This window comes from Sander lucioperca, chromosome 1 (genome assembly GCF_008315115.2).
Source record: "Sander lucioperca isolate FBNREF2018 chromosome 1, SLUC_FBN_1.2, whole genome shotgun sequence".
Lineage (NCBI taxonomy): Eukaryota > Metazoa > Chordata > Actinopteri > Perciformes > Percidae > Sander > Sander lucioperca.
In genome coordinates this window covers 23,809,983-23,870,930 of record NC_050173.1, presented here as the reverse complement: position 1 = coordinate 23,870,930, position 60,948 = coordinate 23,809,983, and the positions used below count along the sequence as shown (strand labels likewise).

General features: G+C 39.2%; 3 protein-coding genes across 5 annotated transcripts in view; 1 reads left to right on the top strand and 2 right to left on the bottom strand.

The window, feature by feature from the left end:
* The first annotated feature begins 203 nt into the window (after window positions 1-203).
* On the top strand, window positions 204-13,347 carry aga (aspartylglucosaminidase). Its single transcript, XM_031303747.2, has 9 exons — window positions 204-527; window positions 3,368-3,521; window positions 5,175-5,287; window positions 6,709-6,821; window positions 8,588-8,696; window positions 9,172-9,247; window positions 10,643-10,750; window positions 12,204-12,337; window positions 12,936-13,347. Exons 1-9 carry the CDS (start codon window positions 353-355, stop codon window positions 13,034-13,036), a joined length of 1,083 nt encoding a protein of 360 aa, XP_031159607.1. The 5' UTR covers window positions 204-352; the 3' UTR covers window positions 13,037-13,347.
* A 143-nt stretch (window positions 13,348-13,490) lies between these two features.
* On the bottom strand, window positions 13,491-22,684 carry neil3 (nei-like DNA glycosylase 3). Of its 2 annotated transcripts, none has more exons than XM_031303744.2 (10): window positions 22,418-22,684; window positions 22,199-22,308; window positions 20,820-20,954; window positions 20,211-20,424; window positions 19,165-19,239; window positions 18,711-18,877; window positions 16,737-16,900; window positions 15,172-15,586; window positions 14,673-14,853; window positions 13,491-13,808 (listed from the first exon to the last, which is right to left on the bottom strand). In XM_031303744.2, the coding sequence occupies exons 1-10, from the start codon at window positions 22,520-22,522 to the stop codon at window positions 13,626-13,628; spliced, it is 1,749 nt and encodes a 582-aa protein (XP_031159604.1). In that variant the 5' UTR covers window positions 22,523-22,684; the 3' UTR covers window positions 13,491-13,625. The 2 variants fall into 2 exon arrangements, with proteins under 2 accessions (XP_031159604.1, XP_031159605.1); XM_031303745.2 differs by having other exon boundaries at window positions 14,673-14,829.
* A 34,665-nt stretch (window positions 22,685-57,349) lies between these two features.
* Window positions 57,350-60,948, bottom strand: part of pdgfc (platelet derived growth factor c) — a 47,157-nt gene continuing 43,558 nt past the window's right edge. Inside the window, exons 4-6 of one of the 2 annotated variants that reach the window (XM_031303756.2) lie at window positions 60,406-60,613; window positions 59,943-60,163; window positions 57,350-58,484 (exon numbers count right to left, since the gene is read on the bottom strand). In XM_031303756.2, coding sequence (XP_031159616.2) covers window positions 58,371-58,484; window positions 59,943-60,163; window positions 60,406-60,613 — 543 coding nt within the window. In that variant the 3' untranslated portion in view covers window positions 57,350-58,370. The remainder of the gene's footprint in view (window positions 58,485-59,942; window positions 60,164-60,405; window positions 60,614-60,948) is intronic. The other variant, XM_031303757.2, reaches the window with a different exon arrangement.

Below are 60,948 nucleotides of genomic sequence, written 5' to 3'. Positions count from 1 at the left end.
GATTTTAAACAAAAGTCTGGTATAGGCACCTGCTGCATTAGCTATATATATCTGCTTTATGCATCTGATTGTTTTGTTATCCTAGCCAACTCATTTGTATCACAAAGCCGCTGGTGCATGACAGATTCCCAACCGAGTAGACAGTCTATCTCCCAATATTGTATTTGTACTGCCCCTTTAAGAAAGAACCCGCCCACTAAGCATGTGACACAACAAGGAAGTTTAATTGTAACGTTACATTAAACCAAAGTGTAGCGAATTCTCTTTTTTAACATACTAGATGTTACACTTTCCTATGTTGCGCATTCTGCTGTGACAATACATACTACGGTGGCGTGACCAATAGCAATGAATGGGAAACAACGTTAGCAGTCTTCTGTGTCGGTGTAATGTTCATGCAGCGTTTTGTGAGGACAACATGTTTGTATCGCTCCTGATTCCTACTTTAACGATACTGTTTCCACTTGGGCATACATCACTACCTCTCGTTATCAATACGTGGCCATTCAAGAATGCAACGGCTGCAGGTAGGCCACACGTTAGCCTACTTACTACGTGTTTACACGGAATTGTTTAAAAGTTTAATTCAGCCCAGCCTAGAGTTCAGTCGTGACATTGTGCCCAAAATCTGCCCACAAACAAATACATTACGCACCCAACATTAATATACATAGTGTACGTTGGTTATTTGCTTTCATCGCTTTGAACACCAACACATTGTTTATGTGCCTGGGCGTTAAATAATTCATTGGACAGATCAGTTGAATTGCTGCAATACTGTACTTTATACGGTAGATTAGTGTATACAGAAGGCTATTCTGCAAATATTCTAAACTTTTTACTGTACTTTCACTTTCAATTTGAAGATGAAAATAGTAGTTTGGTCACCAGATTAATTGCTAAGTAAGTAGGCTACCTATATTGGTGTGCAAAATGTTATTATATTTGATAATGATCTTAAATGGTCTCAAAAGTATTTTGTAAATAATTGTTTTTATGCAGGGAGAAGCCTCACAGAGCTGTTATTCTAGGATAGCATCTGCTTTGTGTGTTGTGGAATGAATCTACTTTAAATTCTTATCTAGGCTACATGTCTAAAAGTGTTAGTTGCAAAACAGTAACTTGCACACTGTGTCATCATGTCCCAAAAACCTACATGTAGTTGTATTAACTAAATGAATGAAGTGATGAAGTCTTTAATTCAATAGGCTTAAATGGCAGTGATGTTTTTATTTTTTCCTTCTTGATTCTTTTGTTTAATATTGTGTTTAATTTCATTCCTGATAAGAATTAGTAGAAAACGTTTAGAGCTGAAACAATTAAGTCGATTGACAGGAAATTAATCAGGAACTATTTTGATCTACCTATTAATTGTTTCAGTAAATTATTAATAGATATATCAGCCATTCTTAAATGTGAAAGTAATTAAAATCTCTTCAGGTTTTGGATTGTTGGTTAAACAAAAAAAAATAGTTCAAGACATCTCCTTGGGATTTAGGAAATTGTAAAGAAATTTTTTTTTGTCAACTGATTAATCAATAATAAAGAAAATGATCTGCAGATTAATTAATAATGAAAATAATAGAAATGTATACTTATGACTGCAAGATTGAACCCTGTGAGCGAATTTTTAATCATGAAAGGAGACAGCGAATGTAAGTGTGTTATAGGCCTATGTGTGGTGCAGTGCAATGCCTGGCAGGCTCCATAACCAGTATGTTCAGGATTTTCCCCCTCACACTATTATAAAGTGCTTTTTTGCAATAGAATTGTGTCTCCACTACAGCTTAACTGTACAAGTGTGTAAGACCATCCGAGTTAAAGGTGGCGATAGGAAATGGGCAGAACCAACTACCATTGCCAAGTCTGCCAGGTCAATTTGATTTCCTTCAGGATGATACATTGGACATGTTCAAATTGAAACTGAAAATATTTCGGCATTGCTTGTGACTTATCTGTCAAGTGGATTTTAGTGATAGACCAATTTTATTGGCCGGCCGATATATCGGGCTGATATTTGCGTTTTTACGTGTATCGGCATCGGCCGATACGCGGCTGCTGCGTTCGGCGATAGTTTTTTCCAGGCATTATTTACAGACAGGCAGCTCTGTGTTTCTGGAGACGCTGCAGTTCACGTGCAGACCATGCACTGCCCCTCCCCCACTAGCAGAGTGCTGGTAGCCTGGCAGGCTAAAAGATAGATAGAGATAGAAAGATAGAAATGGTGTTCAAAACATCTCCAGCAACACATAAAAACCTGCAGATGATTAAAGTTAACTCAAAAATCTCCCCATCTGATAGATGGATACTCTTTAATTTATCAGATGTACATAAACTCTTTTCCCTGAGTGGGGTATGGAAATGAAAAACTGACCCATCTATCTGTTCTGTGGGTAGATATTTAAAAGTGTAGTCTGTGAGCCCCTACTATTGATCCTCTCATGCAGATCTCTTTTCCCTAGGGGGCTTACAGAAGCAGCTGACAATAGCTGCCTAATCTCTTCTTCCATTCTGCTGCATTTTCTAAGTGAAAAGGATTGTAATGCTGAGTTTGATATAAAAAAGAATTATATGCTGAGACAAGAGCACTTACCAAAGATGGTAGACACAGAATTTATAGATGTTTAAATCATAAATAATAAAAGGAGGATTTTTCTGGTAGTATTCTGCTAAACACAGTGTGATGGTCTGAGAATTTATTGGCAAGCTGGTGACAGTGCTACCAGTTGGTATTTTGATCCCCCATGGGCCCTTGGGGGATCAGTGACCAAATGCTTGTCAGCTCACATTCCTTGTTAATTAGAATACGTACTGGTCATCTCATGCATCATCTGAACCTTCAACTCGTCTGCCCAGAAATGTAAACGGGACTAATAGGTTCTATTTATTTCATTACTTAACCTACATATTTAACACAATTTAAAAATCGCAATCTCAAGGAAAGCACGGCCGAGTTGGGAGATTATTGTTGTGTGGTATTTCTAGGATAAGAAAAGATTACTTTTTAAAACCCAGACTCAATACAGATGCATTTTCTACAACATATTGCGCTCAACCGAAGCAATAACTAGTTTGCAAAATGTGTATTAGCTGTCAAAATTGCTATAAACCAAGATGTAAATTGTGTCTCAGTAAAGTTTCCTCGGAACAGGACATAAACTTTCTTTCTCAGCATGCTTGTTTCTAAGTGACCCTAACCTTTCCCAAGATTAAGTTAAAAGAATCCAAAATGTTTGGCGGATGACAACAGCATGGCCAAAATTCACTGTAATATCATGAGGCTGGTGGAGGGGGTTTACTTCTTATATGCAATGGCTGTTTTGTAGCATATAGTATAATGAATGTCCCACTGTGTTTTATACTGTAGCATGGAGTGCCCTGCAGTCCGGTGGCTCGGTGTTGGATGCAGTGGAGAAGGGCTGTGCCCGCTGTGAAATGGAGCAGTGTGATGGCAGTGTAGGCTATGGCGGGAGCCCAGATGAGTCTGGAGAGACCACGCTGGATGCCATGATCATGAACGGGTAAACCATGGACATAAACAACACATTAATTGAAAGTACAAATAGGAAATGACATGGTAAAGAATATTTGTAATGCAGCATAATGAAGCAGTTTGATTAAGCAGAAGATTTGTAAACATGGAATATGTGCGTAAGCATTAGGAATTTAAACAGCTGTTTTTTTTTTTTTTTTTTCTTTCTATCCAGCTGCCATATGTGCATCCTAAAAGCAGCTGTGTAAGACAGAACAAGCCCAGTTTTATCCTTGCAAATCTTATGTTTAAGGACTTAAACGGTCATTCTGAATTCCCTAAAACATAGAAAAGACAAGCAAGAAAGAGCTATGACTGAAAAGAAATAATCTGTATTGATTTTATAATGGCCACTCTAATTAGGCACCTGCAGCTGTCAGTATATGTATTACTGTTACATTTTTCGCTGGTGCTGTCTATGCATCTTTTACATTTACAGCTAGCCTATAACTGGTTGACCTTTCTCTAACAAAGCACTAATTCCAGTGTTTCCTTTAGGATTTTTTTTGCAGTGGGGGCAGGTCTGTCCGAACAACCTACACTTAGAACGGACCCACCGCGGTGACGTTTTTGGTGGAGCTGTTCGTTTAATAGTCGACTCGGAAGAAAGCGAACGTTTTGACAATAAACTACATCAACACAACAGTATGTGGAGTTAAACTGGACGGGCCCAGTAACCTCTGAATAGTTCTACTTATTGTTAAATTGCAATGTGAGCGGCCGGACAATTTAAAAGGCAACCGTGACTACATTTTTTGTACAGCCCTATTTCTGATACCGTGGTGGCAGAAATTTTGTCATGGTGGGCCGCCACTACAAAATCAACATAGAGGAAACACTGAATTCAGATTATCAATAGGATCTGAAAGCTTGCCAGTTATCAAGTACTACTTAACTACAAACATTTACACACTGAGTCGTTATCATGGGAGGCAAATGTCAGCTCACGATGACGGACAACAGACAAGCAGTTTGTTATTATTACTCTAACCATTTTGTGGGAAAATGTACCTTTTTTTGGGTTACATAGTCATGAATACATTGTGGGAGAGTATCCCACACACTAGCCAATATAGCTGCATAAGAAATACAGTGGCTATCACCGGCAGACTGAGCACAATAATCAACACCTGTACCGTTTAATACAATCCAATAGAACACCCCTGCAATCAAATACTAGCTCTGTAAAATATTTAAAGCACAATGTTGCATTTTTGATATTGTGTCTGAGAGAATTTGACTCAACTTTTTGGCAACATGGAGATGTTAGTTTGTTGTGGTGGATAAATATTTGAAACACCTCTCTATGATGCAATCCATTACATCACCACAACAAACAATAGCCTCAAAAAGTAGAATTCAACTTTTGTCTGTCTCAAACAAACTGGACACTATGCTATAGGTTTAACAGATGCAGTATTTATTGCAGGGCATTTCAAGTAAATTGCATCACACTGTAAAGGAGGTTTCTATTTTTCTGTATAATTACCTAATTCAACAATATCAGACATTGGGTACTGATGTTAGCCTGAGTAGCATTTTATGGACTTGACGTCAAAAACGCCACAGGTTACATTTGAACTTAACTTGTGTCCACTAAACCAGTAGTAATGTTTGTTTCCTGCGTATTCTCGGTTACCAGGGATACAATTGAGGTGGGTGCAGTTGCAGACCTGAGAAGAATCAAGAATGCCATTGGAGTAGCAAGAGCTGTGATGGAGCACACTGACCACACACTGCTAGTGGGAGAGTCAGGTATGTGTGGATTAATGCCCACAAGTATAAGTCAAATATAATCATGGTTAATGTTGGAGGGGATAATCTTAACATAACACAATCCTAAATCCACTTATTTACTGATTATTTTACAAAAGAGATTCAACATATGTTGAAAGGAGACCCTTTTTTGGTATTTGAATTTGCATTAGTTATCTTCATTTGGCATTTCATGTAATTTTGCAAACACATCATCAGCAGTTAGCGATGAATGCATGACAGTTTTATTTATATATATATATATATATATATATATATATATATATATATATATATACAGTGCTGCTCATAAGTATTCATACCCATGCTAAAGTTGACTAAAAAAAGGAATAAAAAAAACATCTTTTGGAAATTGATCTTAATGCCTTAATTAAAAAAATGAGGATAAATACGACCTTTTAAAGACACCAATTTGTTTTGTGAATGAATAATGTATTGTAAATAAATAAATGTTCTTCCTTAAAATACAGGGGCCATAATTATACATACCCCCATGTTAAATTCCCATAGAGGAAGGCAGATTTTTATTTTTAAAGGCCAGTTATTTCATGGATCCAGGATACTATGCATCCTGATAAAGTTCCCTTGGCCATTGGAATTAAAGTAGCTCCACATCATCACATACCCTTCACCATACCTAGAGATTGGCATGGTTTTATTTCAGTTAGCCTAATAGCTAACTGAGATAAGATCCATATCAATGCAAATCAAACCAGCTAATAACTGGCCTTTAAAAATAAAAATCTGCCTGCCTAGGAAGAACATTTATTTATTTACAATACATTATTCATTCACAAAAAGAATTGGTGTCCTTAAAAGGTCGGATTTTTCCTCATTTTTTTAATTAAGACATTAAGATCAATTTCCAAAAGATGATTTTTTTATTCCTCTTTTTAGTCAACTTGACCATGGGTATGAATACTTATGAGCAGCACTGTGTATATATATATAACTCTGAACACAACCAGATTGATTGTATAAGAGACAAGTGAGTAGAGAAGCAGGAGAAGCACATCTATCTGCAGGTAATTTAAAGAAAACTATAGGCCTATATAGAAACATTTTATTCCACTGTGGTAAGTGACTTATAGACCAAATAATATGGCTCATTTGTCAAGAAATCCTCAGAAAAAGACATTTTCATGTTCTCCCAGTGAGATTCAATTTGTTTATTCAAAGAGATCATCTTAATTAAAATACCATTCGGTAAGGTCACTGCTGTTCAAAACAGTAGCGATGTAGGACTTGTCCTCCCTCACAAGCCAAAGCAACAAGCCTTAATGAAATGAGATTGCCTCTAGACCCTCCTTTGTTCGTGACCCTTTGTTTTCCTATAACCCAAGGTCAGTGTGGACCAGAATGTGTAACTTGACCTGAAAGTATTACTTCTCTGTTTATAGCTTCTGTGTTTGCTGAAAACATGGGCTTCATCGCCGAAGACCTGACTACCAACAAATCTGTGAATATTTTCTCACAGTGGCTGAAGGGCAACTGCCAACCTAATTATCGAAAGGTGTGTGTGTGTATATTAGAGAGTGTGTTTTTCCTCACTTGTGTCGGCTACAGGCGTGCTGCTTCTAAAAGATTGATAATAAGTAGAAAAACTGACAGGCATACTTAAAAAGTCCATGAAAAAAAAAAAAGTCTGCTTTTGTCCTACAGCGCTGGGTTGCTGCTATTCTTTAAAACAAATCTGTTCACTTCAACTTAGGAGTTACTAGGTGCCTTGTTCAAGGTTATCTCAACAGCGGTTGAGGAAGAGACAAATCTTATCACTTCTACCACCCAGTTCCTGCAAATCAATCAGTCAATTAGAAGTTCAATAATAAGAAAAAGGAAAGACCGGGGACAGCACTCCAATGTGACTTTTTAATATTGCCCCTCGGACGTTTCATGCAAGATGCCAGATTCTTCAGTGTGTATTCTGGCAATTTCACAATCAATATACACAGGTGGGGTTATATATGATTATAGGTGGCCACAACCAGCACAACAAATACATCACAACAGGGGTTATGGTTATGGGCCACAACCCTTTCCAGGCAGAGAGTCTCTCATGACGTAGGATACTAAAACATGAAAAACCAAGAAAAAACATATATTCACTTCCTAAGAAAGCAAATGAAATCTCCTCATTCATTCCATTCCATTGGAAATCCTGGTATCATAAGCGTATCCAATATACAGTACATGTACACCTCCCTTTGGGGAAGGATACTGTCCCCATTACCGCCTGTGGCATCTTCACTGTCTTCTCTTCATTTAGCAAGTACATACCAAAATGTGTAATAGATTTGGTCAAGAGACGTAGAAAGCATTCAGCAGTAAATGCTGGCAAATGGTACAAGACACAAAAGGGATGCCACAGTATAAAGTATTGGTCTCTATACATGCATTCGATACTTCAACAAAAATTGTATAATGCAGCTGGCACTTTTTTGTGAGTGTAACATTTCAGATTGTTGCTGAGGTCACAGGACAACAACTGTACCTAATGTCATTAAAGAGAATGTTTTCAAGGGTTTAACAATTACCGTCATGAAATTACATATAACAGACTTTTATTTATGAACAATGCACAGGAATTTCCATAATCGGACTAGTTGATCCCAACTTTTGTTTATCATTGGCATGATGGAAGCCCTGTACAAAGGTAATGCGGATTAAAAAAAACAAACACATTCTATATGAAATGACCTTTTACCATTGAAGTTAACCTTTTTTTGGCCCACATTTTGTGACTGTCCACTTTAACTCAAAATGTGACATTTTCTAGCAGAATTCCACTTACATGTAACATCAAAGGAGCAGAATGAACTTTTTAAAACCTCCCTGCAGGTCAAGCTGTTGCATTCAGTCACTCATAAGAGCAGAGAAGACACCTTGAGGTAGAGAGACAGGGAAAGCTTTTCTCAGACTACACTACCCTCAGGTAAACTACATGTAGGTTGTCTGTCTCAATAAAATATTGGATTTGATTGCGGAAGGACACATTTTGGCTGCAGCAGGAATTTAAACAGGGATGTTTTGTTCATGTAATGGTTTAGTCACTGTAAATAAGATACTTAAAAATAGTCCAATCATAACAAGACTCCCTACCGTTTATTATTAGGCGCCAAACCACTTGGTGACAATAGTGCTGATAGTTATCTTTCATTACACGACAGCAAATCAAAGCAAATGCCTGCAATTTCCCACGCGTCTTGTGTGCTTTTACAATGATAAACTCCAAGGATTATCAAATTGTGCCGAAAGTGATGTTTTCTGTCCTGTCAAAAGAACGTGTTTCCAGATCCTTCCAAGTCCTGTGGACCCTACAAGCCCAGGGCAACAGTGAAACAGAACATCAGGGCGCAGCATGCTAATACACGCTCCCATGACACCATAGGTAGGTTTTTTTCTGTTAACACAGAATGTTAAGTCAGCTTTCCTCAGGCATTTTATACAGTTTAGTATTTAAATATTTAGTGGATGAGAGAGAGTTTAGCAGCATAATGTGCCAAAAAGGACCATAGACAGACCTACTGAAGTACAGGTAAGCAGGGAACAATTCAGTTTGGAGGGCTTGAATTTGTGTTTCTGTCCAAAAGATCAAATCTAAAAAATAAAGTGATTCATTATTGCTTCTACAAAACTTACCTTCCCCAATTTTAATATGGTCTGAACTAGACTTATGTACTGATTAGGGCATTTGGAGTTGCTAGGAATTTAATACACTCCCAAAAACCTTCAGCAGTATAAGCACTATCTCACACAAGGGCTTTAAACGACTTAGTTGAGCTTTCTTTAGCTACTAGGATACCCTGGTGATGGCTGACATTTCAATTCCACTCTTCCTTTTTTTCTTTTTTTTTTTGCACTAGGAATGGTTGCTCTTGATCAAGATGGTCACGTGGCTGCTGGTACGTCGACCAATGGACTAACTCACAAAGTTCCAGGGTATGTGGATTAGTGTCATAATCTATATCATGTTTTAGCATGCTTTTTCAGTTTTATTACTTTTTGAATAATTAAATATATGGGAGCTTTTGATAGAGAACTCTTGATAGAACAATAACAGCAAAGTGCTCAAGATTTAGGTTTAGGAATTGTTTTCCTTTCCTGTTTGACACGTTTCAGTTCAGTTGAAAAGGTTCCATAATGAATTGCAATACTAAACAAGGTGTTGCTGCAAATCTGAGTCGCAGTTATATGGTGGCCATTCATTAAGTCTTCAAGAGATACAAAAGATAGAAGATAATAATAAAAAAAAAAAAAAGCTTTAAAGCTTTAGTGTGCAACTTTTTGATATTAATGAACGTCCGTTACATTCAAGCCATTGCCAAATGAGTTGCTACAAAGCTAATTAAGACTATCAGCTCCACAGAACTCTCTCTGTATTTCTCAGTATGGCTATGTTCAGAAGATTGTGTCGTCCGATGACTTTCCCGCGCAGAAGGTCGAGTGAAGATAATGACCTCTTCTGAAGAGTCCATGTTTTTTAATCCTCCGTGTCCTCAGCTACTAGCAACTGCGTGGAGGAGGGGTGGGGGGCCGCGTGCGCATTCACTGAAGGCTCGTATCATGTGGACGCGCCGACAGTGTTGTTGTCATTACTTAGAATTCCTCATGGGGGCGAAAGAAACTACGCACTATGGGCCCTATCTTACACCCGGTGCAGCACAAAGCCTGACGCAAGTGTCTTTGCTAGTTTAAGACCGACGCAGTTGTCAATTTCCCGTCCAGCGCCTGCGTCGTTTAAATAGCAAATGCACCTGCGCCCATCTTTGCACCCATGGGCGTGCTGGTCTTACAGGGAGGTGTGTTCAGGTGAATTGTTGGCATATTGCTATCTTAAGGCAGCGGGAAGTGATCACGCCATTGACCAACAAAAAGAACATTCAGTCAAAGAACAAAGTCAATAGCACAGCATTTCATTGTTATTTTAACAGCAAATTAGTAAAATGCGCCTAGGCTTATGCACAGCGTGCGCATACTAAAAAAAAGATTACGGTGCAAATCCGCCATCATAATACCAATGCGCCATGGTACAAACGCGCCAGGCTTTTAATGGGACTGGGAGATGACACTGATTGGTTTACTGCAGGTTACGCCCAAAACACACCTATGAATTAATGAAGACACTAAGTACAACCCTTTTGAACCATGCGCCCGGCGCATGAACCCTTTTTTCCGCCGTCAAACTAGCAAAAGTGGATTTGGACATGCCCTAAAAGCACCTGTGCCGTGCGCTTAGATCATTAAAATATGGCCCTCTAGCTTTAAACAGGTTTTTTTTTCTGTACATGTGGCATTAGCCAATGTTTAAACCCGTGTCTTATTCCTGTCCTGCAGTCGTGTTGGGGACTCTCCTATCGTTGGAGCAGGGGCCTATGCAGATAGCTCAGCTGGTGGTGCTGCTGCTACCGGAGATGGAGACATCATGATGCGCTTTCTGCCGAGGTACCTATTGTTTGCTGGTTTTATGGTTTCTTCCTCAGTTCGAAATGTATATGCAAGTATTTTCCTATTATTAATAGTCATCTGTCAGAATGTTTCTAACAGTGTTGGATTTCATTCCATGAGACATGTTGACTGGATCACAACTCCTTTGTGCACCATAACCAGGGTTTATTGGTACTTCTTTGAATAGTAGGACTGTTACATGGCTTTTTCCTTGACAGAAGAATTATGTTTCAGAGAATATTGACATCTGTGACACATTTTTTAACAGTCAATTTCTGGTGTGAACCTTTTGCTGCAAGTGTAACAATAGAGAGTGCAGGCATGACTACATTGCCCCAAAAATGTCATTTTTACATTGCACAGAAGAGGCAAGATTTTTTTTAGAGACTAAAGCTGCTGTTTGTTTCCAGGCTGTGAGAATACGGCAGTCTCAGAAGAGTTATGTTTGTAAGATTTATTTATCCAGAATAGTTTGTGGAGTACACAAACTGTTTTTTTTTTTTTTTTTTTTTTTTTAAAGTTGCACTCAGCTTTACATTCCTAGTCACACAACCACACCTAAGGGGCCGCCTATTTCAATCATAGTTTTTTGAGTCACTTCCTGTAACGATTTGGGGTTGCGTTTTTCAAGAAAAACCTTGCTAATAGTGAACTGAAGTGTGTTTATCATTCATTCTGCGTGCCACACACATTTGTATGGTTACAAGCCTTCCTAGGGACTTCACTGTCAAAATGAAGCAGTAACACATCATCACCAGCCAACAGGCCATTTTAAAAAGTCATCTCTCGTGTATTATGGTCCTATATCTGCTGTCCCAAAAATCCTGATTCTTCCCTTTAACAAGTGCTATGAGACACATTCAAATATGTAGTACCTCTCTCCAAAAAGGGGAATTGTACTTAAACTAATTGGCTTGTTATCTTTGGTGGAAATAACACCTAACATGGTACCATGGTACAGTATCTCCTGTCAGAAGTATTCACTGGGGAATAAGGTTACTATAACTTTTCCACTTTAAAATCCCAAACTTTTGTAAAAGTCATTTATAGGAAATTGCAATATGTTACTCATTGTTTTATAAATCTGACCCTAGGCTAATGGAGTCAATGGCACTCAGTGTCTGTGTAGAGCAAGCAATTTGCATTGCGGTGATGGTAAATTACTACAATTTCTCCCCATTTGCTGATTTTACACACTTGGGAACACCTAAAAAGTAGTGTGACGAGTCGACTCTCCTTGAGTAAGGCTCTAAGTATTACTTTAAAAAAAAAAAAAAAAAAAAAAAATCATATTTAATCACTGTTTCTTGACATCAGATTTGTTTTCATCAGATGTATCCCACACCATAACCACGAGGCGCAAACACATACCCATCATCATCCTGGTTGGTGGCCCTGACAGCACTTGTTAGTTTTCCCTCATGTGAACTGCATGTTATTCTGCCAACAGTTATTTGGCCGTGGAGCTGATGAGGGCCGGGGCAGATCCCTCGGCAGCCTGCAAGACGGCCATTTCCAGAATCAAGAAGCATTACTCAGAGTTCTTCGGAGCCATCATCTGTGCTAACACAAGTGGCCATTATGGTGAGTGTTAAGGTTCACAAATACAGAATGTTCAGCTACTGCCAAAAGGTACCAAGACACAAACACCTGATATACACACACATCTACAGAGATGTAGACAAGCAGATGTATGCGCATATCACATTGATAAGGGCAGTCTTTTTTAATTGCATTTGCTTTTAATTTTTATGTTAAACTTCCTAATAAATGTTCTGAAAAAAGGATTATTCAAAACGATTACAAGACAATCCAGTATAAATTTGGCCTGAACAGATAAAATCTCTATGACAAATAAAACCGTTTGCTGTAATCTCAACAGCTTCTTTTTAAATGGTTATTATTGTAACTTATTTTAACCAAAAGGCTTAACCAGAACAAATCATTTATATAAAAATAATGAATGTCTCTAGCCTTGCTACAGAAAAAAAAAAATGTAAGATTGTTTATTAGGCCATTTGACATTGACTGATCAATGGCACTTGGACAATGAGCATGAAAGCCTGTTTGGCGTTATTTTGTGATATTTGAATGTTGATTTTTAATAGCAGTATTACATTTGGTCTTAATAAGAAAGGAGTAAAAATGTTGTTTAATTATTTTCCTCTTTTGATCTCCTAAGGTGCGGCCTGTAACAAAGCCCCTGGCTTCTCCCAGTTCCACTACATGGTGTCAGACTCGGAGTCAGACGTGCCACTCCTGAAATCTGTGGACTGCTTTTAAATGGTGTATGATTTTGTGCATCTCTTTTACATGATGAAATGAATTAACACTCTCCATTCTGTATTTTTATGCTGATGATTTTGGTTTTCATTCATGAATAAAATGTAAAAACAAATGTGAAATGTGAAAATTGAATTAAGATGAGATAAACTTGTCATTTACAAGGAAATTGTTCTTGCATCACATGCTCCAACAATTGACAAAACATAAAAACAACAAAAACATCTGTAAGGTCACCCTCCAGCAATCACTAAAAAAACATTATACAATACAAACATCTGACCTGTCCCTCGTCACGCACGCGTGGAACATACATCTTTAAAGATGGACATTGATAGGACATGATACAAACCAAATGGGATTACACCACTTTATTAAGTGCATTAGGTAACATTTTTGTACAAACGTGGTTGAGCATGCTCTGAAGGTCATAGATTTGATTTTGTTATTCTCCAATAAATGTATAGTTTAGTACAAATCTGCAAATTTCACGATGTTAATGATGACTTATCGGTTCCCTTTCCATGTCCATTAATGTATATGAACATACAGTATAGGTATCTGGGTTTCATGTAGAAGTAATGCATTGCTAACAACCAGGGAGGATGGATACCCCTGGTCCATTCTCTGCCCACTGGAAAAAGTCACACTGTTTAACCTTTTGAAAGCTGCAGGTGTAGAAATTCCGGCCATTGTTGGGTCCCAGTTTCAGAACTGTCCTCATTAAACAGCGTTTCCCATGGTGACAAGAAGGGAAATGCAAGTCAGCCCACTGCAACAGAGAAAGTAAGGTTTTATAAACTTTGTTGTAAACTTTTATTTCAAGCATTCAAATGTGATGCCAACATATTACAATGTGGATGGATGGGCTAAAACTAGAGATACGTTAAAGTGGCCATATTATGCTCATTTTCAGATTCATAATTGTAATTTGAGATTGTATCAATAGGTTTACATGGTTTAATTTTCAAAAAAAACATCTTTTTGTTGTACTGCACATTGCTGCAGCTCCTCTTTTCACCCTGTGTTCAGGTCTCTGTTTTAGCTACAGACCTCAATATTCGCCTGAGACCTCGCAACTTCTGTAACATCTTTGTTGTCAGTTGCACATGCGCAGTAGCTAGGTAAGGATTACATAAGCTAGCTAGCTGTTTCTCCAACTTCGGCCTGTACAAGGCAGGCCGAAGTTGGAGCTGGCAGACTTCTTCTAAACTAGGGCGCACTTCCAACTTTGTGTGGAATACCTGCAGAAGAGGGACATGTAAGTAGTTCTATACAGTTTATTTTGTAGATTAGGGTGAATTTGTGTGTGTTGTAGCAGTGTTTGGCCATTGAGAACGAGCTAGCATGCTAGCACTAGCGGCTAGTAACGTAGAAAGCCGTGCAGATTTTGAACAGCTCACCCGGAGACTGAAGGCAGGACACATTCAGAAACCCGTATCTCACTCAAAACAGCATGGATGTTTTTTTTCAAAGTTTGTATGCGTGTGGAAGCACCAGAGACACAAAATAAACACCCCAAATCCCAGAAAAAGTGATTTTTTTCATACTATGGGCACTTTTAAACAAATAAATTATAGTTGTTTATTTTCCAGGCCACACAATGCCGTAGAGATGAGTTGCTTTCCATTTTCACCTCAAAGAAGTTACATTTGGTCTCTCTGGGAAGCGAGCAGGCGTAGAACTGTCGTCCCTTATTCTCCCCCTCCTTGTGGACGGCTCTGAGGACAGCTGGACGACGATGGGAAGCACAACAAGGGACACTGGGACTGGAAGAAATGCAGGAGCTGTGGCTTGTCGCTTCTAGTTTGCGCATACTGACAGAAGTGGGGAAAAAAGTCTTATTATTTTTGAAAGAAAATGAAAACAAAACAAGTATACCTGTCACATCAAACCTTATTAGCGAGCAAACAACCTCTCTTCAACTGTGTGTGGTGATATGTGTTGGTAAATAAAGGTTTGCAATATCCTACTATGGCTATTCATCAATCCAAACTTATTTTTTAACAATGTTGCATAAAAAATTCCACAGACAAATGTTTTCTTTTTTATTCCTCTTATCTCCCTGAGGTCCCCCAAAAAACTTATTATATTATAAACTTATTCATGAATAGCCAAGCGAGAGATTCACTCACCCTGAGTTGGGGGCTCCATTTTGAGCATTGTTACCGGGAAAGGGACTGTGATCAATTCTCATTTTCTTGGACGGGTGACTGTAGGAGGCCAGTGATTCCCCATTGGAGAGCTCGGCACTTTGCCTCTGCCAGCCACCAGAGGCGTAATTGGGGCTTGTTGTCCCTTGGCAGACGCTGTATTTATATAAACCTCGCTCTGCCGCCAAGGAATTCAAATGACTGCCGGCTGGGGAGAGTGGGGAGTTTACAGGCTTTGGCTTCTTGCTCAAGTCAGAGAAAACAAGGGTGGAAGTGCCGAATGCACTCCTCCAGTTGACTTTGAGCTCCTCTTGTGGCTTCTTGAAGGCAGTGCAGGGGTATTTAATCAAATCAGTGTTGAAGGGTGATGCCTCAGTGTTATCGTCATCTTTGTAGACTGTGGAGATGGAGCCAGAGTATGAAACTCATTTTATGTTCGGCAGCTGGAGCTTATTCTGATGAACTGGCTGCTCTCATTAAATGCAGGTTGTTGTTGGCTTTAAGTGGTTATCTTGCCATAACATTTACCAGTAAGCAGCAGACTGCCACGCTGTGTCATCAAATAAAATGCCACACAATCTGTTGTACTGAAGATGCCCTTATGCAAAACTCTGTGAAATAAGCCCCCGCATGAAAAAACTCTGAAAATAAGTTTATGTTTTCAGTAATGGTGAACTACGATGCCTGTCATCAGAGTCATTAAGACAGAGCTGTGAATAACTATTACTCTCGCCTCCCTCTACAACCATTAATGTGCCCTTGAGCAAGGCACTTAACCCCCAACTGTTTTAGTGAAGCAGCTTAGTGGTCAATAGGAGAAGGTGTAAATGTACAAATGCAAATCAGGGAACTTTGTACATGTATGCACATTTAGATCTAGTAGACTCATATTACTCCTATTTTGGACAGTTCGAGGACAACTCCATTAAAACTCAAAGTATTTGTACCCCTAAAAAGTTGTCATGATTTATTGTTTTAAAACACCAAATCATAGTCTGCTATTTAGCCTGAACCTTGGGCAAAGTGTAGTCTTGAGTGATTCTCAGACAGCTGCACAATCAGCTGTGATAAAAAACAAAAAAACTGATTAGAAATGTGGCTAAAAAAGATAAAAACTCTAAAATATAACAAAGTAAACCATTCAACTGTGGTTTGGTGGTTACAAAAGAGACCCGGGGACATTTCTTTCAAACACTAGTTTACTGCTGCCATAATGTATTTCAAGATAAGTCAAAGAAAAATGGCCAACGGTCAGACACGCTCGTTACTTGGGCAGCAATATACTGTGTGTGCGCGCACACACACACACACACACACACACACACACACACACGTCGGGCTGGCTGCTTGTCTGCAGTTTCACTTCGACAGCTTGGTGTCTGGTGCCTTACTCAGAGGTACTTAGGGGTCAATTGCAAACAGTATCATACAGGGAGCACTTAGCTGAACAACTAAACTACAGCTACTATTATTTTAACTCTTGATAACAAGGACCTTCTGTCACCCCATTAAACCCTGTGACTGTAAGAACAGAACATTTCACTCACCCTCAGGTCTTGGAGTGAGGCAGGCATCACAGGCTTTTGCTGCTGGCTGGTTGATGAGCGTGCAGAGTTGACAGGCCCAGTCCTCTTCCTCCTTCTTAGCCACGTTGTCATTGGTTCTCTCATTGTAGGCCCAGCCAATCAAACTGTTTCTGACTGGGAGCTTACTAGATGAAGGAAACGCAAGAGTGACTATGGTGATCCTTACAAACCTTTGTTGCTAAAACAGGCATACTAATGAGTAAAATGTGTGCACTGACGCAGAAATAAAGTTACTTTTTTGTGTTTACACAGACACACACACACTTTTAGAACACTATTAAAAAACGTGACACATCAATGAGGACAGACAAAATGTTTGGATCATTTCTACATTTTAAATCAAGGCTGAAGATCTATCTTTTTGATGTTGCCTTTCATTAAATAATTGTTCATTTCTTATACTGAAGTTGCATTGTTGACACTGTATGACAATCTATATAAGCATATAAAGAGAAATTCCTATTTTATCTGCTTTTATATATTTAACTGTTTGAATTGCTCTTCAATGTTTAATTTCTTATACTGCACTGTAACTTTTATTTTCGTATTTTATCTGTTTTAAATTTTTTAATCTGTTTTCATGTAAAGCACTTTTGCTGAAATGTGCTATACAAATAAAGCTGCCTTGCCTTGCCTGCCTACATTTTATAATATTTTGTCCAGCCCATTTATATCAATGATGGTAGACTACATATTACTACATATTACAAACTACAGTCTCCAAAATGACCATACAGTTGAAACAACTTTCTAAAAAGTTTAAACAAAAACTGAACAGTATAACCTTCATGATGGAAGGATTTCTGGAAGGCTTTTGTATTACAGTGTATTAGTTTTAACGAGGTGTACCTAATAAACTGCCAACTGAGTGTATTTTGATTTTTGGGAAATGACTCTTCCATACAGGGAAATGTGACATAAATTACTATTTCATTGTATTACCTTACAGTTTACCAGAATGGTTTGTAATGTGTGCATATGTAAACATACAGTCCCTTGATTACTTAGTCCTTAGGAACTGCAAATGCAAAATGAGCAACAAATATAAAACATTCAACCGCTATTATTGGAACCTAATTATGTAAAAATACAGGGAAAGAGAAGAGGCAACTTTAACTAGACAAACATTTGCAGTTCAAGCTGAGGATGAAGAAATGCGACACGGCGACGTGTTTCGTATAATTGCTCCGAGCGTACATGTTAGTGCTCTGACATGAAGCTCGACTATGTATGACAAGAAGGCAAATCTGCAATGCCAAAAGCCATGGAGCAGGAAAGTAGCAGTGGCTTTCGGGAAACTTTCCTCGCAGATTGCTTTATCAGCTATGTAATGTGTTGTAAGGGCTTTAGGCTCTAACCCCTCGCAAAGCTTTGCTCAAATACAACCCAGGAGGTGTTGAGCCTGTGCCCTGTCTGGCAAACACAGCCTTATATGCACATTAATTTCCCCCCATAACACTTCCCACTCCCTGCCAAGCCCATCTGCCTGCAAAGATGGCCTCTCTAAATTTGAACATATTATCTAAAAGGCTTTAGAACTTTCTGCAAAGACTAGGTTTGGAAAAATGACACCTAGCTTACAGTGTCGCCTTTTGGTATTCAATTAAAATCATTCAAGTGTATTAAGAAGAATCAAAAGTCTACAAAAAAGGTTTTATCCTATATTGGAACATTTTATTGGCAAGAATTTACTAAGCATCATCTAGTTAATTTTTAAAAAGTAAATACACTAAATGTAACGTAAGTCAAACAATTATTATTCATATAGAATTACGATATATAGCATGCATTCCCTTGAAACTACTGAAAAGGGGCATGGTGCTTTATCTTACTTCAGGTACTGGAAACATTATTGGTATCATATATTTTCGAGCAACAAGAATGCAAGACAATACATTTTCTTTCAAAGTGCCAGAGGTCTATGAGGATTTCTACCTGATGTCAACCCCGCTGGGATCTCCCTTCTGACAGCTCTGGCAGAAGTAAGTCATCCGGCCGCTGTCTCCAAGCCGACAGGCTGTGATGACATGAAAGCACTGGCCACACTGGGGACGCTTGTAGACTTTGTAATGTTTGTAGAGAGGAGAGCCAGATTTGCGACACTGAGGAGGGCAGACCAGTGAATAAAAAGATGAGCATAAAGAGAAATTTGTCTGTTATGCATGGACAGGAACATTTGTTTCATCTATTCTCCTGGCAGTAGGGCTTTGGGGTTTTCTCTCCTTCCTCAGCAATACAGGATTTTAAGTTAATCCATTATTTCAAGTCAGTCTAAATGAGGTATCAACTAAATACCTAAAGTAAATGTGTCTGCACATACAGAGCTACGATTGCCACCAAAGCTATTTTAAATCCATATGTTTTTGCGATTTATGTACAAACGTCTAACCTTGTAAAACAGAAGAGTGAAATCACGCGTCATCTTCACCAAGTGGTGGATCTGCTCGTCTGTCAGCTGTTGAACCTAAATAAAGAAGAATGAAGCTGCACAGTTAGTTACAGCTCACAGGCAGTGAGTGAATAAACCTTATTTGTATAGCTCTTCATTTCAAAACAGAGACGAAAGGCGCTTCACAGTCAGCAAATCAATGATACAAGCATATAAAAACAATACAAACACCAGACATGAATGAAAAACTGGATTTAAAATGATGCAACAAAGAAAAACAACATACAATATATTTTCAAGAGTTGAAGCCCGGGAAGCAAGGACCTGACTCTGGCTCACACAGTGTAAAAAAATAAAGAAGATCTGAAGCACTCAAACACAGACCACTTGCGGCTCTTTCAGGACACCTAGGGGCTCGATAATGGAGGGTAAGCTCATAAAGATCCAGCGGTCCCAAAAGAAGAAGGGGCCAAAAGTCCTAAATTTATGTTTTGGTCGAGTGTGTTATATTCTTAAACCCCAACTATACTTTCTAAAAGGGGAGCAGAGCAAAGCCCCTGGTAATAGTTGTAGTAATAGTAATAGCAGCATTCATGGCGCAGAGTGTCTCTAAATGGCAACAGATAGGCCAAGCAATAAAATAAAAATAAAAAAAATTCCCTAAGCGCAATGTGAAGCATTGGCTCTTTCCCATTTCACAGGATATGATTTCCTGATCAGAAATAATACATATGAGTGATTTTTTTTTTTTATAAACGTGTTATAAATCAAAGGTATAACCCCTATTTGAGTCTCAATGAAGACTATACATTCATAGAAATAAACGAAAAACATTTCCAATTCCAAACTGCACACAGTGGAAGGCACGTCTGTGTGCATCTGTCGCAATGCGCTTCTTTGTCATTTCCCTGTTTCACCCTTCTCATTTCAATGCATCACTCAATAATACAAGGGCTTACACTTTTTTTTCTGTGAGAGTTGTCTCGCATTTTTATTCTCTTCTTTTTTGTTCCTCTGCTGTACACAATCCATCATCTTGTCCATACCTTCACGGCTGGGTGGAGGCCTGAGTCAAACAGGGCTTCGTTTTTAATGATGTTGCCGACTCCTGGCATGACAGCCTGGTCTAGGAGAACGTCACAGAGCATCCTGCTACTTTGGCTCCTCACTGCCTCCTCAGAGCGGGAGAAGCCAAACTTGGAGGAGCACACATCCAGACTCTCCATGGCCCTCACCCTTTGCTCACAGTCCTCTGTCAACCTGCAAGCACATTGCTTTAGAGAACTGGAGGAATTTAGAAAAGATATGGCTGCTGTTCCTGAAAGTGTGCCACGAGGTCAACTGGTGCATTTTTGAGGTTATACAACTCAAAACTGCTTTTTCATATATTCTGTTTCAGTGTGTTTGTTATGAGATAGGACAGCATAGGTTAAATTTTCAGATGGCAAAAATAAATGTCTGTCTGGCTACTGAATAGTACACCAGGACCTTACAGTCAATGAACAGGACAAATGTCGAGGCTGTGTTTTTCATGCAATAATAGCCACTGTTTTCAGACATCCTAATGTAGGACACACTCACTGAATGAGACTCATACCTCCAAGGTGAACTTCTGTCACCTCAATCTATCTAGGCTATGCTGGTGTGCCTATTACCTTATTTCCACAGTGCTGTCAAAGAAGTGCACAATGTCGTTAGTCAGGTGTATTTCCAGCACTGGTACGGAGCCAGTCCTCTCTTTCCTCTCAGCAGGGTTTATACGCATTGATCCATTCATACCAAAGTGGACTCTAAAAAACGTGAGCATGAAAGAAAGAAGCAAAAAAAAAAAAAAAAAAGAAATTTCACTGACAGGCAGCAATGTCTCAATTTATATAAGACTTGGCGATAAAAGGACATGAAGGTGGCCCGGTGGTTGTAGCCTCCATTGTGTGATAGAAATGTCACATGGCTCCAACCTACCTGTAGCTTGTGTGTGTGTCTATTAACAGCCACACAAACTGGTGAAGTGCTCTCACGCAAGGCACTAATATACCAGTGTTTACTCACACCAATACAGCTATATATCCTATAAAGAGGACTGATTGATTTTATTTGATGATTAAAATAACTATGACTTCATAAACTGTTACAATTAGGGTTGGGTTATATGAAGATATACATATATATTGTGAGACAATATAAAGGGTGTCAACTGTTAAATATTAAACAATATTGTTTATACAGTAACTTTATGCCTTTAATATCTCTGGCTGTATTAGACTATTGTTTCCAAAGCAAATCAATTATAGAAATATCTAGATTTGTTGGGTATCTGATTCACTGGATTAGCCAAAAAGATCATGAACAAATCATGTTCAGTTATTTTGTTCATAAACAGTTTCTCAATTGACCTGATAGAAAATGTAATTTTATCTATTGATATTGCAATCTAAGATCACATCGAGAATTTTATCAATATTAGCAACCCCATCTTAGAATAATCAAGGATGTCAAATCCTTGATTATTCAATAGTCAACATACAACAAACAACACAAAGGCAAACAAACACAAACAAATTTGGCATTAAGGTAACATTTTGTATGTTACTACCTAATACATCCTCTATGCCACTATATTAATAACATCAATAATACAACTGTATTTATACAGCAGTTTTTAAAACTAAGTAAGTGCTTTACATGGCTGAACTAGGATTAAAACATTGTAGAAATGCAATGAGCCAAATAAAATAAATAATACAATATTAACACTAATGTCACACAGATCTTGGTTAACGTTAACGTTACACCGAAATCACAGCTATCAAATGTGTGACCATATGTAGCTTAACGTTAGTCCTAAAAATGATGGAGGCACCACGTTTAGTAACAGTTATCAAAATAAAATGCGTGACTAAGTATGATTAGTAGCAATGTGAAATCCCCAATTAGGTCACATAATCTGAAACCGGATTTGGCGTAACGTTAACCCTAAAACCCGGGAGCATTGACTGAGCTAGCTAAAAGTCACATTAGCTATAATTAACGTTACCTCAACGCTCTTGGACCGAAGTACATGAAGAGCTCCTTGCCCAGAGTTTCAACTCCAGTGTACGGACAACCATTAAACCTGTGGAAGGCATTTCCCTCGGAGTTGTTTCTCTGTAAAGAGTCCCAAGATGATTAACAACATGCAGCAGCAGGAACTATCTTAATAACCAGCTTTAACAAACCCCAGCGCAAATTGTGACATAACGTAACGTTAACTCACGGTGGATGTTGTCAAACTGCCTTTGATCTCCTTCAGTTTTTGCCCTTTTTGGACTTTAGAACGGATTTTCTCTCCGTTTAATGTACAGCCCGGACCTTCAACCATCTTCGACTTCAGATATTACAAATAATGTAAGTAACAATAAAAGCTGTCCTCTGCTGCGTTTGAATGTTATCAATATCATAAAAGTTTGTTGTCGTCCTGATTCCCCGCCACGGGATTCAATTTCGCGCATGCGTAGTACGGTTTGTATCCGGAAATAGGCGTTGCATATTTACCGGGTGCAAAAAAATCACAACTCACAGGATATCACTGGCAGTTACATTATCACAACATTAATCAACGTTTGCATTTTTTTTTTAAACTGGTATTATTGGAAATTGTATGTTGCACAACGTATGCAGACAGCCTACAAATGATTGTATGCAGGGCATGAAATTGGCACCCGCCCACCCGCCAAATGCGGGTAACTTTTGTGATTGGCGGGTGAAACTGTCAATCTACCTGCCACATTGGCGGGTAGCCAATGACAATTGAGTGATTCAGACTCGTAACTATCGGTAAGCAGGGTACACGGTTGCTTACGGGCCTGGTCCAATCAGGGGCCCGCATCACTGGAAGACATTGATTGACAGCCGGGGCCCCCTATCGCATTTTCATTACTAACACAATCCCAGCAGTCCCACGTGCAGCCACTGACCAAGCAGGAGTGAGAACGGGTGAAGTTAATTTCCTAGTTTCTGATATGAAGACGAGACGTGTGTGTGACTCAAACATCTCACATTTACCAACAAAACGTACAGCGAAAGACCGTGCAAAACATTTCAGATCGTCCTGCCAACACGTAGACATTTTAACATCAATGTACGCTGTAACGTTTTTTCACTCTAAAGTCAGCGCTGCTGTTTCAAATTGTCGGCTCTCTGCAGCGGGCGGGACTGCTCCGTTTCCCCCGCGAATGACGCGCACACACAATCACACACACACACACACACACACACACACACACACAGAGAGACACACGCACGCACAGACACACGCACACAGTGGATGCAGGAAAAAACGCAGATGAGACCTACAGGATGACCTAAATTGAGGACAGCTACGTTATTGTAAGTGCAATGATAAGTTAAAGTCCAATAAGGACTTTATTAAACCGTATGAATGTGTCCCAGGCCAGGATAGAAAATTAACTAACAATGTAAAGATCAACAAGCCACTGACAATGACAGATATGTTCATATTTGATTCATCCAATAAATTATTTTGTGTCTTAAATCCACTAGCCTTTTTCATATTTTACCAACATTTGCAGCATCCTGAGCCTTTTTGGTAAGGTTACTTGAAAATCTCAGCCCAGAGTAGGCTAATGAATTAACAGTAATAAGTATTATTCTCCCTAAAACAAGTTTCCTTTTTATTTATTTTTTTATTTTTAAGAACTATACAAAAAACATTCATGTGTTATGGTGCGCATTCACCAGTGTTTTGTTGTTGTTGTGGTGGCGTAGGCTACTCCAGATTTTGTCTAGTCATCTCATCTCATATATGCAGTGGCGTAACGAGCCAACACAGGATTATCAAGGCGGGCCCCCCTACTACAGCACGTGATGACGGCGCAATGTTCACGAGTAGGCTACCATCAATAGGACAGGATAGGATCATAGAGACACAGCAATTCCTGTTTTTCACCTTCATGACGCAAAAAAAAAGTGGCTGGTAAAAAGTCCCTGTGGCAGGTGGATTTAAAAATCCACCTGCCACAGTGGCTGGTGGTCAAAAAAGTTAACTTCATGCCCTGATTGTATGAGCCTATTTCTATTCACATAGTCTATGTCGATTCCCTTCAGTTATTTACTCATTCATTTACTTCACCAATCATGGGAGATTGAATACAAGCAACGGCGATCTCTAATTCGTTGGACACCCATAGGAAAGACTTTCCCTAATCTCCAGATAATCTAATAATAACTTATTTATTTCCTTTGTTATACAGCTCAGCCTACAAACTAAAATGACATGTTAAACTAATTTGTGTAATCTTTTTGTACTTCTTAAGCTGTGATGTCTTCTAAAGATCCAGACTCATTTTGATTTTTCAACTTATTTGGCACCTTGTTGTAAAGCTTATATTCTTGCATGAAGTTCCATCAACTTGAAGCGTTGGCCTAAATATATATTTAGATAGTCAAACAGACATGGACCTCTCTATAAGTGATCAATTGGACTTTACATTTGAATATGAACCGTTATATTGCATTTTTTAAGATATTACCTTTATCTAATGGATGTCCTCTACAACATGTTTTTGCATGTGGGGTCACAAATAATATACCCCATATGTAGTGTCACCTCACCTCATTGTTGTTTATTTTAAATTTTGCTATTTTATTTTATTCTGGGAGCTGCTGAACTGTGTCGTTGAAAACAATGACTATAAAGATCTATTCTATTCTATTCTATTCTAAAGATCAACATTACCAATATGCAAACCCTTGATAAAGTGTAACATATTTACTGTAGTCTTAAAATATAAGGATTTACTTTAATCCAACATATTGTGTTAAAGTATTTTGTCCTGTTATAACAGTCATTTTTTGAGATAACATACAGGTGCCAAGTATCTGTAAGGATGGGAGTTGTTTTATTGACTGTCCACTTGAGGGCACTGGTGTATCATTCTTGTGCCCACCGTCCACACAAAGACATGTCTGTGATGTAACCTGTAATATAATATGTTTCATGAGATAGATAGATAGATAGATAGATAGATAGATGGATGGATATGTGATATTACACACATGAATGAAGGCGTACATACTTTTTATATATATAACAATAAGTATTCAAATCGTTGACTTTTTCTCCATGTTTGGGTATTCAGTCTGAATTACAAATAGGCCTATTTGGTGTCACTGATCCACACACATGGTCATAGTCCTGTCAATGTAAAATATAAAGAGCAAGTAGTACACTGTTGGACCTTTATTTTACACTACATGGTACATTCAAATTCTGGAAAATGTCCTTGATGTGTCACCCCAACTCAATCTATTATCTTCCAGGTTGAAATTAACTGCCAGATGTGAGCCTTATGGCCTTATCATACTACCTTCCATACATCTTCCATGTTCATTTAAGGTGTCCCATCTGGCTGAAAGAAATTCAAAGGAGTTATAATTTGCATTATTGTCAAAAGATTTTCTGCATGGTTTGCTGTCGTAATTGCAACAACTTGTTTGCTCTGCAGTTTCACCATCCAGAAGCCCTTCTGTTGGCCAAGATAAAAATAGACAGACTCCATGTTTTCCAGCCAAGTGTACAGCCATGCCCTCCTTCAAAAAAGGCAACACTCAGCAAAAATGTGTATTAACATCCGAAGCTGCTCTCTCGCATTGGTTCCAAGGGACATGGCGCACTTGAAGCTGGATCATACCCAATAAATTATAATGTAATTCAATCCAAGTTGCAAACAAAACAACGAATTGTGCCCTCTTGCAGTCCTCTCTCCTGCCCCAGGACCTACAGTATCCCAGGATAAAAGCTAACATGTGCCCCTGAGTATCTGCAGTTATTCTCCCTACACAGAATGAGACATATTAGAGCAAGTTCCCTGCCATGTCGTCTGATGAAAATGACCACAATGACCGAAAAGATGAACGACAAATCTATTAATACATATATTCCATATTAATGTAACTTTTCACATTAGCAGTCTGTTAAGTTCACCTTAGTGCTTGCATCCAAGGGTTGAACAATAGGTGGTCAAAGGTTGGGATACATTTGAAGATTACATGTCAATTCTGAGAAAACAACAAAGCACAAACACATGCATAAATTAAGTAACTATATATATATCCACTCATTTTGCAATAGTGGACTAAATACTGGTTTCTTTGTATTAAAGTTGTATCTGCAGCTAAGGACAGACAGATGTTCATATTGCTTCTAATTTATTTTATCCACCTGATTCTAGTCTATTGAGTTTACCTGATCTACACAACACAATGTTTGACATGTCTTCTGAGAGTAAACAGTGCTTGATAGGTAATTTATACTTTGATATTTTTACCCTAACGTCTATTGTACGTCCTATACACTCTCCCCTTGCCCTGCGTTGCTGTTTGCCCTGCTTTGCTTTGTGCACCAGTTTGAACTGTGAAACTTTTAGTTGCTCATGTGCCCCCACACCAACCCTCACCAAGAAATCCCATTGTTCATTTTGTTTTGCTGCAAGATCAAGGCAGTGGCATCTTCTTTGACTAAGTACAAGAAAGGGCATACCGTAGGCTCTTAAACATCTTTGAAGGTTGTTTTTTTTCCCTCAGTGAAACCTCTAAGACTACACTCGAACATAAACTCAATGGAGCGAGCAACACAGGGCCTTGCAGTTTGTCAGCTTAAATGTAAAAAGTGCAGCTACAGAAGTACAGTATTCCAGGATCTAGATGATCATCCAGGCGTCACCAGAAAACTGATGAGCACTGGGGGGGAAAGTGTCAAGGTGTGTCAAGATAAATGCACCGTGCTCGCAGGTGTTATACACAGGAGGAAGACAAAGGGGATCCTCAGAATGTGTTTGGACAACTCTACCTAGTGCATGTACAAACAGAGGTGTGTATGCAAGTGTGTCTGCATTTTGTCTGTCTGTGCATGTATGCTGATTGCTGAGTGCAGTAATGTACACGTGGAATCATACTTTCATTCTTCTGCAACAACTCTTCAACTTATTTAGCCACAACTACAAGATACTATGGTGATATGAATATAATATATACTGACCTAAATGTACCTCAATAATCATGTACAGCTACCGACATGTTGTTGTTTTGTGCAATTGGATTATTTTACCCTCAGTCAATATTGCGTAGAATCATTACTGAAATAACTTATATAAATAATAAATAATCTTACCTGTTGCAAAGCTAATACTGTATATCTAGCCATTTTAGGGGCACAGTGTTGAAGGAAATCTGTTAATAAAAACTTGCACTCTTGAATCAGCAGCTGTCTATCTCAGAATACTTCAAATTCACCACAATTTGCATGTTATTGCAGCACAACATTTGATATCCCTCACAGAATTGTATCGGCCAGTTTGAGTTAAATTGTTTTGTTTTCATTTGGATGAAATAAATTGCTAACGACTACTTCTGGCATTGTTGTGCACATGACAAAGAGCCTTGACATTGTCTTTGGTCATGTTTTGGTTATATCATTCAGTGTGCCCATTGCAAACACTTGCCTTGCTTCTGGGTGCTTGGACAAACTGGTGATTTTCCTGTAACAAATAACTTAACTTTTGGACTTCTGACAACAATAATATTTTGATACGGCTGTCGATCAACAGCTCAAAGACTCAGTGCTTCTTTACTCTGTGTTATGTGTGTGTCACGTAGAGGAGATACACACAGATGTGTCTTTTCTGTGGTCACATTCTTGTACGTATGAACTTGTACTTTCTCACAAACATGCATGACACTATTCATTAGAGCATGTACCTGTTGTATTCATGAGCTGTTTGTGTGTGTATATGTAGAATGTTGTTGATATTAAAACACACACAGATAATAAACTGCAATTCTGCCTGTCTAGGTGGCTGTTTCATGAATATTTCACGAGGTCTGAAGTTAAACAAGAATCAAGAGCCTATTCAACTGCTGGGAAGTGGAGCATAAAGCATTGAGCTGGCTATCAACTTGCAGTGCATAATTAATTACTTTTACACTATAAGGAATGTTAAGTCAACTGTGATTTTAAACGTCTTTTTCTCCCATTTCTGTCTCATAGCGAGGTATTTTCTGTAAAAATAATCACTTTCCATTTGGGATATTTGGATAGTTTATACGTTACAGTGTCTTATTTTGAAAGTAGAGATTTGCCATGGACTGCATAGAATCTGCGGTGGTAATTACTTATAATATGTGTATTCAAACTGACTAAACTAAAAGAAACCAAACTAAAGATGTGTGAAAATGGCACAATCTTTTTAACAGTGTAGAAAAATAGGCTCATACTCCTGAAAAAGAATGGTGCTTATGTTTTTCTCTGGAAAAGTTTTATTGTATAAAACTGTCTGTAAAGCACAAATGGCAGTTGTTTCTTTGGTGGAGAGAAGCTTAACTGCAGATGGAGATGCGTTGCTATGCAACTGGGATTTCAAAAGTACTTGCAGCACCAGGGTCACATTTCAATGTGTCTGTCTCCAGCAGCTTGGCAGGAACTGATGACTGCTAATAATGCTATTTTTAAAGGCATCTCATTTGCAACCCTCCAAATGTGAACATGCTATATAATGTGGTAAAATGATTTAGGTAACTATATATATGGTAACTTCTGCCTTTTCTCTCTGGTTCATATCTTGCACTTCTCAATCATACTTTATTATTCCAGGGACAATGCAGTGGCACTGTACATATTCATATTGCCATTATTGAATAATTGAGAAAATAATTATTGAATGCTTCTAATAATGTTGGCAGTCTCGGAATTTAAGGTTAATCAAATGTTTATCTTGTCAGAAGCAGAGGATAATAGTTAAAATAAACACCAAAATGAAAATTGTAGAATGTGTTGCATAAAAAAAGCTTAAAAATCTTGTGACACCTTTCTGTTTCTGAACGTCATACTTTTGATTTATCCTGTTATCTTTAAAAATATTTTCTATATTTTCCTAGCTCCTACTCCCTAATCTACACGGTCTGTTAAATGCCCAGCATATGTAATATGTTCCTTGTGTCTTCTTGGATTTTTATTATTGTTCCATCAGTAGTTTCACTGGTCAAGGGTTGTAAATAGTAGCACACATAAAAAGGAAAAGAAAAAAAAACAGCTAGTGAGTCTCTACTCCACCACTTCATCCTGAACATATGAACACACACACAGTCCCTTAATACCTTCATAAGAAAATCCCCTTTGTTTGGCCCTCTCAGCTGGAAACATCCTGAAGAGTGCTATTCCATCTACAGTATGTAAATGACAGGTATGCTTCTCACGCTACTCAAAAGAAAATTTAAGATGTACATTTTTTGCAGTGAGCTGCCTCCTCAGGCTTCCACAGCCCAGTTCACCACATCTAACCACATCCAAGCACTCAACTCACACACAGCACCTTTCACATGTGGAGGCCCACTGGGAGATAAAGAGGTCAGCTGAGCAGGGCGGGTGAAGCCTGTGAAGTCATGTACTGAGTCCACCATGGAATGACCTGGAACACAGGAAACACCTAACCCCGTTTCTTTTAATGGGAAGTCAATCGCTGCAACAAAACAACACACATCACAGAAACACTCATACACACATGCCAGAGGCAATCAAAGGGGCAACATATTCTGTGTAAAACAGCAGACACCCTACAGCTCTGTCAATAGCACGACACAAAAGCCAAGTTAGTGGCTTTTGACATGATAGTGATGGATTTATTTGGAACAAAATGGCTGCAAGAAAAAGATACAGTTCAGTATTAACATATTTCTCCTCTAGGTGGGAGTGTTCCCTTCTTCATCAGTAATGCTCTCTTCTTAAAGGAATTGGACCAAACCTCTAATTTCTTTCCCATCGCTCACACCAGTTGTACTTGTCATTGGGAGAACTGGTGCGACACCAGGAATCAAAATAACTGCATTAGTTTAAATCCAGACATCCAGCTTTTTGAGCTCATGCAAAAGTCAAAGTGCTGTCAGGAAGAAAAGTTAATTGTCAGTTTACGTCATTATTGTTTGTTTGTTTGTTAATTTAGGATCCTCATTAGCTCCTGAATTGCATTCTTCCTGAGGTCCTTACAACTCTCTTGAAAATGTGGCAATGCAATAATAAATACGCATAACGACATCAGAAACGATATGTATGGGGCTAATCTCTATTAGCCCCATACAGTGCATAGCCTACTGTTAGACTAATTTGATAATGGCGCATTTAATTAGATGTAAATGATGGCACTTTAATGGACATGAAGCTATAGCTCAGGGAGGAAATCTCAGTATAATGTTGTCAGACCAGAACAGGGTTCAAACCCAGTTACCCTGCTAAAGTGTCCTGAAAGAGCAGTTTGATATCAGGCTGAGAAGCAGTGTTTCGCTGCCCTCTCTGGTTAAAGGTTTCATGCCTGTTTCACCTCTGACCACACCCAGGATCACTGATAGGTGTGATTGTTTAGAAAGGCATCTCTTCCACCTGTAACCACACCCAACAGTGATGTCACTGGGACCAGGAGTCCACATCTTCGTAACTGCAGCACCGTGAAACGTTATCCCCTTGGAGGTCAGCAAAGACAAGCTTTTCAGGGGGTTAATCTTTTTTAAATATTATTTTTAGGGTGTTTTCTTTAATCGAACAGATGAAGAGTGACAGAAAATGGGGGAGGGAGAGAGTGCACGCAGCAAAGGGCCGCTGGTCAGATTCGAACCCGGGCTGCTGTCAAGGACTGAGCCTACATGGGATGCTACACGCTCTACCGGGTGAGTTAGAGGTCATCAGGGTGTTACTCTTTAAATAAGACATGAGTTTGTCATGTTCTGTAGCTGACCTAGACCTCGGACCTGTCCTGTCTAAATTCAACAAGTGAAGTTGGCTCAAGTAACATCATTTGGCCTATGTATGTATGAAACTTGTCCTGTGATAACAAGTGGCTGTATATGGGGGATACATTGCAATCGGTCTCAGTTCAACGATGGTTTGTCGCTTTGGAGTCGCCTTCATGATCATTTGTCCACAACATCTCAAGTCCATAGGCAGAGATTTCCAAAGTTAAGGAGCCACAACTTCAAAAGCACTGCCTCATGTTTTCAGTCTGGAGTGATTAACAACCAACAAACCCTGAATAGAAGACCTCTGAGACACAGGGGGCTAAGATCTCTTATCTCTAATGTAGACAGGGGCCTGACCCTGCAGAGCTCTATAAGTGATCACAAGAACCTTGAATGTTATCTTGAATTTGAGGAGCCCGTAGCTGTCTGCTTCCAGAGTTCTTCAGTCTTAAAGGACATTTCCGGCGCAAAATGAACCTAGAGGTTAATAACATATTTGTACCGAGTCGAACGTTCTCTGGGACATGTTTTCATGCTAATCGAATGCATCAAAAAAAGACTAATTGAAAAATTAGTCGAAAGATTAATCGTTAGAAAATTAGTCGTTAGCGGCAGCACTATTTGCAACACTACATCCTTGAATTTATTTTGTTCCAAAAGGTCAAGAATAAACTTCCATGCTGAAATATTACTGTTCATTTTCATGTATGCACTCCACCAAACAAAGTGGTCCTATTTCCATTTATTTTTTTTATTTTTCTACTGACCATTTGGGACACTGAGTAAAAGTAAGGTTATGTTTATAGCCTAAATTTGTTTTAGCACTATATGTTGCCAAGTTAAATTCCTGTATAGTTATTACACTTGGAGATTACAATAATTGTAGACTGCAAAGAGTAAATGCAGCCAAAAGATTGCCTTTGAATCTATAAATTTGACTTTTTTCTCAGTCAATCAGCTGACAAAGAAACCTATTGAAATTGTTTTGTAATTGGTCACAAAGATAATTTTGCAGAGCTCCTTGTTTATTATTCCAAACTAGTCAACCCCTGCCAAATGACACTGAATGATTAACTGAAAACAAGATGATTTGGAGATGTTAAGACTATAGTCGTGACAGTTTTAAGTGATTTTTTTTCTATTTACAATGTAGAAAGCTAATGAATAAAAATAATATTGGGTATAGCCTTACATGGGGCTCATCAGCTGGTAGCATGTAATGAAACCAACACAACATCACACATATTTCACAATAATACTTACTAATTCTAAATACATAAAGCAGTCTAGAAGCCAAATTTCAATTTTTAAAAACCTGCAAATACCTTCAGACCCATCCCGCTCCATGTGTTTGTCTCATGTAACAGCTAATTATACTGCATTGTGATTTTACTAAATATATATTGCACTGCAACACAGTATCATTCCAGTCAGTCTAACAACTATCTTTAGTACATTTTTGTAAACTATCCAGGCAGGGCATTGCTGTTACAAAATCCAGTGCCTACAACTTGATATTAGCTTTGAACAACTTGTTAGTGAATAAATAAATCTCTTTGACAAATTATGTTTATTGTACTCCTTGCGATTTCAGTGAATGTATTCGCAGAGCTCAGCCATGCACATAAATATTGTCTTGGTAATAATTCAGCAGAAACCTATTCACATCTTTATAAATGAAAGTGCTGACATGCAGCAACAACAGAACTGAAGCTTAGGTCTCAATCACCTCTCTGAGTTTTCTTAACTGTTTCATAATTTTGATTTGATTTGAACAAAACTCATATTTTGCACTTTCAGGAGCTTAGGTCAGTGGTTTAGAGCAATTTGTACTGCACTGGAGACTGCGTTTGAAGACATGAAGTGTCCTGATCGACATTCAATCTAACAAGTTCTTGAAAGAGGGACTGATGTTGCATTTGATATCAGCGACGCACGCTGCTCTGAATCATCATTTCATGGAGTTTGTGACACCTACATATTCTTTGAAAAATGTCTTTTGAAGCAGATACTACAAAAGGAATGTTTCAGAGGAATTTAGTGCATTATTCCAGGCACTTTTTTCTCAACTCCAGGCACAATCCACAAGTGCCTCTACAGAAAAAAAATCTTGTTTTTTGGCTTCTATAGTAGTTTCCAGGCTCAAGTTAATGATCACATATTATCTCTGCCAAGGGGGTTAGGCTTTAAGTTCTGTTTGTTTGTCTGTTTGACAGCAGGATTATGGAAAAAAACTACTGGCCCAATTTCCCCGAAACTTTGTGGAAGGATGTAGTATGGTCCAAGAGAGAACCTATTGAAATTTGTATAGCAGATCCAAATGACGGGGCAGATACACAACTTATTTCTCACTTTCGCAAAGTGCCCTTCTAGTTGGCTTTGTGTTCAGGTCCATCTGTGGTTTGACAACACACAGCAGACTTCCAGCTGACATTCACAACCAGTCACCAGCTGAAAAACCTCCCACCAGATGATATCCTTCTACATTTGTTATGTCATCCTATTTGTCTGTTTAGCACATGGATGACCTAGTGCAGCCTTGGCAAGCCAACTGAAGGCTTGGAACCCATAAAGTAAAGAAACCCTCCCACTTAAGTGGAAACCTAAGTCAGTTAACACAGCACAACCCCTCTAGAAGTAGGAATGATATACACTCATCCAGGCCAGTTCAGGTCTCATTTAAATGCAAACACGCAGGGAGGAGACAATATATTTAATGTTATGAACTGGGTTAGCCTTTAGTAGCTGTGTTTCTTTGTTATACGAGCCCGGGTTAGCTTTAGCCTTGTAACACTACCATTTTAATTATATCTGTGTGTCTCTCTCTCTCTCTCTCTCTCTCTCTCTCTCTCTCTCTCTCTTCCTCACTTATACAGTTCTGAGATAATCACACACCCGCACATGCACACGGTCATTACTTTGCTCGGTGCATAGATTTCCACAGTTTATCCTTTGATCTGAGGCCCTGATTTTTGGGGAGCTGCTGTGTTCTTTGCCGCCTCAAGCTGCATTTGAGTTCTATTATTTATCACTGGGTGTCACGGGGCTTAAAAGGGAAGGGAAGACGAGGGAAAACAAGTCTCATCTTCTATTATTCTTTGATACACCGCCTCTCACAACTCACAGGGATGCTAGTGTGCTCAGTGTCGGTGTGAGTTTTAATTGGTCTGTTTCAGTGAGCATCATTGCTTTGGCAGCATAACATCTCTCTCAGTTCATTGTTTTCAACAATAATAATACCTAATTAGTTTGAATTATGAAGTTTGGTTGTCAGCTTTAACATGCACTATGTCTACAACCATTCTTTAGAATGTATGCTGCATTGTATTACCTTAAAGTGCCTATAATCAATATTTTTATTCTTAAAATGTATCAAATGAAAAAGTGAGAACAATTTGACAATGTCAAAGGGATCGCTCATAGGGATAAACCTACAGGGAATTATCACCTGAATATGCTGCTCCCCTCAGCTTTAAGTAAGGGTTAATGCCCGACGAGATGTCCGTTGTCAGGTATTAATGGACGACGGCAAGACATGAACTGTCCGACGCACAGCAATGGACACCTCGAAGGGCATTATCCCGCTTATACCATGGTCACTTGGCAAATAATTTTCTTTTTAAACATTAACTCATATTTTAATGTGTTTTACAATCGAAATCATAAGTTTTTCCAAACAATTACTCTGTTTCCCTGGTTGCGCCTGAGGGTTTGACTAATACCTGGAACAATCATTCCGATGCCATAAGGTTCTTATGCAATGCAAACGTTGGTCACTGCTCCAGGGAATAGAACGGACCTTAGATACGACTTGCCACCCTTGCCAACCCGGGATATTTATAGTCCGCTCAGCTCGTAGAACCCTTCAGCTCAGCTACGACCCAGAAAGCTAATGCTATGCTAGCAAGTTTCAAAGTCAATAACATTGTGTCTAGTTGGAAATCAGTAAAAAAATATGTGACAGTATGTTTAACATCAAGACAAGCTTCCAGCCATGTCATTGTCCCCAAAACAATACAATGACTTTTATGAACAATTTTATCCGCGATGTGTAACGTTACTGTCGGCCGCAGCCTGAAGTAGCGACCTGAACAGCGAACGAGATGTGCTATAGCGTTATTCGCTGTGGAACAAAGTCAGTTCAGAGGGGCAGTGTAACTTAGTTCTTGCAGCTTGTGTGTTAGCGCCATCCTGTGGTGTTCAGAGGACGAGGCACTGAAGCACAACACAGTGTTGGAAATGACAGAATCACATTTCCTTTTTGTTTTAATGTAGCGCATTAATTTAGAATAGTAAACTTTCACTGGAACTCCTTTAGTAGATGTCCTATAACCAAGTATTCACCCAGACCATGGTATAAAGAGCTTTAAAGTGAGTTTCAGCTAATTTAGCTGGTGAAGATAGTGAAGCATATAGCAGCTAAAGAGCTAGATGTTTTCCTAAGGAGTTAGTAGAGACAAAACACAGAGCTAAAAGAAAGTGAATATTGGACTTGCATCTATCAGGTGAACAGAAACTTGACTCCAAATGAATGATAATGTTGCTCTGTAATGGCTGGATGTGTAAAAAAACTAGGCAAACTGTTTGCTTTCAATCGATTTGAACCAGGGATGTTGCGATTTAGGCCGCTGTACACCCAATCACTTATTTTTAATCACATTTTGCAACCAGCTGATTCGTGGAGGACAAACTTGACCCACCTGTTGCCATTTCAGTTTTTGTCCCAGTATGGCCCACTAAGCCTTCAATCAAAAAAGTGATAATTAGTGCTACAGCCTGGATAGGAGCAAAACTCTAATAAGCACAGTGTAATGCTTCTGTGTAATTAATATTCATTAAAAAAAATGTAACCATTGGTGGATTTAAGCTTCATGGTTGTAAAGCTTTACACACCCATCAATTTAAATTGTCCAGATCTCATAAAAAGTTTTATGTGGATGCAATTTAATTTCAACGGAGACATGGTATATTCCTCACTAATTAAGACATATCTTGTTCGTTTAATCCGTGTAACTGTGTAAAAATGACATATTGTCGTTTTATGGTGGGACTATTTCTGGGCCACAGTCCAAGATACAGTTACGGCGACCTGTCCTGGATGAACCTTGCCTTTTGCCCAACAAGTGCTGGGATAGGCTTCAGCTCCCTATGGCTCTGCACATGTTGAATATAGGTAATGGATTTATGGCAAATTGCAAACTACTACCTTCATTTTTGAAAGAAACCAACATTGACTTTTAGTTATGGAGAGATAGGACAATAAGTCCCAGTGTTGAAGTAAAATGCTGTCCAACCACCACACCCAGGTTGTACTATTTCCTCCTTTGGCATTGAATCTAAACACACTGTAAACATACTGTGACACAACATAAGTTAAATATGTAGTACTTCTAAATCACAACAAAAACTAAAATAGATAAGAATAAGTCTGTGCTTGAAATGAAGTCAAAAGTGTTATTTAGTTCCACAAATGGCCAGTTTTAAGTGCATGCTACAATCCAGATGCATCCAGACATAATTATTCTTCACAGTCTGCAGTAGTAATGACTTGGGTTAAGAGAGTAAACATGTCCTGTGGCATGCTGACAAAGACAAATGACATACTCCTCCTACCCTTAACCCTGTTTTTTTTCCCTGTGCATCCAGCTGGGCCTACAGTTACAGATTTAATTTTCCATTTGTAAAATTTCTGTTCTGAGCTAGAGATAGAAAAGGAGAAGCAGAGGGGAAGACATGGAGAAAAGGGATGCTCTAATTATCTAATTGGCCACTCGTGGTCCTCCCTCTGTGGAAATGGCCTTGTAACGGCTCTATAATGGGCTCTGTCTCACACAGGTGCTTTCCCAGTGCGACTCCAGTCACCAACACAGATGGAGGAACTTCATCTTAGTCTTTTGTTATTATATGTATATATATTATGCTATTATTCACAATGCTTCCCCTCACTATTTTTTCCAGTTATCTCACATCTTTATTTCCTCTCCTCTTATTTAAATAACGTATTTAAAATACGGTTTTTATTTTCTATATAAGACCTTTATATATTGACACTGTTCTTCCAGTTTAATATATTCATGTAGGGCAGTTAAAGTTTAGATACATTTTTTCCTACTAGTTGGAAAAGAATTTGTACTTCGAAGGCTATACACTAACCACATACCTTGGACCTTTACTATATGTCTAAGGATAGAGTTTGATTTAGCTGTTGTTTTTTTTTATATTCTTGCAAGTAAATGCCAGTTTTTGTAAGAAACCTATATGAACCTGTGTGGACACTATGATCACATTCAGTTCAAACTGTGTCATTAGCATAGCATTAATGACAATTTTGACGTTTCTTAGACTATATGACTCCTTTTTATAGAGTAGAAGCAGGGAGACGAGGCTACAGATTCGTAAACAAGCTGGGGAAACACTGTTACTTAACTCTGTGGAGTCAGAGAGAATTTATTTAGCATCCTGAAACCCTTCGGACCATCAATCCACTTTCATACTCAAACCTTTTAGAGAGCATGATTACAAAGAGAGAAAGAGGAAAACACGAAGAAGAGGAGGGTGGAATTCATCTCCATACCAGACAGCAGATCTTTAACGAGGCCTGAAATATCTCTAGGCATTTTAATGGGCAGATATTCCAGGTCTCAACACTCACCCACAGGCACAGTGTATAATGTCAGAGCCAAGTGCCGAAGAAAGAAAACCTCATATTGTAAACTAAATTTGCAGCATGATGTCATTATCTCTGAGCAATGGCCTCATATGAAATGAAAAAGCACTAATGAATTAAAGGAAAATTGCAAGTTAGAGACAGGGACCAATTTAATTTGGAGTCGTCTGTCATAGTAAGAACTTTAAAATAGGCTGTTTTGTGTGACCAATCGCTGACAAAATGTCGTTTGAAACTGAAATATATACAGCAGATGTATTGCTGTTCAGAGGACATGCAACTGGGATGAAAAATGTGTCAATAAGTCATTAAAAGTTCATTGTAAAACATATTTCATGTCTGAAGCAGAAACTATCCAAATACTGAAGTCCGCACCTGAGTGGAAACATACATTTGCACCATGAATGTCTGTTTATGTGAAAATCTTAAGACTTTTTTAGACCCAAATGATGTGTATTAATATCGTATATAGCACATGTAATATGTATTATAGTACTGATAATACAACATCCACTAATTAAATAGCTGTGGATACTCTGTCAGAGCTCTTCATGTTTTTGCAGACAATTATATAATTCATCCTCTTAGGGATCGCTAATTGAAACTACACAATGTTTGTTAGATGCTCTAGTAAGAACTCAATAATAATAAAAAATAATAATTTCTCAAAGGTACAACGTGGAAGCTATAAAGACATACATTCCACTGTGCTGTTATTTCAAAAGTCAAAATATATACACATGATGCAGTAGTGGGGCAGGACTATGAGGCAACAGAAAAAAAAAAAGAAAGATGGAGTCTGCGGTCCTGGATTAAGTTTGTTGATATTTGAACTCAACCCCCAAACATATACACCCCTCCAGTCAGTGCTCCTTCAGAACGTTAGCATGTGCCCGATTTACTGACCCTCTCGCTCCCACTGTTTTTCTCTTCATACATCCATGGTCTTTCCCCTGTCCTGTGCACGAGCATGAATGGAATAGTGTTGTTGTTTGTTTCCCATTTACAGAGCCAGGACTGTGCATGGACCGACTTTATGAAGTCGAGAGACTTTGTTGCAAATATGCAAAGGTTTATTTGTACATATGCATAATATGAAATGTACAGAGTCTTTGGAGATTAGACTCCATCGTTATAAAAATAATGTTAAAGGGGTAGAGAAGCCAAAGCATATCCTCCCGATGGAGTCTAGACACTGGTGGTGGTGGTGAAGGAGCCCAAAGACTGGACCGAAGGAGCCGACGGGAGCGGTCTGCCGGAGGAGGACCCAAGGTGCCGTGGATGACGATGATTGGAGTTGGAAGGGGAGGAGGAGGGTTGGACGCTTTGCCTGAAATGACAACTGACAGCAGCAGAGAGAAGAACAGAATTAAAGCAGGGGTGCCATGCTGTGATGGGCTTGTGAAATTCATGGCCAATTCTGGTTGGTTTAATTGAAAAGTGAACGCCTCTAAACAGCTGATCAGTTTTAGGAAGAGAGTCTTCCTGAAAGAATTTATGCTGAGCTTCATTAGTCTAAGAAACAGCATTGGGCCACAGCTGCCGGCAGTCAAGGACATCTTCCAGACTGATGTGGGGCAGGGCCTCCAACATCATCAAACTACTCCCCTCTGGCAGGCGAAACACAACAATACACACCACACACCAAAAAATGGAAAACAGTTTCTTCCTCAAAGCTGTCAAATTGGCCTGACACCCAACCCCCCACCCATGAACCCACTGCAACACATACACACAATTGCTGCCATTGTTCATTGTTTATCTGACACTACTCGTCAACTTTTTTTTAATAGTGTTTTTGATATTAAATATTTAATATCAAGGATTGCGTCGCAATTTTTTTGTGTTGTCTTGCACAGCAGTATAATGATAATAACATTTTCTTGTCTTAACTTTTCTTAAGCATAAGTGCCACCAAGGGCACATTTGTGTCTATTCTTTTCTTTGACTTTCTATCCAGTCACACCTAAAACAATCTATAAATATCTGCTGTCAAAGATACATTCCTCTTGACTGGTAATATGGTTGATCTACAATATAAAGCTTATTTGCTGTTGAACCCATACAATGCAATCATATAACTGGCTAAATGTGTGTATCTGTGTGTGTGTCTTCTCTTAATTGCCGTTTTAAAATCCAGACTGACACCAAGTTGTTTAAATTAAATGTCTGACTTGTGTTTGGAAGGCTTCCTGGTGAAACCCGCTGTGCAGGAAGGGTTAGCTCAAGAGACTTCCAGTTCCAGGAGCTGGCAGTGTGGTTGCTCGGCAACCGGTTGTGTCTCAGACCAGAGCTGCAGTCTCACAGATGTAAACCCAGTCTTTTAAAATTACCAAGCACATTTTCTCTCTGCCAAACTGGCATTCAAGTGTCCCTGTTGCTGTATTTCATTTGACTTGCTTCCATGCAGATTTGACCAGAATGTGAAATCCATAAAAGGAATCTGTAAAACACACAAAATGTGAAATCAGTTCATTGGTGGGATTGTTGGCAACAGTAACACCTACGCTTTTTTGTTCGTTATGGCATTTTTTTATGATTATTGACTTAACCCTCTTTCAATCTATTCACTCATTCATACCACACATAACAACAATAACATTTTTAACAACATGTTGTACTTTCTCCCATTACTCCAGCCAGTTTTCTGTAATCACAGGTACTTTGTGATGTCATTCCTTATCGTTACCTCTCTGACTTTTCAACTTTAAAAAACTACCTTCACACATAATTTCTGTTTAAAAATGAATGTTCATTTCTCCTCTCGAACACAATGTAACTAAGTTGTGGGACAAACATCTTACGCTATAAGTTTTAAACCGACTAAAGAGTCATCCAAATGTTTATTTGACTCTGAAATGGTCTGAAGTTTTTCAAACAATGCACTTTAGCTTCTTGCAATCATTTTGCATTTCCTTCAGAATATGCATTCTCTAGATTTCTTTTTAAATGATGGATAGATTTTTGTCTCCTGTTTGTTGCCCTGAATAAGCGATTTAGGTAAGTGGCACTATGTGTGTTTTTGCACCCATTTCCGTGTGTGTGTGTGTGTGTGTGTGTGTGTGTGTGTGTGTGTGTGTGAGAGAGTGAGAGAGAGAGAGAGAGAGAGAGAGAGAGAGAGATGAAATAATTTCCTATTTACTTCTGTCAGCATATGAAGCATTCACACGTAAATCCTGCCCTGATGCCATTTTGACCCTTTTTCAGCCACCATGCCCACAGGCAGCTTTTCAGTCCCATTTCTGTGTTGCCTGAGGGAGATGTTTGCATACAGTAACACTGATTATGCTCTCCTGTGTGCCAGCCAGGATGCCTATTTCCATAGCAACGCTATCTCCAAGAAAGCTAGAGAGGGGCTTTTTACCATTTCGTTTGTAACTATGCATATCTGATCAAAGACAAAGAATATTCTTATGTTAGTTAAAAATCAACTGTCACAAGGGCAAGACACATATTGTCTGACAATAGCATATTTTGTGTAATGTTTTTGTTGTTGAGTGTAGACCCTCTGAAAGTACATGTATGAGATAGACTCCTCTGTCTTGTCAAGTGGATGAGGTAAGTATGAATAGTATATTCAAGGGGGTTATACAGAGCAAAAAGGTCCATTAAAAAGGATTCAGTCTGTGGCCGGGTTAACTCAGTTGGTAGCGCAGGCGCACATATATAGAGGCCTTCCGTGTCTTCATCTGTCCTGAGGAAATAAAGGCCTAAAATGCCCCAAAAAATTATGTCTGAAGGATGAGATAATTGCAGATGTTATGTGTGCAGATTAGTTGGTTTGACACATCAAAGCATAACGCAGATCATCCCTCAAGTACGTAAAAAAATGGCAGTTGATATGCATTAGAAACAAGTGTTTGCAATGCTCAATGGAAGAAAATACTTTTCCCATCCTATCGTTGCTATAAATATGTCAAGTATTTATCTACTGTATTTTAGATAGAGTGAACTAAAAAGATCCAAGAGACTTAAAATGTTTGTGCTCATTTTCTCACGATTAGGAAGACCATTCTTGTTTTTTTTCCTCTCAAACCAGCACAGATGTGGACACAGAGTGGTCAGAGCCCCAGTGGTCAGGGGTGTGGCCGGCAACATGGAGAAGTTTGTTTTAATATGTCCACTTGGAAAATCCTCAGGGGAAATATCATGGATTCTCCTGCAGATGTTTCACTGTGTTTGCATGCTTGGAATTGGGGTTGGGTCCTTTGATCTAAATGGAAATGCACCGCAGAGGTTTAAGTTGAAGCTCTGCTCAGAGAGCAAATCAGAAACCGTTCCCACCTCCGGATTTTCCCAAGTTCCCCTGCAGAGTCTACCTTCTGTGATCAGAGACATGGGAATACCACGGCCCGTCGCCTTGATCCATCTCTCTCTTGGCACAGCCTGCATTTGGCATCTCCAGTGGAAACACTTTGAGTCGATGCCAGCAGTGGCAGACCACCAATGCCTGCATGCTTCCTCCCACAGAGTTCATTTTTATATCAACTCTGCTCTATCATCATGTCTTACCACACACAGGATTTCCTTTTCAATGCAAAATAGTTAAACAATCACACAAACAACAGTATATTTCCTACAGGAAAAATCAACCTGATGTAAAAATCTAATAATCTAGTAGGTCGCCTTAGAATTAGACTTTATTAATAATTGCAATGTTTTTAATTGGATTTACACATGCATATGACTCACAACTCTCATTTAAGATTAATCCAGGATTGGCTGATTGCTAACGCTATAGTGTTGCCAAATACAAAACAGAAAGAGTAAGCATGTGCATATGTGGTTTTAGGTACACTTTTCTTTGTTAACTCCCCCTATTTAGCATTTAGAAGCAGTATAGAACTAGCCTGGCTCCGCCCTCCTACATACTTGCGCTCAATTTTCATTTTCCTTCAGTACACCGTCTGGGTTTGCGGTATATTCTTGGGTTTTCTCTGGCCAAATATTTGGCGGTCCAATCAGCGAACAGAGAGAGTGGCTGAGAACGATGACATTGAGGCCGTGCGCTAGTTTGAGTTGTAGTTCCGTAATGTGTAATCCGTAATGGTGGTGGAGAAAGATGCGAGCGAAGCCATTCGGTCCGTTGTGGCAATGCTGCCGAATATCCAGAAGTTAAAGCCCGAGCAAGAACAATCTTTGCTGAGTTTTGTTGGTGGCCATGATGTTGTGGCCCTCCTCCCCACAGGGTTCGGGAACAGTTTGATTTTCCAGCTCGCTCCGTTAGTGGTGAAGGAGTTGGCTAAGGCGAACGCTAGAGATGCTAAGCCGGTAGTTTGTCGGTCTCCCCTCTTGTTGCACATGCACATGACATCCATCACGAGCAAACGTTAGCGATTGGTTATGGCAGATCCAGAGTGGCTCTGGGCAGATCCAATAGTTTTAAACTTCAACAGAGTACCCGCCTTTAAGGAAGTTAACATTTGTCAATGGAGAGTAGCCAGACTCTCTCTACAAATTAAATGTACGAGAGTCTGATAGGACCAAGCTAGTATAGAATTATTTAACAAATGGTTTGTAACACACTATAATATACTTGACAGTGGACGTGTACTATTAGATGCATCATCCTCCCCAGCCTTGCCCTTTTGTCCAAATATGGTCACTTCTGGCTGCAAAATACCAAGATGCCAAAATGCAAACTCCTGACTTCAAAACGGCAGTCCACAAACCAATGGGTGATAAATGTGCAGTTACTCTTCGACGACATTAAGGGAACAGAGGCGTCAGAATGTGCTACGGAGTGATCAATGCACTATTGCAGTAGCCTCCCAGTATAATAGCTTTTTTCCATGCTTCGGATTCGCCAACATGACTTTAGGGTTAGGGTTATATCACAGCCTGTTGGTTTGGCATGCTTTTGACAGCTCTTCAGTTGAGTTTTCAGGTTTTCATTTAAACATTTTTTTTTTTTTAAACAGTGCATGTGTGGATGTAATAATAATAATAATAATAACGTATACTTTATTAATCCCGCAACACACATTACATACAGGCCTGAATTGTCAGAGTGAGGGAGCTGCCCATGGAAAGGCACCCAGAGCAGTTGGGGGTTTGGTGCCTTGCTCAAGAGCACCTTGGCAGTGTTGGCACATCTCCAGCTACCAGTCCACCACCATACTTACACTTACTTCTACTTACATACATACGCTGGTCCGTATGGGGACTTGAACTGCAACCCTCCGGTTCCTGACCCAACTCCCTACTGACTGAGTTACTGCCACCCCCAATAATGTAATGTATTATTTTTTGAAAATAAAGGAGGGAAAAACACTGTTTAAAAGAAGACCCCTGTACGTGTGGACTAGGACTGAGCTATCCACAAACTACAGAGACATCATTAATCTTAGATAATCATTCAGACCAAAGTGTCATGCATTGACAAGGTCAAAATGTTTGATGTTCTTTGCCTTTGGGCAATATCACATTAGAATTGCCTAAGGGGGTTTTATATAGGTTCTTTATGTACTGTAAGTGTTGTGGGATCAAAGTGCATGATAAATGCTCTGCTCACATATTTTAAACATAAAGCAGCAGCATCTGACTTACAGTACACTACCGTGTAGTTATTTTCTCATTTAATACAGGCTCCTACCACGGACACATTGCGTTGTAAATGGTAGCTTAGCCTGGGTCTTAAATGAAAAGTCTCATCACATTTGCCACAGTAATAGTCAGTAGAGCTTTTACGAGGGTTCAGTGGTATGAGCTAGTAACACCTCGTGCATCATGCAATGTTGTAAAAAACCCAAACACATGTGGAGGTGAAGCTTTTATCAATTAAATGGAATGTAAATAATTGTTTCGTGGTTAAAATAATTACAAAGCGACTCACTCACTAGTGAAGTTGAAAGCAAAGTCAGGACCTCACAAGCTATTTAAGACACTGCGGGCTATGCCTGCTCAAGCTAAACTCTCCCTGAGCCAAGCACTAAGGAGCCAATAAAAACAGCCTCATTTAAGCTGCAGTTACTTGGCACACTGTGCTTTCGGATGAAAACAGCCTCTACGCCCCGTCAACTTCATGTAGTGCTGTGCATGTACAGTGTGCAAGCTGAGCAAAAATCATAGTTAGATGTAAAGTGAAGTCAATACTTGTTCTTTGAACGGTCAATATAAATAACAGAAGGCTAAGACTCTGTTAAAAAGATCTGCCAATGCCAAAGTACAACTTTTTTACCACTATTAAGAATCTTTTTAACAACTATGCCACTGGAAAAAAAAGGAATTACAGACTTCTGTTGGTGGAAAATCATTTTTTTTATTTGCCATGCCATTATCCAGAGCTTGATAACAATGTTAAACCCTTTTGAAAGTTTCTATGGATTGCTGGGTGGCTCAGTACACAGAAAATGTTGTGTTGCTACAGATATAAAAGCACTAAAGCGTTACTGAACAGGTTGTTTTTGTGGCATTCATTAACCTCAAGCTTTTCAAACTTGTTGACTAATTTCAATATTACACTGCCATTACCAAGAAACTCTTTCTGTGTGTAAAAAGTTTACTTGTTGGTGACTTTTGTCAGAGAGCGGTGGTACATCACTAATGCACAAGTCCTATCATGCTACTTTAACCTATTCAAGCGAATACCTGGAGGAGTCAGAAGGCCTTTGATGCCTTTACCGACAAAGAGGGATAGGAATTCTTTTTTTTTGATACGTTGGGCATTTAATAATTCTGTAACAGTTTTATATTAGAATGTTTGATCTTATCTGAGTCAGACTTCAAAGACATTTTTATTAGGAAAACTGCAGCAGTTGATACAGTATGAAATCCATGCAGTGCACTAAATGCCAGATAGTCCAAAGAAAAAAAGAGAACTGGAAAACCAAAGCAAACCTTTTGTATTGAGGAGTGAATTCTGTCATTCGGACATCAAAGGTTATTCTTCTACAACAAATCCTGATAGCAAATCTCTCTACAGGTTGTGATAAATGTCTTCATTGGAAAGTAGAAGATCGCCTACAACAAAGGATAGCAGTAACTGACCGAGGGTATCCTCTCTACTGGATAACAGCTGCACCACATTACCGACAAAAACATGATGCAACTGTTTCAGTAATTGCAACAAGAATTGCAGTGAACTGTGGACACAGTTTTCCATTTCATTTTTAATTCAGCATTTAAACAATTTAATTCAAGCAGCTTGACATATACCATTTGACTGTCATATATTTCCCAGTTAAAACTAGGTTATAGCATCTTTTGATTTTCAGATTGCAGTAATCAGTATAGCTATTCATTTAATTCAATGTATTTATTGTGCAGCCTTAATGTTCAGAGTATCTCCAGAGATCTGGGCAGCAATTTGGAACAAGATGGATTTTCAACACCCAGAATCAGGGAGTGTTTGCAGACATGAATACTCAGAAGTCTCAGTTGCATTTGATGGAAAGAGCGTTCACTTAAACAATAGCTGTGTCCCAGTTCAGGGACTGGATCTTCCAAAGTCTGCATTTCCAGACCGAAGACATCATAACAGCTCGATAAGGCCTGTCCCATTTCAAGGCAGCCTTGTTTTGCCTCAATTTGAAGCACAGTGGTTACCACATTGACTCATATTTACACATGCAATAGTCGTCCATCACCAGTCAATCTTTACCTTTATCTACACCGCTGAAAAATCCACTGGAAGGTGTAAGTCAATATTACAGTATATATTTGTGTTTAACCTGCTACATTTGTCTGCCGGCCTGCTGTGACTAAATGAATGCAACTGATTGCAGAAACACTGCATTTTATAATGATCTGTATCTAATGTGGATAGGTTACATCACAATTAGTCTATATCCTCGACGTTCCACTTCTGGGATTGCTCCGGTGCGGCAGGAAATTCCGCCAGATGCATGTCTTTTCGCCGATGTATGTTTCCTTCCGCTTTCTTTGTGTTGGAATTTTAAACTCCGGTGGATTTATGAGGACTATGGTTAAATGCTCCTCAGATCTCTGCATGGTAATTTGAGACAGCTAACTAGGCTATCTGTCCATTCTGAGTTTGCTCTCGCACGACTGAAACAACTTTTGAACGTACACGCTCCACCAAAACAAGTTCCTTCCCGAGGCTGTTTTGCAGCAGCTCCGTGCCCGAGCTTAGCGCCGCCCATGACGATTGTGATTGGTTTAAAGAAATGCAAATAAACCAAATGCTGCGTGGACTAGCAAGACCCTCCTCGGCAGCGCTGTGGAGGAAGGCCAGACAATGTGAGACTACATCAAAATCAATACCAAGTCTGTCAAATATGGTCAGTATCGGCAATCTGTAAGTAAATTCAAAGTATCTATACACACTGATCTTGGTATAACTTTAAAGTTATTATTTTTTTTTTTATTTTTTACTTTTTACCAAAGATAAGTACAACTATGACTTACCTTTTGTAGGGTAACAGAAGCAAAGGATAAACCAGTAGTAAATACAAGAAAACTTCTACACACATTTAGATATTAAGACTTTCAAAAATGAACCACTTTGCCTATTATATGAACAATGAAGAGTGTGAGGTAAATTGGTTTACCTCACACACTCCTCAGCCTTCAAGGAACACAGCTGAAGATATGTACCAAGCTCCCCTGACGTTCTGTTTAGAGAAACACAGCTGGTGATCAAAGTCAAGCGCACCCCCTTTGGACCAGACTGGGCATTTCTGGAAGAAAATGCTACCACAAAACATACATTGAACAGGGAAAAATGTAAGCAAGCAAGAAAAGAGTGGCACTATGAGTTTATAAATGTAAAGAGGCTTAGTTAGTTTAAGAGATTGGCAGGAGAGACAAACACTTGGCATCTAATGTTGTCATTGGTCTCCCTTCAAAGTACATGTTGCCCACCGTTATGTTTCAGAAATGGTGGTATGTTCAACTATTGTTTTTTCTTCCTTAAAAGGAGACTGGCCAGTCTATGTTTATAAGGTTATGCGATGGGAGAGTTTATTTTAGCTTCACTCAGGACTTAATTTGAAATACTTATCCACATTGTTAACAGAGAGAGAAGAAACACAGAGAGGCTGACTTATTCAGAGCTTGCCTTTGGTGTGTGTCTCACTAAATAAAACAGGATATTTAGGGCTGCCACTAATTTGTAGTTGTGCAGTGTGCTCGAATGATTTCAAGGAAGACAAACATTTGCTTCAGATTAGTGCTGCGCTGATGCTATCAGCACTGATGTTGGGTGTTCACCGGTACCTCGTATAATTATAAGCGATGCTGTGTAGAGATTTTCCAGAAGCTGAATGACTGGAAAGTCTGCAGGAAAGAAGACGCCCCATGTCATCAGCCAAGGCTGGTTTCCTAAATGTGTGCACCTTCGCTACCGGAGTGTAAAATGACCCCGTCCGTTGTGTTTTTTTTCTTTCCCAGTGACCACATCAGTCGACTAGATTTTTAAGAACTGGCCCAGCAGTGCCTCGACATGAATGGGACATTTAGAGGACTGCTGACTGGGACCAGTGTTGTGCCTCACATGTGGTCTGTGACCCTCATTTCAAACAGTGTCAAAAAAAGAAAACAGGATGCGTAAACCATTTGACTCGGCCCATTTGTGCGTGTGACTAAAAATGAGGCAATGGGGCAAGTCCAGGCATGTAGCAAAGAAAATAATTTGATGGTCAGAGTCTCCTGTGCCTCCGGCGCTTGATCCATGGTGTTATGCTCAACTCTTGAAATGCAAAGCAACCTCCAAATTCTTTCACACAATCCTGTGCGTATATTTTACCCTTCCTGTGAAACCAACCTCTGTCAGAGAAAGGGGTCTTCAGAGAATATTAAATATTCATCTAGACATTTTAGTTATTCTTCGACATCACAATTTTTACAAGGAGATACTGCAATTAGAAACAGTTCCTCCTTAATTTAACTTAGTGTACCATCTTTTTATCTTGTAATTTTTATGCCAATATTTTAACTTTAGGGCATTTTGTCACTTCAGAGAATTTAGATAACAGCGAAGATTAGTTCTACTAATCTCTTTTATGCTGTGTAATATATGTTTAAGAAATTCACTTGAAAAAAGTAAAACAAATACCATGATATTGTGCATATTATTTTTTCTTGATTTCGTCCTTTTCCCTCACACTGGATCTGTTTACAGGATAGAAATCAAGAGGTCATCCATGCAGTGAAGCTTAAAATAGCCTTACACACATCTCTAAAATAACACTATGGAAAAGTCTTGTTTACACGTGGTACCTTGTCACCCTCAGAAAGAAACATAAAGTGGCATTAGAAACCATCAATCTCGGTCTGGCATCTGACAGAGAGCCCTTGTGTTTAGCTAATACTCAGATGTAAACGCTAACATGGAGCACCAGTGAGCTCTCATTCTGTCTCTCTCTCTTTCTCTCTGTCTCGCTCTCTCTTTCTCTCTCTTTTTCTCTCTGACTAGCTGAGTAAAGGAGGCAGTCACTAGAAAAAAGGAACACTGCTGGGACAAAATGTGTAGGTATCACAAAATGATACTAATGGTTTTATTTTTTGTGAACTAACTCTATAAATGCAGAGAGTGATACAAAAGTGAAACTAAAACTTGATCACAAACGTTTCATCGTCATTGACTTCTAAAATGGCCATACCCTTTGTATTGTTTTGAATAAAATCACCTAATCAGTCAATACTGTTCTCATTTCAGCAGCTAGCACAACATGTGGCAATTATCAACACTAACACAAGGCAAGTATGTGCTTTACACAAAATGTGTATCATTCTTTGGCATTTGAGCCACATCAATGTGGTTAATTTAACAGCAAAACATATCTTAACTTAACAAAGAACATATAATTCAAACATATATCCAATTAAAAAAAATCTCTTTATGTATTTTTGTTTTTCCAGAAGAAAACAGGATAACGCTGATCAGCTCCATGTAGCCTACTGGGGGGGAGGGGGATCTGCTGGATATCTGTCAGTGTCAGAGGATTATTGTTGGGATCCAGGTCCCCTGGCAGCCACATGGGACTCCTAGTGGATGATTACCCACAGATCCCTGGGAGAGTGACCTTTACCACATAGGATCATATGGAGCATGCATGTTACAACATCAGTCACCTGCCATGACAGTATCCAATTCCAAAAGAGTAATCAGTCCTTTTTTTTGCAGGCCATTACAATTAGGCCGATATAAACAATGTATTTTATTTAACAAAATTAGTACAACTTTATTGCTCAAAATTTAAAAAACTCTGTTAGGCAAAAGCCTTGTATGTCCAAATACAAATTTGAAAAGATTGTATTTATTTACCTCAGAAGTCAGACCTTGTCGCTGTTTAAATATTTGTAAACCCACATACAGACGTCAAGGGTGACCAATAGCATTGATTTATGAAAAAAATGAAAATGATGAATATGGAGATACAAGTTTTCTGCCCAACAGCGACAATATGTGGATAGCTGTTTAGGCTTTTCCCCCCACAGAACACAGTTTTAATGATCAGGAAAATCACAGATGTAATCAATAACATTAATGCCTCTATTCCCAGTAAGCCATGTCAATGAGCCAGCATGCACAGAACGTGGGCCCTGGAACTGGCACATCATAATGAAAAATGACACCTGCGCTTTTCCTGCTATGACTCAATGGCTGCTGTGGCTTGTACACATCTAGTTTTGACAATTCCACCTTAATTACCATTATGTGAAGCTTTCCACTTTAATTTCAGTGATTCACTTACATGACCGAACCCCTTTCCATTAGATTACATACTGAGGACACGACTATTGAATTGGAGAATTTGGTTTCATCCTAATACATTCCGTTTGACTGTTCAGGCTTGGAGCTCAAGCATCTTTTGTTTTACTCAGAGAAATAAAAACAACAACATTTATTTCATTCCATGGAACTTTATTTAATACTTTTATTTTTGCCCTCAAGAGCTTCCTTCCCCTTAGTTTGAGTTCATCATTAGAGACCCACAAAGGGTTCCTCCAGGGTTAGCAAAACACACTGCCAATTAACTGGATGACACACGAATCCGTGACTTCCGTGACTTTTGGCCTTGCTTTCTATTAAGGATGCATTTCCCTTATGGCCGTCGGCGGGGTTGGACCTCTGTGAGTAATAGTGTCAGCTGTGAGAGGCTTGTCAGACCTCATCAGTCCTGGACCCTGGGTATATCTTCAACACTGCCACCATATTGTGTGTGTGTGTGTGTGTGTGTGTATTGTAGGAGATATGCTATGACAGGAAAGTAGCTCACACACCATCACTGGCCCAGATGTGCCAGCTCGTGGATAAAGTCTCAGTCTGATGGCATTTGCTAAGCGATTTGAGATTGACATCATACAAAGTACAATTGAGGCAGGGGAGGTGACAACTTGCCAGACTCAATACAATTTACGCCTGATGCTACATAATCTAAATGTTGAACTTTCAAGTAGTTTTAGTACATTCAGGTATAGTATTCTACTTTGCCTGTGGTTTCTGTTTGGTAAAATTGTTGTACACTGTACACTTACATATTTGATTTATAGCAGGATGTTTAATGCATGGTGTATTATAGAGTTCAGAGTAAAAACCTTTCATCTTGGTGTGGTAACGTAGAGTGGTTAAACGTTCAACGTAATGAGGAGATGAAGGCTGAAATGGGAGACATCTGTCAAATGATTCAACCTACAGTATATTTAACATAGAGCTCCCCTTTGCCGGGCTGCTTTGTAAATGATTTCCTGACCCATGATTAATACTACACTAAAGTCGAGGACCTTACATTCCCAGGAACAACAGCCGGTTCTCTGAAAGACCACTGCTGCAGCACCCTATAATTATCAAAACATAACATGCACCCGTCAATTTGGCCTTTCCCTCCATATACTGTGAACCATTTAGGGATGCTGGAGATGTCATCCGGATGGGGCTACCATATTTTCCCCATCAGTCAGTGCTCAAAGACCCAGCACTAATATAAACAACCTCAAGTTGCGATTGATTCCCAGACTGCATGTCAAGATTTATAGACAGTTGCCAGTTACAGGAGATGGATGGGTGCAAATGTGAGGGCTCTGCAAAGGCTGTAGTGTATCTTCCAATGTGTCCTCTTGTAGATACAACAATGTGACCTGAAGGAAAATAGGACAGGACACATCTGTTTGTTTTCTGCAGCATAGGTGATGACGTTTCACACTGAATATGTTTTGTTGAGTTTGTTTGTTGGGATTACATTTTTAAATGTAGTTGTTCCTTTTTTCACCAGACATCTGTAACACTTGGGGAAAGATAAGCTTTTATATCTTTGCTTTATTGTTTCTAAAATGTCCTATTGGCATTATTAGCATTCTACATACAGGCACAGCTAACTATGCACTTGCAGCAACGTGTGACCCATGGTTTTATTGGGGGCATACTAAAAGCACTTGTAAGCCACTTCAAGGAAAACACTTGGAGAATAGATACATAGACACAAAAATGTCACAATATCCCTCGATGGCTACGTGAGTGAAAATCAAAATGTCAGTTTTATGTGAAGGGAAAATTTAGATCCATATATTTGAAGGCAGTGCATATGCACTGAGTAACAGAGTAGTATAGGAATACTTTGCAGTGATGGGAAATGACAGAGATAAGGGGAAACTGCAAGACCACAGTTGTTGCTGGCTAAAGTGCTGGCGGTTGAGATGTTGAGACAGGGCCACAGGGTTTTTAAGCTTTCGGGAACAGACGTGTGACAGATGGAGTATATTCTCTATATTCTGCAAAACAAGCAGAAAGAAAGCGAGCAAACTTTAATCTCAATGAAAGTACTGAAGACTCTCATGACAACATTATGTGATGTAATTCCGTCACAGCCTGCTTCCCAACTTTCTTTTTAGCATTTCATGTTTTAACAGCGCAAAGACTGTTGTGTCTCATTTTACTTTATGATGTGACCATTCATAACGTGAGATACAGTAGAATGAACACTGAAATATTATTGGATTCATGCGGTCATGTAAACGGCTCCATCAACATGTTTTATTATTTATTTCTATCATTGTTGTACAAATGAGATAAAAACCACACACCTCTGGCTGCATAATTTGTGGTGCTCTGTGTTCACATTAGGCCTCTCTGCACCATACAGACAAAAACACAATTTCCTGAAGGTCTCTCCATTTGCTGAGTTCTTGTTGTCATGCTTCACTGTGATTGACAAAGCTTCAGAGCAACTAGACCAGCAATGTGACTGGCTGACAGTGTACCTATTCACCTAGCCCTTTAGTACTTTGCGCTGCTGCACATGAACAGTTGTTCTTAGAGACACCCACACAGTTTGTGCGCCCAGAACCTACCGCCTTGCACTTGTCAATATGCTCGCGCAATTAAAATAGGGTCCTTTCAACAACCTATTATCCCTTCCCAGTACACAGAAATGTCATATTTCGTTTAAATCATATATTGTTCCTGTTTGTAACAAAATAGTGACTGATGAATACAAAAACGATGCAACCTCCACACTTTCTATTGACAGAAGAATGTCAGGGACAACTCTCACATCTGCGAAACACTGCACTGAGTTTTGATCTATTATTTTCTCAAATGATGTGTATAGAGGTGTAGGAAGCGCCATCTTTTCAGCTATTGGGATATGCAGAGGAAAGGTCAAACCTGTAATTCATTAGAGGTCAGTCCAGTGATTTCATTAAATGAGTCTTAGTGGGAGGGGGTGTGGAGCTGAGAGTGCTGGGCCTGTTGTAAAGATGATTCATGAGTAGAGGAGGCTGAAAGAGACTGTCATTGTGCCTCAGCCTTTGGGCAGAGCTAGCGTCAACCTCCAAAAGCATTAAAAGACTTCGAGATTCTGTGCTTTTCTGTTTTTTTGGGTAACATATGCGGTGGTTTGGAACCACTGGTGTAATGTCTGCACTACCCTTTGAAATGTACTGCACAGTGACAGTACAGGTTGGATTTCCTGTTAGAAAAGTTTGAGTTTCTATTCACACTGCACTTTTCTTTGTCTGTTCAGCCCACAAGTTGGGTGCAGGTTAAGAGTTTGTTTTTCCTCAGAAACTAAATTAATTAAAATTGTTGTTTCTTGCGTAAAGTAGGGACACTTAAATTGCACCGTGATGCTGCGGCACACACACACACACACACACACACACACACACACACACACACACACACACACACACACACACACACACACACACACACACACACACAAAGAGCCAGCCAACTGCCCATGCTGTGTCACATCTTGTGCCAGTGCAGTGAGGTTCCCTTTGAAAAGAAACACTGCACCGGCTAAGGAAGGCAGTCTGTTTAATATTACAAAAACCACACTGGGAACTGTGAGCCGGCGGGTTTATGCAGAAGCATCTGGCGTCACCGCAGATGCCTGCCAGGGCGCACATTAGATCAGAATAATTGGCCTGGACAGCAGCGTGAGATGGACAAATGAGAACCTCCTCCTTGGTGACCTGATGGCCGAGGGGGAAAATGAACAACGCTGCTCAGTGTCTGATAAGAAGCTTGTGAATTAAAGAAACAATAGATAAGGCTTAAGGGAGAAGTGCTTACTCTTTATGTTTTAAGGTAATGCTTATAATATTAGTAAGGATATGAGAAAAAACTTATGAGTAACTCACAAATAGACGGTTACCATAATGGCAAGTGATGTCCTCTGACTGATTCTCTATCATACTGTATTTTCATCTCTCACACTCTCTCACATGCTTACTCATTCATGCACAAAGCCAATGGATCATTTTGTGTGCCGAGTCCCAACTTACTCACCAACACACTGAAGATAAAAAAACACATTGGCAACATAAAGGTTTTCTTGATTCTTTAAATTATGGTTTTGTTTTTTCTTGCTCAGCTTATTGTGATAAATGAGCTGAAGGTTTACGTTCATCTCTGTACTACCTACAGTATATAATTACACAAAATCACAGTCAAGTGTTTCAAGATTGGCATTTAGGATAGAGGTAAGGTTTCATTTTTGCCCTATAGGGTCACACAAGAGAGGCACTTGGGCAACTCACTTGCCCCCTTTGACATTTTAGTACAAAATTGAAGCATTGTAGAGTCCCATCACAACAATCCTGGATAATGAATTACGTGGCATGCACCAACTTGGGAACATAGTTAATGTTTTGGATGCGATTGATATGTTAAAAGTTCACAATAAAATGGTGCCTCAAACTCTACTGCAGCCAACATCAACTGGCGGCCCGCGGGCCACATCCGGCCCGCCAAAGCGTTTAGTCTGGCCCGCAGAATAATCATGAATTCAGAAAATGTGAAGAGGAAAAAATGCATTCTGTTATTTAGCATTTCAAGCATTTACAGCAGGTAACATTACACAGGTAGATCACAAACCCAGCCCCCTGTATTTGCATCTCTATTCACATGCCGGGATTCTGTACAGCAATGCCTGCGCTCCACACACACAGCTGAGCCGAGATGTGTGTGCGTTAAAACACGCAGTACCTGACTGGGTAGCGATACAAAGAGGATTACCAATGGCCGCTGGGGCAGATGAACTCACGCTAGTCTCGTTACTGTAAGTAGGCTACAATAAAACCTTTGTGAGTAAAAAGTCAATACTTATCAATGCACTCACCTGTATAGACAGGCATAAACATGTAGAAAGTGATATTTCAATCTGCTCTCAGTCCACTCTTGTCCACTGCGCTGTTTTACGCAAACACAGCTCTACTCTGCAAATAGCGAATTTTTACAAACAAGCTAGAACAAAAGCTGTCTGTTTGTAGTCTAACTGTTTATCTTAGTTTGCTGGGAATCTTGAAATTTGGACAAATTCTTATAAATTTAACTGCTGGCTGAACGAGCCATCCTCTCCGCTGGAGCGGTAAACCTATGGAGGTATTATAAGACCAAAACAGATGCACGTGGCTACTTAATATGCACGTGAATGACGCAATCGTTATGTTCTTCATTGTTGATGATGATGCTGGTTGTATTATTTTGCAACAGCATCGTTTCATTGCAAATGGGGCATACATGACAAATGCAAAGCCTGCTTATCAGTCCATTCATCATTCACCATTACCTGACAACAGCCATTTCTTTCTGCAAGCATTTTCCATCAATCAGGACGCTGCATACTACAACCATGTTTCCCTAATCACAGACTTTAACCATCACTCCTCAGTGAACTGCCTCCTAGTCTGAGATCTTTTTCTAGTTAAAGAGCTAGTTATCATTATGGAGTTTCCATATATATATATATATATATATAGCATTAATTCAGCAAGAAAGTGAACATTTCGAACAAGAATAGGCGTATTAGGTATAAATTCATTTTATTTTCTTTATTTGAAAGTCTGGCCCCCGGAGTGTCTGCTTAGAAACATTCTGGCCCTTGGAAAAATGTAGTTGATGACCCCTGCTCTACTGTGAATAACCATTAGGTAAGCCGTGCACAAATAAATCTACTTCAATTTCTCCTACTCATTTTTTGTATGTGATAATTTAACCCAAGTTCTCTTGGTCTTGTAAAGTACATTAAGGGTGTTGTCACACATGAAAGTCCGAACCAAGGTCCGGACCAAGGTTCATGTTTTTGTTACATTGTATACATTTGATCCAGTAAGTTTTGGTTTCACACTGCAGTTATGCAAGCGCACTAAAGATCTAAATGTGACAAAACTACGTCCTGCCGTCATCACATACGTGAGCTGCGTCTCCAGATACTTGTAATTGATTGGTTTGTAGACGGGCTTCCCCGTCCTCTCTTATCCTCTCTCTGTGTCTGAGTTTTTTCAGCTGACTGCTGCTCTCCCCTACTGCCGCGGCTCTTTTTGTTTTGTTGTGTTGTTGAGAAGCGAGACACGGAAACTTTCTTTCTGGAGAATTTATTCAGAGACAAACGGAAACCTACACTGTACATTTACTACCACTTAACAAGTAAACTGCTGGTGTATTCTCAGCTCTGATAGCAGACAGCTGTCTGCTCTGAGCGCATTCACCGTCACTCTCTCATGTAGCCTACACACTAAGCACCGAGCTATTCCTTAAAGGAGCTTCCCCGGTCTTGTAACACAAGGAGAGCCTGCCAGAGCTCCTTGTATTTGGTCCGAAAGTCCGAACCATCCAAAAAATGCTTTCACACTATAACGAACCGGACCATGGTTCAGTTTGGTCCGGACCGAGACCACCTCTTTTTATCGGACCAAAATTTGGTCTTTTGATCCGGACTGTGGTCCGGGGGAGGTTTCACACCTCTAATTTTGGTTCGGATCAAACAAAAAAGTCCAAAAGTCCGGACCAAATGAGGTATGTGTGAAAACGCCCTTAGAGGAATGCTATGAAGAAAAAATGGCTTACTGTTATGAAACCCCCTGTTTTGTGTTGAAAGAAAATCTGATTAATAATTCAGTGCAACATGTATATGCCCTTCTTATCCTCCCCCACCGCTCATCCATTCAAACCTAATGAATTGAAGACTAACTATGTGAGTTTGCCAAATACGTTGCACAGATGAATATGGTTCTTGACTCACATTTCACATTTGTGATACATCAGGCTTCTATCCTTCACAGAGAACCTCTCAACCTACTTTATTTACCAATCGTCAGAGTTTCTCCTACTTACTTGTCCAGACACTAATAACATACCGGAAACTACATATAGCCTAGTATTTTTTTCTCCACATATTACAATAATTTCTGCCAGTGACGTCTGTAAACACATGTCCAGCTTTAGCTAAATACCACTATTTGGACATTGTTTGTTATTGTTTTAGATCGTCGGTATCTTCTCTGTTGAGTTTGTTCACTGTTCACCAGCCACAAGTACTATACCTACAATTAGAAATTGAAGAATTTATTTTTGATGTTCAGTACAATGAAATACACAAACAGTTATTGCAAAAGAGATAAATAACTTTGGCATACAGAAAATGAAAAACATTCATGACACAATGGCAATGTAAAATGACTTAGAATGAAAACTGGAGGCCAATACTAGTGTACAGTGACACATGTAGCAAACAAGACATTTTTGATGTAAATTTCCCTTTCTTTAAACAAATAAATATCAAATATGAATATTCTCAAATGCAGCAAGAATGGCTTGACGCTAGGCCTTCCTGAAGCAAGCAGATTTGAGATTGCTGAGATGGGTTGAATGAAGAGTTGTAATGAACAACACCCAATTGATTCTACATGTGCAACTTTTATCTTCTCCTTGAGAATATCTGGTAGAAAAGGTACGGTAGTACAGAAATGAAATGTAAATGAAATATTTACACATTACAGTCTTATTAGCAAGGCATTTCAGCGATACTGTGGCTGCAGATTAAATATGTGGAAAAGGAAAACTGCTCATGAAAAAGAACCTTTCTTTGCCTTGAAGGTAATAATAGAGGAGCAGAGGGAGTAATGCAGCTGGAGCCAGCTTACTTATTGACATAAAAAAGTACTTGAACAAAGAAGCTCCCATTTTCCATGACACTATCAGCCCACGCTGGCTGAACTTTAAAAGAGAGCTCAAGAAGAGGCAAAAACACCTCAATGTTCTTATCTCTGAGCTGAAGAAAATAGTCTACAGAGCAATAATAGTCCAGATCTGCTCCAGTGAATTTTTGTCTCTCTAAAATGCACTCAGAGCACACTATTGGTATTCCACAGCAGTTCGAATCCATTCAGAAGAGTTATTAGATTCCAGTCTTTTCTGCTTCATCCAATTAGCAAAAGGACAACGGAATAAAGGGACAATCTTGTTAGCTCCCAGTGAATGTGGATGAGATACAGAATGTTGCAACAGCGGCAGAGGTTCATTTCTAATGTCCTGTGTGACTCCAGTGGCAGCTATTACACATGTCTGAGGTCAGTCCCAGTCATCTTTACACACACAGGCACACTCCTCATGGTGCTCCAAGGGCACATCAGTCATAGACTTCTGCAGGCCTCTGACACCGCTTTGGTGTTTCAACAGTAGAACCTGTGAAAAAGGAGGATGCTTTAGTTAACAGCTGGAAGCATGCTCAGTGGGTACATTATTCAGAAATGTAACCATTTTTTTCTTCCAGTGAAGGCCTAAAGTTTCAAGTGAAGGCCTAAAGTTAAAACTGACTTTTCTGACCCATTGCACAAAAAGATAATTTGTCCAAAGAGGTTTTATAATGCCAGTGACTTAATTGCATCACATTTCTTTCAAATCTCGATTTCCAAACCATACCATGACAAATGCCTGGCATTACATATTATCTGAAGTAAATCACTAGTATTTTGCACTGTAATGTCAAGATTGCTTTTCTTAGACCCTTACTGCTACAGTAGGTGTGGGGTAAAAATGTTAAGTTGGCCTGATTGTTGCACTACATTAAAAAAAGTTCATGGAAATACTATGAAAATTATAAATGTGAATGTGCTCAACAAAGATCATGTCAATCAGTCTATTACATTATGCTGTAACTTGTGTTAAATTGGAAAATATATTGGTTAAAGGGTGGAACTAGGAAAGGCCACAGAATCACAGGATATGCACAACAAATTCAATGTTTTTTCATGACTATTTATCTATATAAAGTTGATAATTTGGTCTAAGGTCTAAGGTTTGTGCAAGGGTAGTCTGGATCAATGGAAGTACATTTCCAGGATAATTGGCTGACATCCAGTGCAAGTCCCTCACCTGCCGCTGTCTGTGTGTTGCCATTCTCAAACTCTGTTTGCTTTAGGAAACAACTAACTTTGAGCTAGTAAGCTACATGCTGAAAATGGCTACTTTTGAAGGTCTTGAAAATTTGGATCATGCAACAAGGCAGGCCTGCTTAGTTATTTTGGGGATTAATTGTAAGGATTTACAAATAACATGTTCACGGCATCTACTAATTGGGACGTTTTGGTACAGATTGGTGGAGATTGCTATGGACATAAGTACACAAGACAATACACTGGTAAGATCAAATTATGTTTAACCATGTATCCAGCTAATTTAAATAGCTCACCTCATTGTATTGCATGAACAGTTAACTTTATTTAATATTGTATGTGGAGTTTTCTTTTGCGGGGTGCAAATGTTCCATCAAAACAAGTTCCTTCCCAAGACCATTACGCAGATCCCTTGTCTCTGTGTCCGGAGCTTAGCGCCGCCCAAGACGATTGTGATTGGTTTAAAGAAATGCAAACAACCCAGAGCATTGTTTTTCTCCTATCCTGGAATGTATGTGTGGTGTAGCCAGACCTTACTCCACAGCGCTGTGGAGATAGGTCTGGTAATGTGAGACAAGTGCATTATATGCCAACATATCCAATTCCAGTCTTTGCTGCTTCATAATTTAACCTCTGAAATTCTAAACTGGCATTCACTTAAAAATCCAAAGACGTGAATGTAAAATTGTAAAAAGTATTAACATGTTTCATGTTCCTCGTAGCATTTCATGATGGGATTGATATTTACCTCATGGTATTTCTTGGTGACCCTGGTGGGAGCACACTGGCAGTCATAGCAGCGGTGGGAGCAGCAGGCACAGTTTCCACCACAGCGCTTCACCAGGAGGCAACTTGGCCAGAAAATGGCATCTGTCCTCTTCAGCTCCTCACGCAAGGATACAGAGAAGTTGCGTGGAGTGCAGCTGTACAGTCGAACGTCCTCCCTCAACAGATTGAGATCAGCTCCTCCTCAAAGACACAAAGACATGATCAGAATCACTTCCTGTCAAAACAAAGTTTGTAATGTTTTAATGACAAATAATTAATAATTGAGTAGTTCCAGTTTATATCCAATGACTCCTCTAATATGCCATGTTTTAAAATTGTACTTTTGTATTGTACTTGTATCTACTGCAATTGTAAACTATCATATTGTATTCTTAACCTTTGTATTTCATTTAATAAACATGTACAAGTTAAAAGTGTCCTACCTCTGGCCTTCTTATTATGGATGAAGGATTTCCCCAGCACATGCCATGTAGGTTTGTATAACTCCTCCATATCCAGCTGCCATCGCTCTGGCTCCAGGTACTGCATGACCTCCTCCATGGTGCCCAGCCCTGCCACAGCCTCTGACAACTCTTCAATACCCTGCTGGGATGCAGGGAGAACCGCAGGGACTTCGGGTTCTGATACACTCTGTGGGAAAACCAGTAGATGAGATGGAATGAGACAGAGTGGAAAGGTCATTTATTCAGTAATTGCAGTGCTTATCTATAAAGTTACAACAGGAAAATGCCCTATTTTATGGACCTGTACACTAAGAGAGTATTCTTTTTCCCTGCCAGAGCAATATAAAGCTTGTATGATAGACACATAATGTAGCTTCCATGCCCCAAACCGCCTCATCGCACCAACTGCCTTAGAATACTAACAGAGCATACACTTTCTGTGACATTTAAGACCTTGTAAGCTTACTCTCGGTTACGAATACTAAAACAGGAAAATTACACAGAAGGAACAACTTTGTCAGG

Coding starts and splice junctions, on each gene's coding strand:
- aga (XM_031303747.2), top strand. CDS start 353: ATGGGAAACAACGTTAGCAGTCTTCTGTGTCGGTGTAATGTTCATGCA. Junction 5,288..6,708: donor ACTGCTAGTGGGAGAGTCAG/GTATGTGTGGAT, acceptor CTCTGTTTATAG/CTTCTGTGTTTGCTGAAAAC. Junction 12,338..12,935: donor TAACACAAGTGGCCATTATG/GTGAGTGTTAAG, acceptor TGATCTCCTAAG/GTGCGGCCTGTAACAAAGCC.
- neil3 (XM_031303744.2), bottom strand. CDS start 22,522: ATGGTTGAAGGTCCGGGCTGTACATTAAACGGAGAGAAAATCCGTTCT. Junction 20,425..20,819: donor GACAGCACTGTGGAAATAAG/GTAATAGGCACA, acceptor ATGTGCTTGCAG/GTTGACAGAGGACTGTGAGC. Junction 13,809..14,672: donor CCAAATGTAACTTCTTTGAG/GTGAAAATGGAA, acceptor TCTCTGTTGCAG/TGGGCTGACTTGCATTTCCC.